The sequence below is a fragment of the Chiloscyllium punctatum genome, chromosome 6 (assembly GCF_047496795.1).
Source record: "Chiloscyllium punctatum isolate Juve2018m chromosome 6, sChiPun1.3, whole genome shotgun sequence".
In the NCBI taxonomy this organism is placed as follows: Eukaryota; Metazoa; Chordata; class Chondrichthyes; order Orectolobiformes; family Hemiscylliidae; genus Chiloscyllium; species Chiloscyllium punctatum.
In genome coordinates, this window is record NC_092744.1 from 140734374 (window position 1) to 140806462 (window position 72089).

Genomic DNA, 72089 nt, shown 5'->3' on the forward strand with positions numbered 1-72089 from the left:
GTTTAGAGGGTCGGTGTGGCCTCCATGGGCCGAATAGCCTGTTTCCTCACTGTAGTAATTCGATCATTTCTATGGAGTTCTGTCATGTCTTGTCTTGATTTGTCTTGCCAAAATGCAACACCTCCCATGAAACTAAAATATACTCTATCTGCCACTCCTGGGTTCACCTAAACAAGGTCCCATTATAGTCTGAGAGATCATTCTTCACGGTCGACGAAATTTGTTATTATCTACAAACTTACTGACCATACTTCATATACTCAAATGTAAATGATTTGTATCAGTGACAAAAGGCAGTGGACTCACTATTGATCTTTGCTGCACGCCACTGGTCACAGGTCTCCAAGTTTAATGAACAAATGTCCACTCTCACGCCCTGTCTCCAATATTCAAGAAAATTTTGGATATAAATGGCGAGTTCTCCCTGGATCCGAGGAAGTCTAACCTTGTTAAACAGTCTACTATGTAGAACATTTTGGTTTTCTGACTGAATTCCATAAAGGCAAAATCCACTGTCCTGTCATCATCAATCATCTTCATCACTTCGTCAAAAGATTACACCGAGTCAGTGAGACGTGATCTCCAATGTACAAAGCTCTCTTCAGTCCTTGTCTTTCCCAATGCATACACATCCATTCCAACAAAATCCCCGCCCCCCCCCAACAATTTAGTCACCATTGACATCAGGCTCACTGATCTATAGTTGCCTGATTTTGTTTTCCTTACTTTTTAAATAATGACACTATGTTAGCAGCCCACCAGTCTTTTGACACCTCACCTGTGGAAATCAATGATACAAATACATCATCAAAATGCTGACCAATCTCCTTCCTGGCTTCCCACAAACATTTGGGATACAACTGATCAGGTCCCAGGGATTTGTTCACCTTTATGTGTTTTAAAATGTCAAACACCTCCTTGTAATATAGACACTTTTAAATGTATCACTGTATATTTATTCATTCTCTCGCTCTTGTAACCTCCTCCTCATTAAATACTGAGGAGAAATTGTTGTTTCATATCCGTCCAATCTCGGGTGATTCTACACTTAGGTAACCTTACTGACCTTTAAGGGGCCCTGTTCTCTCCCCAGTTAATCTTTTACGATTAAAGGATTTGTAGAATTTCTTCAATGCCTCGTTAACCCTATTTTAAAGCCATCTCATGTCCACATTTTTCTGGCCCGATTTCCCCATTGACTATGCAAATACTTCCCTTATACACCTCTCGGGATTTACTTGATCTCAGCTCTGTTTACCTGACATATGCCTCCTTCCTTACCTTGACCAGAGCATCAATATATCAAGCCATCCAGCACTCCCTGCACCCACCAGCCTTGCCCCTCTCACTAATAGGAACACGTTGGCTCTGGGCTCTCTGAAACCACGGTTTGATGGCCTTGTATTTTCCAACCATCCCTTTACCTGTGAATAGGGTATTCCAATCAGCCTTTCACAGGGCTCACCTAACACTTTCAAAATTGGCCTTGTTCAAAGATAGAACTTTAATGTTTACATCAGGTCTTTCCGATTTCACAACTAATTTAAAACAAATATTTATGCGCAACAGAATGTTAAAGAAACACCTCTCCCTCTGTAACAGGCTCGAGAGGCGTAATGGGCTCCTCATGGCCCTCTGTAATAGACTGGAAAGTCTGAATGGCCTCCTCCTGTCCTTGTGTAACAGACCCGAGACATTAAATGACACAGCAACCCATGGATTACGAGCAGCCGTTAAACTGTATCTGATGGAGGTCCATCCCTTCTCAGTTACAGAAACACAACCAACACAATATACTCCAGGTGCCCTCTCAGTAACACCTCATACAGCTGCAGTGACACATCTTTTTATTTTGAATGATTCTGTTGACAAAATGTGCTGAAAAATGCGTTGCTGGAAAAGCGCAGCAGATCAGGCAGCATCCAAGGAGCAGGAGAATCGACGTTTCGTGCTTTTCCAGCAATACATTTTTCAGCTCTGATCTCCAGCATCTGCAGTCCTCACTTTCACCTTGTTGGCAAAATGCGCCAATGTTCTAGATTTCCACCTTTTCAAGTAGCAACAGGCTAATATGGGCTGAATGGCCTTCTCTTCACCCTCTGTAAGAGGTCCATAGGGACAGAATTGCTTCAGCCTGTTGCTGAGCAGCAGTCTCAATGCTCTGTCTCAAGGTTATAAAATGATTTGGTAGCAGGGCACTTAAAACCAGGAGTAGCCTCACATTGGTCAATAAGGAATCTAGAAACTTGCCCACCCGAGTTTTCTTTATGCAACCGATCTGTTATTTTATAACTGTCTCTTTCATAAATAGAGTGGAACATATATAGACCCCTGCAGTGTTCTGTTAATACTCTCATTTCCAAGTTTAAAAAAAGATTGAAAGATTATTGGTCCACCCCTCAGCAACCCTCATCCATTCCATCCAAACCCAGTAAATGTTCTCTTTTGTAGTTATATGAAAAGTGATGTGTGGAACTGGTTAATTGAGCCTGTTTGCTCAGTCATGATTTGGAGATGCCGGTGTTGGAATGGGATGTACAAAGTTCAAAAACACAACAGCAGGTTATAGTCCAAAAGGTTTAATTGGAAGCACACTAGCTTTCGGAGCAACACTTCATCAGGTGATAGTGGAGGACACACTTCTAAGCACAGAATTTATAGCAAAAATTTACAGTGTGATGTAACTGAAACAATACCTTGAAAAATAACTTGATTGTCAGTTGAGTCTTTCATCTCTTCGAATACCATGACAGTTTCACTTCTTTCATATGTAAATCACAAAACCTTTTTTAAAAAAACGTTGCATTCTCAGGTTAGCTGTAACAGCGAGTCTTAGCTAGACAATATAGTAAAGGTGTTATCCCCCTGTGTTCCCTGTGTAGATTGATTCTAATCTGAAAAGTGAGATAACAGAGTTTTACATGAATTCATGCAGTTTTTGAGCAAAATGCAATTTAACTCTGCAATTTCAAATTCATCCCACAAAATATATGTGTGCATGTGGGTCTTTGTCGGTTTGTATATGTGTGTTTTTGTCTGTCTGGGTTGGGGCGTTGTGATTGTGATAGAGAATGTATATGTGTGTATAGTGATGTAGAGTGTCTTAAGTCTGTGAGGGGGTGCATGTTTGAGTGTGGGAGTGTATGTGTGTGTCTGGGGTGGGGTGTTTGACTATCAGTGAGAGAATGTGCATATGCGTGTGCATGAAGTGTAGAGTGGTCTAAGTCTCCGAGAGAGTGCCGTGTGAGGGTGTGTGTCGGTAAGGGTGTGTGTGAGTGTCTGTGTACCTGTCTGTGTACATGTGTGTCCGTATGTGTGTGCATACGAGTGCCTGTGTGTGTTTTGTGTATATTGCAATGGTGGTCACCTGTAATGTGACATGACCCCAAGGTCCTGGTTGAGGCCCTCCCTATGTGTATTGAAATTCACTATCAGCCTCTGCTCGGCCACTTTTTGCTGCTGCCTGTCCTGAAGTCCCCTTTGGAGGATGGTCACCTGAAGGTCCGAGGTTGAAGATCCTGGGCCACTGAAGTGTTCCCCAACTGGGAGGGAACCCTCCTGTCTGTTGATTGTTGTGCGGTGCCCATTCATCTGTTGCCGTAGCCTTTGCTTGGTTACCCAGTGTTTGTACAGTGACTGTGATTAATGCCAATCTCCATGGATTCTAATTATTCCAGTGGAGCATTTCCATCTTTAAATGATAAATGGGCGCCGTTCAATGTGTTATCCCATAATTTTATGGTAGCTGTTCGTGTCTTTCGTTCCGGATGTTGAATTCAGTTGGTTTAAACAGTGTTTTGTGTATAAAGATTCGTTCAGTCACTGAGAGTTCTCTGGGTGTGGAAGAAGTGAAGTTGGGGGTTTTACAAAAGGTAATGAAGGCAAAGCTGTAGGAATTGGCAGATAAGCTGGAGTTGGGGTTGTGTTTGTCTGTGAGAAAATGAGAGATAATTACAGCTATAGCTCGGCAATTACATTTGGTGGAAACGCCATCAGAGTCTTTGGAAATGGCGAAAATTGAATTTCAAAAGAGGCACCGTGAACATGAGAAGGAATTGAAACAGTTTGAATTATGATGAAAAGTAGAAATAAAATGAAGAGGAGAGAAAAAAAGAAGACAAGGAGAGAGATTTAACTTCAAAAGTTAGTAATTAGAGAGGAACTTTGACATAGAAGGTGGTGATGAAGGTAGATGGTAGGCTGCATGAGGAGGATAGTGAGGATGAGCAACCCTATAGTAGCCAAAGGCTTGATTGGGGATCTGTTTAAATACATGCAGACATTATCTAAATTTGATGAGAATGATTGGGGACCCTTCTTAATTTCATTTGAGAAAGTGGCTAAACAAATGCAGTGCCCAGTGAACATGTGGATTTAGTTGATTCAAACAAAGCTGATAGGTATTTGCATCCCTATCAGAGGCAGTTTCTGGGGAGTAGGAGGAGGTGAAGAAAGCCATCTGAAGTGCACATGAGCTTTTGCCAGAAACTGATAGACAGAGTTTCAGGGATCTAAAATAGCGTCCGTGGTTAATCGCACATTGAGTTTGAAAGGATCAAACAAAGTGATTTTGAAAGGTGGGTAAGGGTATTAAATCAGAGCAAACCTATGGCACTCGTCGAGAGATTCTTATTTTGGAGAAGTTCAACAATTCACTTCCTGCAGTCGTGAGAACTCGTGTGGAAGAGCAAAGAGTTACAACGGCAAGATTAGAAGCTGAAATAGCTGATGATGATGATGATTGAGTTCAGAAATCAAAGCTTGGTTTCTGTGAGGGAGTGAGAAGAATGTGTGAGATTTTCTTAAAAGGTATCCCTGTGAGAGTAAGGTTTACTGACATAGGCCAGGAGTAGCAGGTAAAGAGGTTACAGCATTAAGAGGTACAGAAGTATGTAACTCTTTTATGTTGAGACATAAGGAGCTATGTCTTTCAGAAGGACTATTGGAGAGATGAGAAATGCTCCATTATGTAACGTGTGGTTGGAGTGTCCAATGGAAACATCAACAGATTTATTCCACAATGGGGAAGGAGGCCTTGAGCTTGGTGTTGGCGTTACAACATTTCAGCATTTCAATTGCGAATAACATGCATGAGACAAATCTTTATCACTGATCATGATCCCGTAAAGTTTTTGGAGAAGTTTCGGGAGAAGAATATCAGTCTGTTTCGATTGAGCTTATTACTACTGGCATTCAATTTGAAATTATACAGGTGACAGGGCGAGAAAACCTAAGGTTTTGATACGTTGTGGAGACTTGGATGAAGAAAGACAAAGGCATTCTGTCGCAGGAGCAAAATAACTGAAATCGAATCGAGTTGTGAACATTTGTACGCTCAGATTCAATGTAATATATATATGCACCTCTTCCTCCGCTACATTGATGACTGCATTGGTGCCACCTTATGCTCCCGCGAGGAGGTTGAGCAAATCATCAACTTCACCAACACATTCCACCCTGACCTTAACTTTACCCGGACCATCTCTGACGACTCCCTCCCCTTCGTGGACCTCTCCATTTCCATTAATGACGACCGACTTGACACAGACATTTTTTACAAACCTACCGACTCCAACAGCTACCTGGATTACACCTCTTCCCACCCTACCTCTTGCAAAAATGCCATCCCGTATTCCCAACTCCTCCGCCTCCGCCGTATCTGCTCCCAGGAGGACCAGTTCCACCAGAGAACACACGAGTTGGCCTCCTTCTTTAGAGACCGCAATTTTCCTTCTCACGTGATTAAAGATTCCGTTCAACATATACCATCCACATCCCGCACCTCTGCCTTAAAACCCCACCCCTCAAACCGTAACAAGGACAGAATGCCCCTGGTGCTCACCCTCCACCCTACCAACCTTCACATAAACCAAATCATCCGCCAACATTTCTGCCACCTCCCAACGGACCCCATCACCAGGGATATATTTCCCTCCCCACCCCTTTCCGTCTTCCACAAAGACCGTTCCCTCCATGACTACCTGGTGAGGTCCACGCCCCCCTACAACCCACCCTCCCATCCTGGCACCTTGCCCTGCCACCGCAGGAATTGCAAAACCTGCGCCCACACCTCCTCCCTCACGTCCATCCAAGGCCCTAAAGGAGCCTTCCACATCCATCAAAGTTTTACCTGCACATCCACCAATATCATATATTGTATCCGTTGCTCCCGATGCGATCTCCTCTACATTGCAGAGCACTTTAGGGAACAACTCCGGGACACCCGCACCAACCAACCACATTGCCCTGTGTCCTAACATTTCAACTCCCCCTCCCACTCTGCCGAGGACATGGAGGTCCTGGGCCTTCTTCACCGCCGCTCCATCACCACCGGACGCCTGGAGGAAGAACGCCTCATCTTCCGCCTACGAACACTTCAACCCCAGGGCATCAATGTGGACTTGAACAGTTTCCTCATTTCCCCTTCCCCCACCTCACTCCACTCTAAAACTCCCAGCTCAGCACTGTCCCCATGACTTGTCCCACCTACCTATCTTCTTTCCCACCTATCCAATCCAACTTCCCTCCAACCTATCACCTTCATCCCCTCCCCATTCACCTATTGTACTCTATGCTACTTTCTCCCCACCCTCACCCTCCTCTCATTTATCTTTCCACCCTTCAGGCTCTCTGCCGGAATTCCTGATGAAGGGCTTTTGGCCGAAACGTCGATTTTACTGCTCCTTGGATGCTGCCTGAACTGCTTTACTCTTCCAGCACCACTAATCCAGACTCTGGTTTCCAGCATCTGCAGTCATTGTTTTTACCTATATATGCATTTCAGTCTACTAGTAGAGGACGATTAGGAGGTCTAAAATTAATCCATCTTTGTATATTGATGGATCATTTGATTAAAGGTGGAGTTGTGAGAATACTATCACTGTAAAAAGGTTATTTTCTCTTCGGTTGTTTTTGAAGAGAGGTTCTAAAGGCAGAGGTGCAGAACTGCTGTCTGAACACAGTTTAAGTAAATAACTGACAATAAATAACAATGGAAGAGCAGTCGCCTGCCTTCACAGACCAGTTTTTCTCATTTTGTTTTTAGTTGAAGCATTCAGAAGCTGTTGGGAATCCAAGGAGGGTAAGGAGTTTCATGACATGATCCATAACTTCTTTTCTCTCTGAGATCTCTGTTGATGTTGATTTCTCCTGGATCGGAACATTGCTGTAAGAATCTGTATTTGAATATATCTTTGTGCCAAGCAGTGTACACCACGAAGGTACGGTATCTATTGTTGTGAAAGTGTTCCAACATAGAAGCTATCCCAAAATGTTCTTCTCTTTGATTGGATATTAACTAAAGCATTTGAATAAATTATATTTTGCTAAATGACGAGTGGTTTGACCAGTCACAACATATCTGGAACGCACACTTCCCATCTATGTTTAAAATAAGGAAAGGTTTGGGTTTAAACGGCCTTCTTATAACATTTTTGGGGGATCAGTAGCTGAGGGGTTTCTGACTGTCTCCTGTTACTGAAAAGTTAGTGGACGGGCTGGGGATGGTTTGCTGGAGGTTTGTGCTTTGAGCTGCCTCAGACATTCAGGGAGACCTGAGGATTTGCTGACCCAACTCTGGATGGAGCATGGGGACTGTGGTTACAACATCTGGGTCTGTAACATGAACAACAAATGGAGCAGAGGCTGCAGAGAGGGGAAGCTCTGAAACCACGGAGTGAGTGTGTGTGGGGAAAGGGATCTGCTGTGTCCACCCCGGGTTTTCCAGAAACAGCTTCCCAAGCTCCACTTAACCCAGGATCAAAGTGTGAGGGACACTGATTGAACAAAGAGCTGGTCACAGAGCGATGTCAACTCCTTCGACACGTCCTGCAGCTTCACATCAGGGGGAGGATGGTGCTGCCAGGGGCTGTGAGGGTCACTGTTTCATTCAGCTTCTATGATCCAGAACTTTCCAGGCAGAACTAGGTGACATATCCATCATCTCCCAGTGTCTCAACATCAATGTCACCATTCGGTGATGGAGGATATATATGGTGGATGAGGTAAATAGATTGTTTCTCCCTCAGCAGGGAGGTGCCGGGTGTATCCAGTATAGTGGGATTCCCGGTGGTGTACATGGCATCTGCAGAGTATCCATGTCAATGGGGAGAGGTAGAGGAAATGAACGAGCTCTCTCTCTATTAATGTTACAGTGTGCCCATCACAGTACATCATGTTGGTGAATACCCACTGTCCTGGCAGCAGTTACGGCCTCTTCATTCAGAAGCAGTAAGCCATTCCCATCGTCATGGGGTCTACAGTAGAAAGAAATTAATATATCTTGGATAAAGGCTGTCCCCTTGATGCACGTTTCAAAACATCATTCCCACCACCAATCAAACACATCAAAGTATTCCATGTGTACGGAGAGCAATGGGGTAACTTGGAGTGTCTGGGAGCTGACTATCAGGGATGGAGCAAAACCTCCCATGTCTGAACAGGTCTGAGTGAACCCCCCAGTACACAGTACCATTAAGTCCTGTAATCCCTCTCCATTTCAGGAACATATTGCTTTCCATTATACCTGTAAATGAAAATACTGGTTATATAATGTTAAATTTCACCTGCTAAACTATTATCTATTGACTTTACCTCTCTGAATCTATCTGCAGACTCTCCACCCTCTCTTGATAATTTATTCTCTTGCTTACCACAGCGACATCACCAAACTCAGCATCTGTATATCCTCCTGATCCATCCTCCTGATCATTAATATAGACTGTAAATAGTTTTAACCCATCGCTGGTCACTGTGTGACCCTACTGTTTACGTTCTGTCTAACTGATTGAGACTGATTTATCCTGAGTGCCTGCTTCCTGTATGATACCTAGTCTTCCCCCATTCCTGTGCAATACATTCGAAGAGTTGAATAAGAACAAGGAGCATCTGTGAGGAATCTAACTCCTCGATGAGGCTGATGTCAACGCGGCCTCTGTTCCACTTTCCTGCCATCTCTCCATCCTAAAACTCTACTCTCTTTTGTAGATTGCGCCACATTAAAAAAAAATGCACTCCACATCGACACTTTCATTTACTTTTAGCATTTTACAGACCTCAATGAGATCTCCTTTCATTCTTATAAACTCGAGAGTATAGGCCTAAACTGCTCAATTTCTCTTCATAAGACAAACACTTCAAATATGGAATCAATCTAATGAAGCTCTTCTGAATTGCCTCCAATGGAAATACCTCATTCTGCAGGACACCCAAACTGTACTCCAGTTGCAGCCTCACTAATGCCTTGCATAGCTACACCAACACTCCCGACCTTTCTACTCTATCCTTTTATAAATAAACACTGAAATTATGCTTGCGTTTCTCATTACTTGAAGTACCCGCAAGCAGGCTTTCTGTGATTGCAAGCAGACACCCAGATCCCTCTGCACCTAAGCACTTTGAAGTTTCTTTCCATTCAGAAAATAATTTGTCTTTCTATTATGCTGCCAACTTGAATAGCCCCATGTTTACTCATTTTAATGTTCATTGCCAAATGTTGGCCCATTCATCCAACCTATCCATATAGTTTTTTTAAATCTCTTGCATTATCATACCGACGTAATTTCCAACCAATGTTAGTGTCATCTGAAAATATGGTGTCATATTTTCTATCCAGTCAACCAAGTACAGTAATACGAATGATCGCAAATGAGAACTGAAATCAATAACACACCACAAATTGCATTTGCCAAAATAAATGACACATTTAGTCCATCTGACTACATTTTGTTTGTTAACCAATCCTCCATCCAAGCTAATAAATTACTCCTAAACCCATGTTGTCGGATCTTACCACTTACTCTGTGGAGAAGCGACATATCCGATGCCTTCAAGAAGACCAGATACATTCCATCTCCAGGAATCCTACTATCCACCTTGGTTGTCACATCTTTAAGTAACTCAAGCAAACACTTCAAACTCGATTTATACTTTATACAACCATGTTGACTCCGATGGATTGTGGTTTAACTTTACAACTATCCTCAACAATGGATTCTAATAATTGTCTTCAATTAGAATAGCTTATCATTACGTTTTAGTCCCAATTGTATACAACTATTATAATTTCTTCCCTTTCGAAAACCTTTACGTTTTCTTTGAATTCCTGTTTAATGGGCAAAAGGTTTTAAGAGGTTTACTCCAATTGCTGTTTGAGGCATGTGTGGCTGGCTGGACTCATTATCCTGCTGCTGTACAATCTCGAAGGGCTGGGCTCTTTCTGGTGTTCCCAAGGCCAGAATGACTTCTCCCGTTGATGCATTAGCGGGTTGGGGGATTATGGAATCCTCCTGTTGCTGGGTAACATTTTGAGGGGCTGATGAGTCTTTTCATACTTCCCCATAACAGGTGGAAATGCTGAACGGTCTTCACATGTATCCCGGAGATGGGACCGAGGGATTGATTGATCTTCTCTTGTTCCCGTACAACAGACATACGTCTGAAGTACCTTATCCTTTCTCATGAAAGAAGTGTCAGATAGTTTTTATCCTTATCCAACTCCCTTGAAATAGCCTCGGTTGGTCTGAATGGCCTCCTGTTATCCCAGTGTAACAATCTCCAGTCACTGTGTGGCCTCATTCAGTTGTTACAGTTGTTACAGACTTGAGGTGGCTGAATGAACTGATCCTGTTGCTGTTTACAGGATACTGGTGCAGCATGGCTTACTGTTATAGGCTCGAGTGGCTGATTGGCCTCCTTCTGTAAATGTATATCAGGCTGTAAGCGCTGAATAGCCTAATCCTGTTTTGGTGAAACAGGCTCGAACGCCTGAATATCCTTCTGTTGTTCCTGTGTAACAGGCTGGAGAACGGAATGGATTCCTCCACTATCTGTGTAATTTGCTTCACTTGTTGATTCCTTCTGTCATCTTTGTTGAAATAGGACACTCTTCAATTTATGTAAACTCCAATGGCTACTGGGTCAACCTGGCCATCCTTTCGTTATAAGATCGCACCTTCATTGCAGGAATCAGTTGAGGGAACCAACTCTGAGCTACTTCAAATATAACATCATCCTTTCTTCATTGAAGAGATTAAATCTGTACACACTACTCCAGATGTGATCTCACTAAGACCCTGTACAGCAGCAGCAACACTTTACCAGCCTGTTGTAAGGTTCCCACCCAGGTTAGAGCGGTCTCAGCTCTCTGGGGGAATACAGAGCATTGTTGGAAAATCATTGTCCTTCTCTACTACATCAGCATAACGGGAGATCTGGAGAAATTAAAGTTTGAGAAGATCATAAATGATGTGGCGAGATGATCTCTGCCATTAATCTCCCCAGAGCCCACGTCACTCAGATTCCACAGAATCTAGTAAGGTGGAGTGCAAAAACAGCAAGGAAGAGCAAACATTTATGGGCGTTATATATCAAAGAGAAAGCTGCAATACAAATGCTGGACATGTTATAAAAAGGAAATGAGATATACATATTTGTGAGTACTGCAGTAATAGTGTAATGTTTAAGTTATATCTAAACTGTGTTACCCCAATTTAATCCTAATGCTGGGGAAAATGGATTTCATGACCACGTGCGAGATGGTTTACATGAACATTATGTAGAGCACTGAGCTTGAGATCAGGTTATTTAGGAATTGGTGTTGAGTGATCAGAAGAGCTAATTGACAATTTTGTTGAAAAGGACCTTTTGGGAACAGTGACCACAATGTATTGGTTTTCTTTTATGCTGTTTGAGTACACGGTAGTTTCATTTTTATTTGAAGTAACTGCTATAAACCTGAGTCATGCAAGCCATGAAGGTGTGAGGAGATAATGGGGACGACAGATACTGGAGATCAGAGTCGAAGAGTGTGGTACTGCAAAAGCAGAGTCAGGCAGCATACTGAGACCAGATAAATCGATGTTTCGGGCATAAACCCATCATCAGGAAAGAAGCTTATGGGCCAAGGGGACTGAGACATAAATGAGAAGGGGTGCGGCAGGGGGGAGGTAGCTGGTAATGCGACAGGTAGATGAAGGTGGGGTTGAAAGTGATAGGTGACGAAGGGAGACAGAACGCCTCATCTACTGCATCCATTAAACCCAATGTGGCCTTCTCTACATTGGCGAGGCAGGAGGTCAACTTGTGGATCATTTCAGAGAATATCTCTAGGACAGCCACATTGAACAACTCTATCGCCTTGTGGCTGAGCACTTTAACTCCCCTTCCCACTCTGCCAAGGACATGTGGGTCCTGGGCCTGCTCCACCGCCAAACCCGAGCCATCAGATGCCTGGAGGAATAAAGCCTCATCTTCTGCCTTGGGAGCATCCAGCCACAGGGGATCATAGTGGATTTCCCCGTTTCCCCATTTCCCATAATCCCACCATATCCCACTCCAAAATTCCAAGTCAGCACCGCCCTTTTGAATGTTCCTATGTGTCCACCTTTCTTCCTATCAATCTGGGCCATCCTCCTCTCCGATTATCACTTTCAACCCCACCTTCTTCTACCTATTAGTTGAAAGGAGGCAGCTTAGAAAAATGCCAAATGTTGCAGTAAGCCAGTGGATTCAGAGAGACGTAGGACCCAGCAAAGGATGACCAAGAAACTGAGAAGAAAATCAAAGAGAGAAAAAGCGTGCAAACAAAAGAAAAACATGAAGACTGCTAAAAAGCATCTATCAATGTATGGAAAAAATAATAAAATCAAGGCCAAATGTGGAACAGTTGGTGTGCGTTCAGGATAATTTATTGCAGAGAAACGAGAAATCGCAGGGAAAAGAAACAGTTTATTTGTGTCTATCTTCATGGAAGAATGTCCAGAAATTCTTCAGAAATACCAAGTGACCATGGGACTTGTGTAAGTAAAGTCTAAGGTCATTCTTATCAGTGTTGGGGTTATCTTGGAAAAGAAAGCTGGATTGAGTATTTATAAATCTGACAGACTAGATGTACTTCATACAAGAATTTCAGAGGAAGCAGCAATAGACATGTTGATTGCATCGCGGATTTTCACTTTATTTTCGAACACATTCCCGAAAGTCATTTAGCCAATCTGGATAAGGAAAAGGTTATAAATATTATCCAACAGTTTAAGAAAGGATGAAGATAGAGAGTGGTGAACTACAGACCAGTAACTTGTCATCCGCGATTGGGTGTCCATTGGACTCGATTACAAAGAACATGCTACTAGTTATATAGACGGTAATAACATAACTGGGGAGTGTGGTAATATATCGATGAAAGAAAAACCAGAAGTGGAAAACATCATTTTAAAATGGTTCCAAGATTATTCTTGGAGACATACGCAATGAAGAACCAATGGATAACGTATAGTTGGATATTCATGAGCTTTTTTTAAAGAACATGGAGAAGTAGAAGTCAGCGAGATCTGGGAGAATCCCACGATATTCTATACGGACAAGTAGAACAGAATAATCAGCAAACAGCTAGTGTCCATTAGAAACCAAAGGGGCAATCTGTGTGTCAAGCTGGAGAACATTGATGGATTGTAACATGAAACCTTCACATCTATTTTACTTGGGAGAAGGAGGAGGCAGGTACAGAATTCAAGAAGATGGACTGGGAAGCTCTTGAACAGATTGATGAAAAATACGAGAAAGAATTTGAGACTTTGTTCTGTATAAATTTGGACCAATCTCCATGCCTGAATGAGTTGTATCACAGGAGGGTGTTGAGGTCAAGAGAGGAAAGAGCCTGACTGAATATTTTAATTAGAATTTGACCACAGAGGATGTGCCAGAGAACTGGAGAACTGTTAATACGATTCCACTTCACAGTAAGGGTGGGAGAGATAGAGCAGGGAACTATAGACGAGCGAGTATTAGATCACTGTTAAGGAAACTACAGGATAAAATAGGGAAGGATAAAATGAACTCCAATCAGAGTCACAAGGTTTGATCAGGGATAATTATCATGACTTTATCAGAAGGAAGTCACATCCAATGGATTTGATTGAATTAGTTTGAGGAGGTCGATTGTTTAGTTTTGTAATAAGGCCTTTGACAAATTTCCACCTGGGAAACTGAAAAATAAAGTAAAATCTCACAATATGAATGATAACTTGACAAGTTATGATGAAAATTGTCTTAGTGTCAGGAGGCAGAGGGTGGTGGGAGAAGGCTGTTTGTGCGACTGGAGACCAGTGTCCCCTGGTGTACCACAGGGATCAGTGCTGTGTCCCTTATTGTTTGTGCCATTAATAAAAGAAACTATAGATTTGAATGTGGAGGGGGTTTGGTGGAGTGTGGGGGAGATGTGATAAGTCAGTGTATGTTTGACATAAAGATCGGCTTGGTGATTAGCAGTGAGGAGGAAGGCCTTAAGTTACAGGAAGATGCAGATAGAATGGTTAGATGGGCAGATCAATGGCAGATAGAATGTAACCCTGATAAATATGAGGTGATGCACTTTGGGAGAAGGAACCAGACAGGGGAGGACTCAATGAATGGCAGCACACTGGGAACCTCAGATTGTGCTTCTCTACACATCCCTGAATGTGACTGGACAGGCTAATGGACTAGTTAAGAATTGGACCTTGGGTGTTGTGTTTCCTAATCAGGGCGTAGATTATAAGAACAATACAGGGCTTTGGTTCGGACAAAATGGAATACTGTATGTAGCTCTGGGAGCCACATTCCAGGAAGGATGTGATTGTACAGGAGAGGGTGCAGAGGTGATTCAACAGGATGTTCCCTGGGATGGAGCATATCAGCTATGGAGAGAGGCTGGATAAGCTCGGGTTGTTTACTTTGGAGCAGAGAAAGCTGAGGGGTCCGTGATTCAGAAGGATAAGATTATGAGCGATACGGGCAGGGTGGATAGAGAGCCGCTGTTCCTTTTAGTCAGAGGGTCAAGCCAGTACACTTTTAAAGTGAAGAGTTTGAGGTTCAGAGAGGATTTAAACTTTTTTTCACCGAGAGGGTATTGTGTTTTGGGATTACTTCCTGAGATGGGAATTATCACGAGTAACCTCACAATCATTAAAAAGTACTTAGACGAGCATTTGGAAGTGTAATAACATTTTAGGCTATGGGCCTGCTGTTGGGAAGTGGAACTAATATAGATCGTGCTGTACTTCTGTTGGCACAGAGTCTATGCTCCTGTGAGTGTATGGTGTGGAAGGTCAATTATTGAGTAGTTTAAGGCAGGAATTGATGCGTTTCTGAAGAGTATATTCACAAGGGTGATCAGAGTGAACGGTGACAACTTGTTAAATTATGTCAATGTGAAACATATGAGAAAACAAGTGCAGTTTCCTTACACTTTGAAACCAGAGAATGGAGAATGGGGAACAGGGAAATGGCAAAACTGTGAAGCCACTACTTCCGTTCTATCTTCACAGAACTTTCTAACAATACTAGGAAAACCAAGTCTGGGGTGGGAAAATGTTAGAGAACATGGAACATAGAAGATAGTAAGGAAATGGTTTAGGAGAAATTATTGGGACTGAAAGTAATGGTCATAGACAACACTAACATAGATTTATGAAATGGGAATCATGTTTGAGAAACAGACTGGCAGACAAATGATAGAGAACCAATGGATGTAAAACACGTGGATTTTCAGAAAAAGTTTTGTTAACCTCCAAGCCCAGTTTACAAAATCAAATCTGAGTGGATTGGGGCTAATGTATGGCCATGTTTCTAGAATGGGACAGCTGGCAGGAAACAGTGAATAGAAATAAACAGACTCGTCATCAACAGCCTGACATTGTCTGTAAGGTATGATTCTGTAAGGTATAAGTCCTTCCACATTTAGTCAAGAAACGTTGGGGACAATGAAACAATTCACTGTAGGAAGAGATTCCACAAATAACCCCTTCCACCATGATGTATAAGATAAGGCTGATGCATTCGCAACAATTTTAATCAGTCAGAAATGCTGAGTGGATGATCCATCTCAGCCTCCTCCAGTGGTCCACAACAATCCAGTTACCAGTCATCAACAAATTTGATTCAGTCCACGCGATATCCAGAAACGGTCTGAGATACAGGATACTCAAAATGGTCCATACTCTGACAACATTCTGGCAACAGTACTGAAAACTTGTGCTCCATAACTTGCCACTCCCCTAGCCAAACTGTTTCAATACAGTTACAACAATGACATTTCCCTGGTTATGTGAAAAATTACCCCAAGTATCTCCTGTATGTAAAAAGCAGACCAAATCCAATCCGGCCAATTACCACCGCATCAGTCTACTCTCGATCCTCAGTAAAGTGGTGGAAGGTATCAGTGCTTTTAAGCAGCACCTGCTCAGCAATACCCTGGTCAATGACGCTCAGTTTGGACTCCACCAGGGCCACTCAGCTCCTGACCTCATTACCGTGGTTCAAACATGGACAAAAGAGCTGAATTCCACAGGTGGGGTGAGAGCGACAGCCCTTGAAATCAAGGCTGCCTTCGACCAAGTGTGGTATCAAGGGGCCTTAGCAACACTGGAATCAATGGGTATCAGGGGCAAACTCCCCGTTGGTTAGAATCATACCTGACACGTAGGAAGGTGGTCATGGTTGATGGAGGTCAGTCAACTCAGCTCTAAGTCTGTAGGAATCCCTCGGACAGTGACCGAAAACTTCTTCAAGGCTGCTTCAATAATGATCTTCCCTCCATTTTAAGGTCAGCAGTGGGAATGTTCACCAATGGTTGTACAATGTTCTGCAACATTTGTGGCTCCTCAGATACTGAAGCAGTCTATGTCCAAATGCGATAAGATCTGGACAGTATCCAGGCTGACAAGTGGCAAGTAATATTCAGGCCACGCAAATGCCAGACCATGACCATCACCAGTAAAATTCAACGTAACCTGCCCCTTGGCATTCAATGGTGTAACTATCACTGAATCCCCCAGTATTAAAGTCCTGGTGGGTAATCATTGCTCAGAAACACACTGGTCTCACCACATGAACACAGTAACTATAACAGCAGATTAGAAGCTAAGAATACTGCGGCGAGTAACTCACATCCTGACTTCCAAACGTCTGTCCATCATCTACAATGCATAAGTCAGAAGTGTAATAGGAGACTCCCAATTTGCCTGGATGAGTGCAGCCCCAACAACACTCAAGAAATTTTATACCATCCAGGACAAAGCAGCCAGTTTGACTGTCCATTCACCCACAATGCTCCACCATCAACGCTCAGCAGCAGCAGCAGCAGTGTTTTACTATCTACATGCTGCAATGAAATGATTCACCAAAGATCCTCAGAGACTACCTTCCCAACTCACGACCACATCTATCTAGAAGGACAAGAGCTGCAGATGTATGGAAATGCTGTCATCTTCAGGTTCCCCTCCAAGCCATTCACCATCCTGACTTGGAAATATATCACTGCTCCTTCACATTCGTTGGGTCAGAAGCCTGGAATTCCCTCCCTAATGGCATTTGAGGTCAACCACAGCAGGTGGACTGCAGCGTTCAACAAGGCAGCTCACCACCACCTTCTCAATGGCAACTAGGGACAGGAAATAAATGCTGGCCCAGCCAGTGACACCGAGATTCACGAAATAAATAAATAGAAATTAACAGAGGACGGTTGCTGAGGTGTCGCAGGGATTGATGCTTGGGGCCCAGCTGTTCACAATGCCCTATAAACATTTGGTTGCTGGAATCATATACAATATATCCCAGCCTGCTGACAGCACTAACGGATGTGGGATTGTGAGTGGGTGAGGAGGATGTTAAAAAGCACCGAGAAGACTAAGACAAGTGGAGAGAATGGGTAAATACGTGACAGATGGAGAACAATGTGGATAGAGGTGACGGTCTGCCCTTTGATGGAAACGATAAATTGCCAGCTGACCATTTGAAAGGGATTGGTTGAAACATGTTGATTTACAAAGGGACATATGCTCCTGTTTGTTGTTTCCTTATGCATAAAACTCTGAGGCCCATGCAGTGCAGTAAGTTCTGCAACCAGAAGTCAATACTGGGCATGGCGATTGGCAAGCTGAGCAGTGTACATAGACCCACCAAGTGGGGAGCTGGAACACTGAAAAGGACCTGCATCTCCTTGTATACCAGACGCTGAAAGTAATATTGCAGAAACAGGAAGAAGTGAGGAAGATAAATGGTGTGTTGACCTTCATTTCAGGGGGATGTGAGTCCAGAAGTAAGGGTGTCTTACTGCAGCTGTAAAGGGCCTGGTGAGCTATCATCCCGAACATTGGGCATTATTGTGTGCAGTTTTGGTCTCCGTACCTAATAAAGGGCAAACCTGACATTGACGGAGAGCAGTGAAGGATGACCAGACTGATCTCTGGGATGACGGGCTTATTGTGGGAGCAGAGATTGGGGAGACCGGGCCAGTATTCCACGGCGTTTAGGAAAATGAGTGGAGATCTCAGTGAAATATACAAAACTCTGAAGGGTGAGTCAGATTGGAAGCAGGTCACTCTGCATTGAGATGAGAATAAATGTCTGCACTCACTGACTGGCGAACCTGGGGAATTCGCTCGCACCTGGAAACCCAGACATTTATTATAGATAAGGATTTAGAGACAGTAAAGGGATGGTGGGAGAGCAGGAGTACGGTGTTGAAATGAAGGGCCAACCATCATGACATTGAATTGGGTAGCAAACACGATGGACCAAACGTACTACTGCACCACCTATTTTGTAGCTTCCCAAGGTTACTCACATTAACGGATATGTGTATCGTGTGGGGTAAGTGCATTGAGGAGATTTTTTTTCCATGAACTAGAATGGGGGAGACTCAATGTGTTGAATGACCTACTCCTTTCCCGCTGTTTCTGTGCAGTCTGTGGGAAAGCTCTGTAAATGTTGTCACAAACTCTCAGATGTTAGGAAGGAGGTCTCTGCAGAGTCGACAGGACTGTGTTCCCATTCCCTTTTCCGACACTGATGCTGAGGCCGGGTGTTCTGTCCGGTTTCATCCTTTCAGACCTCGGAGTAGTTTGATACAAATGAGTGCCCTTGCTTGGGGTTCAGAGACCATTGAAATGTTTATCACATGTCAGGGTCTTTGGAGTCAGTTTTAGGCCAGCCCAGGAAATCATTGGAGATTCACTTCCTAAAAGTACGTTGGAGAAGGAAATTCTGTTTACAATCCATATTGGCTTCACTGATCCCAGATTTTAGATCTCGATATTTAACTTCCACCCGCTGCCAGATCATTAACCTGGTCTGGATTAGTAATCCAGTGACATTTCCACAACAGCACATTCTCCAAATGGGGACCTATTGGAAACCACACTGAGTAGGTTATTTCTGTGCTGTTTGCCAGCTCTGTCAAAAAGAACTCCAACCAATTTGACTGTCGTGATGGGACTGAGGGGGTGGTCATTGCTAAGATTGTAAATATTCCGCTCTTAGGGAGTGGGACATAGTTGAGTAATTTTTCACACTGCCAGGGAGATGTCGGAGTTGGAGCTGGAATGAAACAGCTTCCCCAGGGACACAGCTTGTTGTGCCGCACAAGTCTTCAGTCCTATTGCAGAAATGGTGTCAGGGCTCATTGCCTGTGTCATATCTACTCTGTTCAGCTGTTTCTTCATATCACGTTCAGGAATTGAAATTGGTTGAAGACTGACATCTGTGATTCTGTGGGCATCATGATGAGGGTGAGGTGTATCATCGACTCAACACTTCTGGCAGAAGATGGTGCAGATGAAACATCCTTCTCTTTTACACTGATGTGCAGGTCTGTTCCATTATTTAGGATGGGGATGTTTGTGGAACCCTCTCCTCCAGTCATTTGTTTAATCGTCCATCACCATTTATTACTGAATGTGGCAGGACTGCAGGGCTTCGTTCAGATCTGTTGGTCAAGTCTGGTAGCTTTAATGAGTTCGCATCAGGTTAAGGTTCATGTGATTCCGATATGTTCACTCACACTCGTCACTGAGCCATAGATGGTGTTGATGGTAATGACAGACTGAAGAGTTACCCTGGCAAAAAGTTACAGGTTGTGGTTGAACGCATGTCTGCTTCTCCTGCTGCTGTGGTCTACAGCACCACATGAATACGCAGTTTCGAGCTGCAATATCTGCAATGCAATTCTGCTGTCTGTTCCCCAATTCTCACTGCGACCCATTCACCCATCAGCCCTGCACTCAGTGACCTAACCTGGTTTCTGATGTGGAAATACTTCCATTTTCATACTCTCATCCTGCTGAGGGTCTCTCTCCCCGGGTCTTGCTTCCAATCTGACCCATTCCGCAAAAGCATTTAACTGATCTTAATTCAAATGTTTAGTTCACCTGAATCTTTTTCCTTGAGAAATACCATCTTCTGTGTTTAAAGTGAATGTGTTTCCTCTGTTTCTCTCCCTGACCACGATTAAGAGCTCTGTAGTGTCAGTGATGCCAGCCTTATGTAGTTTCAGAGCCAATGAATTCTCTGGATTCCCAATCATCTTCACCACATTGTATGTTTTCTCTTTTGGTTTGATGCATTATCACTCATGGTTGCCTTGTTCTCCCATGAGTATGTTTCATGTTCTTGGGGTTGCATTTCTGGTATTATCTTCCGAATTATCGCCAGAACCTCCGCCCATTGCTGCTCCATGGTCTTTCCTGCTCAGCTCCCCTTCCAATTAACTCTGGCCAGCTACGCCCGCTATTCTTTGTAGTTACATTGCTTAATTATAACCACATTACATCTTGAAGAGAGCATTAGATCTCAACTGAAAGAAGGAGTTTTGGGAGATGGGAAACGAAGAATAATTGGTGAATTTCTTAACTAAAAACAAAGGGAGAACAAGAGAGAGGATATAGATCTGGAGATGTGGAAAATGAGAAAACTACATTATCGAAAGAAGAGGAAGAAACATTCCCCAATGGTTTGGCAATGCCTGTGTGCTGTGGTCCTTGGTACAGTGCATGTACAACAGAGTAATATGTTCAAATGCTGAGTCTGATGCCAGAATATTTATCTCCGATTATATGACAGACACGAGCTTTGGAAAGAACCCAACAGGCCAATATATTGAAGGGGATTAACTGAAATAATTTGTGACACGAGAGTCAAGAATTTGGATCACACATCCTGGTAAGCATGAGAGAGTAGAGTAGGGAATTCCAGAAAAGGAGGGAACGTTGAGAGTATCAAATCATGTTGTAATGTTTATCAATTTTATACATTATATGCATCATTTTTCGTGAACTGTGTCTCTGTTGTTCATTTACAATGTGTTGTGCACATGTGAAAAATGTGACTTAACTGCACACACACATTGATTAAATAGTGTGTATAAAATCACTTTTCGACCATTGAAACTGTCCTGTTGTTGTGTTACGAGGATACATGAACACCAACTGGCCACCAAAAGACCTGACGCGCTATCACTATGTTCCTTACATACAGACAAAGAAGGGCACCACTTTGACTGAGACAAAGCACACACACACACATACTAAGACACGCAAGGACCTTCTTAGAGGAATGGTATTCTAACCAGAAGTCCATCAATAAACGGATCAATTTAGATCCTGTCTACATTTTCTTTTTAAAATAAACGGAAATGACATCACCCATCTTAAGAAACCAAGACCTATAAATAGAGAGGTGGGACATACCACCAGAGCTTCAGCGGAGACTCTCACTGATGATGTCATCTAGTCATGGTGACGAAACTTCTGAAAACAAACCTTCAAGCTCAGTGACCTAACTTGCATACAGATAAATTGTTATTTTTTGTTTATTAGTGGAATTTAGGAGTTCTCTGTCGCTCACGTTTTAACAGATTATGATGTGAGGTGAGCTTTTCTGGGTGTGTGCTTTTAATTAACAGAGGGATTCGACACTGATGTCATAACAGTTTTGGCGCCTTGCCGTGTGACACTTGGACCGACTTGAACAGAGTTGGGGGACAAAAGGTCCCAGCAAATTCCAACTCATGGCAATTAGTGACTTTGATCTTCAAATAAAACCAGTGGGAAAATTCGCTTAATTTTGTTACTTGTGGTTGATTAAATCAAAAGTGAGGGAAATGGCTTTTAACATTACTAAAGAGGTTCCCAAATTTTCCAAGGAAGTTTAGAAGGACAGATGGAGGACTTTTTTTTTAGAATTAGCAAATACGTTGGAATTGGGTTTAACCAGGGAGAAAAGGGAAGCTGAAATTGTAATGCAGTTGGTCAAGCACTTTGATGTATCAGAGAAATAGGCAACTGCAGTAGAGTTAGAAAAACGTTAAATTGCAAATGTGGCAACGGGAGATAGAAGATAAATAAAGGGAAGGAAATAGAGAGAGAAGAAAGAAAAAGAGAGGAAAAAGAAAGAGAGAGAGGATTTGAAAATTAGACAAGAAAGTTAAGTTAACAGGATAGAGATGAAGGGAGAACATAGGGATGTATACAACTATGTTAATAACTTGCCATATTTCGGTCAGAAAAATGTCAAACCCTTTTTTATTTCATTTGAAAAAATGGCTCGGCAGGTGACGTGTCCAGTGAACTTGTGGGTAATGCTAGTTCAGACTAAGCTGGTGGGCACAGCTGGTGAGGTATGTGCAGCGCTGTCAGATGAGATGAAGAGATTATCAAGATGTCAAATTGGCTATTTTGATTGGTTATGAATTGGTACTAGAAGCATATAGACAGAAGTTCAGAAAAATAGAGACGGAAACAGGTCAGTCTTATACTGAGTTTGAAAGAAGTAACCAGTCATTTTGATAGGTGGGTGCTGGCTTTAAAATGGATAAGACCTGTGAGGCTTGAAGGGAGATTAATTTGCTGGAGAAGTTAAAAGACTCACTTCCAGAGATAGTAAGAATTGATGTGAATGTACCGAAAGTTCAAGAAGTGAGAAGCACGGCAGAAAGGGCAGGTAAATATGCACTGGGGCATGAGATGATATTTAGCTTCTGGCAAGATTTTCATCCTGTGAGGGATAGAAATTGGGAGAAGGGAAGATCACACATTACAAAGCGAACAGTAGCTCACAATACTTTACCACAGGTGAAGGAAGAAGCCCAAGGGGGTTGAAAGGTGGTGAAAGGCCTCAGGTGTTCTCACTATAAGTGGAAAACATAAAATGACAGTGCCGATGATTTAAGAAGGGCACTGGGAAAAGGTGGTTTCACTGCAGTAAGCTGGGACACAACGTGCTGGGCGTTGAATGAAGGCACTTTGGGGAAAGATGTGGTAGTAGAGGCCAAGCCCAGTGGCATTAGTGAAACTGGTAAAGGAGACCCCAAGTGGAGCTGAGGAGCTGCAGGAGAGTGCACAGCCTAGGCAAGGGCTGGGTATGGAATTAGTGCCTGATCGCTGAAAGAATTCACCTCTGTAGATAAAGTTTACTCAGAGAGAACAGGGGGTGAAGAACAAGAAGTTATAATTTTGTGAGATATGGGATCTGCTCAGTCGGTAATAGTTGAGAAGTGAGGCGCCAGAAAAGCACATCAGATCAGGCAGCATCCAGACAGCAGGACAATCGAATATCAGGCAGAAACCCATCGTCAGGAACATGGTGGGAGGACAAGGGGGCTGAAAGATAAATATGAGGGTAGTAGCTGAGCTGGTGGGAGGGTCACTAGGAAGGCAATAAGAAGATATAGGTGGGAGTGACAGTGATATGTCGGAGGGGAGGGTGGAGTCAATAGGTGGGAAGGAAGATGAACAGTTAGGGCAGTTCAAGAGTGCGAGGTTGAACGGTTGGATCTGGGATAGGTTGGTGGAGGGGAGATTCGAAATTTGGTGCTATACAGTTTGAGGGTTCCAGCTGTCCTAAAACCGATAGGAGTCCTATCACCCTCCTGTCCGACCTGTCACCATCACACCCCACCTGCATCTACCTATCGCCTTCCAAGCTCCCTTCCACCCAGCTCCACCCCCACCCTCCTATTTATTTCTCAACCTCCTTCCCCTCCCTTACTCCCCACTTTCCTGATGAAGGATTTATGCCTGAAACGCTAACTCTCCTGCCCCTCGGATGCTGCCGACATGTTGTGCTTTTCCAGCCCCCCACTTTACAACTCTCATCTCCAGCATCTGCAGCCCTCAATTTCTCTCGGCCGCTAATAGTAAGAGATGAAAATATTTTCACTCTTTCTGGCATGTTAATCAAGAGTATGATAATTTGTCGAATGGGGGCAGAAATTAAGCATTCCCTTGTGTAACATCAGGATGGAATGCCAAATAAAGGTTGGGGAAGTAACAGTGACAGTGAGTAACAGAGTGTCAGTTCCAGGAATACAGTTTGTTCTTGGGATCAATTTCGCAGGAGGTGAGGTGGGATAGGCACCCCTTGTGGTGGAGAAGCCAAAGGAAGACTAGGGAATTGGGGTGTTAAAAGAAAAATACCGAGGAATCTTTCCAGAGTGTATAGTAACAAGACCCCACTGTCATAAGTTACAGCAGGAAGGAAAAACGTAAGAAAAAGACCAATAATTGATGCTCAGTGAACTGACCCCCTGTTTGATGCAATGGTGCAGGAAAAATCTGAACAGGCAGAGGGTCAGGCAGAGGTGTTTAGTCCAGAAAGGCTAATGGACTTACAACAGATATATACACACACATTCACACACACACACACACAGAAAAGGAAGCAGAATATATTGTTGAACATTATTAACTTAAAGATAGAATCCTAAAATTAAAATGGAGACCCAGATAGGTTACTGCAGAAGGGAAATGGGCTGAAGTACACCACTTTGTGTTACCTGTAGCGTACAATTTTATGGCTAACACATAAACTAATTGCAGGCGGTCACCTAGGTGGACAGCAGACTCAAGCTAAGGTACAGAAGCATTTCTAGTGGCCTGGAATGCACAAGGACATGGTTTTTTTTTGTACGTGACATACATACCAAATGGTAGGTAAGTAACAGGCAGTAATAAAACCAGCGCCTTTCTTGCCAATTAATGCATGCGAAGAACATTTCACGTGGGTTATGATTAATTGTGTAGCTCCCCTTCCTGAAATAGAAGTGGAAAACTATATTTGCTGACCATAATGAATGTGTCCACCAGATTTCCAGAGGCAATTCCATTTCGGAATGTTAAGATAAACAGGGAGGTGGAGGGGTTAGTAGCTTTCTTTACTCGCTGTGGGCTAGGCAGTAAGATTCAGTCAGACCAAGCGTCTCATTTTACCGCTCAGCTTTTTAAGGAAGTATGGATAAGTTCAGCATACAGCAGTTGAAATCAAGTGGATCGGATCCTGAATCCCAGGGAGCCTTGGAAAGTGAGCATCAGACACTGAAGACCATGTTCACAGCGTACTGTTATGATTACCCGAATGATTGCAATAAAGGTGTCCCATTATATTGCTTGCCATTAGAGATGCCCCAAATAAATCTACTCACTTTACTTCCTCTGAGTTAATATTCGTACATGAAGTGAGAGGTCCTTTGAAATTAATTAAATATAAATTGACTGGACCGAAGTCGGAAATCTCACACTTGGATTCTGTGTGTGAGGTGAAGGAGAGAGTAGATGGAGTAGGTGAGTTTGCTAAATAGTATCTGAAGAGCACAGCATAGAGTGAAGCAGGTGGCAGATAAAAACACTGAAACTTTGAGGATATCCCGTGGGGATGATGTATTAGTATTACCACCAATGGTAAGAAATCCCTTCAAAGCCAGGTTTAGTGGCCCCTTTCAAATTTAAAAAAAAATGTGGAGTCAGTTAAACTAATTAGTAAAGACACTGGAGATGACAAAAAAAAATATCGAGTATTTTATATAGATGAATAATGCTCCAGCCACATTTAAGACTCAGGAACAGGGCTGTGGCCAGATGAACAAATTGTGTATTTTATCTGTATGATGTGGGGATCTTTAGGAAGTGATTAAAAGCTCACATGTAACAGTTGGCTGAGCATGTTGAACGATTACAAGAAGCAAACTTGGTAATAAACTGAAAGATAACAGAATTCGCGAAGGCAGAAGTGACTTGTTGGACATTACATTGGGCATGGAATATTGACCCCATGGAACATACAAACGAAGGGCTTTGAGGAATTTCCACAACCATCCTCGAAGAAAGAGATGATTCGATTTTTGGAACTGAGTGGATTCTATCAGAAATTTGTCCCAAACTTCAACAACGTATTGGCACCACTGATGGATTTATTAAAGAAGAACACAGAATTGTGGTGGACAGAACAATGCCAGGAGGCAATTGAGAATTTTAAAGCAGGATTAATCACCGCACCCGTTTTAGCTACACCAAATATTTTGAAACCTTTTGAAAATTGTGTTTGATGCTCGGGATATAGGGGTCGGAGATGTATTGATACAGAAAGAGGATGATGGATTTGAATGGCTAATTGGCTACTTGTCAAAAAAAACTCAATATCCACCAGAAAAATAATACAAAATCTCCATTATTGAACAAGAATGATTATGTTCCACACTGGCCTGACAATATTTTAATGTGTATATGACAAACAAATTGTCAGAGATGGTTGTGGACAACGACAAATCTCTCGCATTTTTTGGAATAGTTAAAGACCAGAATATGAGACTATTTCATTGGAGTCTTACCTTACCGACTTTAAACTTACAACAGGTACATGCTGCGGCTCCTACAATGTGATAGAAGATGGGTTTTCGCGGATTTAAAGGAAAGCAGTGTAGATAAGATTTGACTTATTCCAGTGTTGTATTGGTGTGCAGAATTAATATGAATGATATAACTGAGATTAATACTTTGTATTTCATATAATTGGGATTAAGAATTAGAGGAGAAGAAATGTAGCCATCTTTTCATTCTGCTGGTTCATTTTATTTTCTGAAGCGGGGAGATGTTATGAAGCCAAAAACATGTAGGGCACTTTAAAACAGAACGGGTTTTTCCGAATAGAACTTAAAGCCACAGATGCCAGCAAAAGGTCAAACTGTTCCACATGTCACCATTAGCTGAGAAATGGATACCTCAGTTTTGGTTGCTGTTTTGGCAGCCATTCAAATGCAACCAAAGAGTTTAAATAACGCTCAGGAAACCAGAAGCCAATGGAATTTGAATATTATTGTTTGGACACCTGGTAAGCAACGAAATTATGAGCATTACTATATCATGGGGAGTATACATACCCAGCATTTTGAACACTGGTGGGAGAGCTACTGTCATCCAACAGCAGAGCAACTGCTGTAGAGCAGGAGGGCTAACTGGCCATCTCAAACACTCTCTGTCAAAGACACATGTTCATCTAAACCTACATGCAATAAAAAAAATACCCAGGGAGATCAGCAGCTGGAAGAGTCAACACAGCGGGGAAGATGGAGACTGTGTGCTCTTGAGATTGTAATGTTTAATATGTGCGCTGTTGGAACAGCATATTTTTACAGAGTTGGAGTCAGATAGTAAGTAGCTAAGAAAAGAGGGGCTTGTATTTGTGAATAGTTGTTGTTTAGTGTTCACTATTAAAGTTAAGAAACAAAATTGTTAATTTTTGTTTAAATAGTGGAATATAGGAGATCTGTGTCACTCATATTTTAACAGATTACGAGGTGAGGCGAGCTTTTCTGGGTGTTTGCTTTTAATTAACAGAGGGGTGCATCTTCACCTTGTAAATGTCCATCCACGTTAGGCCTATTTCCCTGCAGTTGGCCCATATCCTTCCAGTCCTTTCCTATCCACATATTTATGCAAATGTTGAAATGTTGTTAATGTACACCTCCCCCCCCCCCCCCCCCACCGCCCCACCACCAACCACATCTGCTGGCAGCTCATCCATGTCCCAGCCCTTTGTGTAAAAAAGTGGCCCCTCAGGTTCCCTTTTATTCCTTACCCTCTAACCTTAAACTGATCCCCTCTAATCCTCGATTCTGTACACCTTGGAAAAAGACTGAGAGCATTAACCCTATCCATACCCCTCGTGATTTTATACAGCTCTATAAGGACTCCCTCAGTCTAAAGAACTCTAAAGAAAAGGTCCTAGCTTGTCCAACCTCTCCCTATAACTCAGACCATTAGTTCCTGGCAACGTCTTTCTAAATTTCTTCTGCACTCTTTCTAATTTCATAACATCCTCCCTATAACAAGGTTACAAAAACTGAACACAATACTCCAAGTGCGGCCTTACGAAGTCCTGTGTAACTGCAACATAAATTCTCAACTTCTATACTCAATGTCCTGCCTGATGAAGGCCAATGTGCCAAAAGCCTTCTTCACTGCCCTGTCTAACTGTGACTCTACTCTTAGAGAACCGTGCTTGTGAAAACCAAGGTCTCTCTGCCCACTGCACCCCTGAAGACCCTCCCATTCACAGTGTAACTCCTACCATGACTTGAGTTTCCAACATGCAAGATCTCACACATCTATATTAAATTTCATTTGCCATTTCTCGGCCCACTTCCCCACCTGATTAAGTTCCTGCTGGAATTTCTGAGAAACTTTCTCACTGATCACGCTACCACTTATTTTAGTGTCATCTGCAAACTTACTAATCATGCCTTGTACATTCTCAACCAAATCATAGATAACAAACAGCAATGGACACAGCCTCCACTCTGACAAGCATCCTTCCACTAAACCCTCTGTTTCCGACCATCAACCCAACTGTGCATCCAATTGGCCAGATCTCCCAGCATTCCACGTGATGGAACCTTCCAGAGCAGCCTGCCATGTGGAACCTTTTCAAAGGCCTTACTGAAATTCATAGAGACTTTGTCTACCGCTCTGTCCTCGTAAACCTTCTTGGTCACTTCACCAAAGAACTCTAAAACATTTGGGAAGCATGATCTCCCACTCACAAGACTATGCTGACTGCTCTGAATCAAACGCTGTGTAAGCAATGGGTGCAGTCAATGGTATGCTGTCCTTCATTGTAAGATGATTCGAGTACATAAGTAAAGCCATCTTCCTGCTGTTGTAAAGACTTGCTGAGAGAGTATTTGGGACACTCTCTACAGATTTGATCTCCTTTCTAACGAATGATATTCTTCCCACAGATACAGATGGCTGTATCATGAGGGTAGAGTGAAGAACCTGAGAGTTTAATCTGCAGAGCTGGGAAATATGAAGAAATGGTGGTGCTGAAACATGAGGTGTAGCAGGTGTATTTCCAAAGGACACATTGATAGGGTGAGAAATTCCATACTTTACCCAGGATTGATTGTTTTGATTTATTGTCACGTGTACTTCAGTACAGGGAAAAACTTTATTTATGAGCAGTGGAGGCAGATCATAGTAAGCATGGCCAGACAGATCATAGGGTGGAAATAGACTTGGACAGAGTAAGGCATACAGGATACACTGCACAAGACAAGCACTCGACATGACAAGATCAACATGAGCAAGATCAGCATTATTTGAACGTAGAGAGTCGATTCATCAGTCTAACATGGCTTTCCGAATTGTTCATATGCCTAAATTAACTCTCCCCATGTTATTGTGCAGTTGGCGTGTGAACCCGTACTGAACGCCATGTTGTTCACAATCCCCAACAGCAGCCACAATACCTTCGATCTGAAACAAGTAGCTATTCCCACCAGCTTCCACCCTACATAGAGAACACCAGGCTGCCTTCTCGGAGATGGAAGGTGCCTTCTTGAGACTTCACACAAGACATATGGCTTCCCTCCTCAATACTAGAAAACCACGTTAAAGTCCCACGTATCCATCATGAGCAACGGAGCCAGGAGGAACAATGTGGAGCAGTCTGTCTGTGCAGCCTCTGCTCCACTTGTTCATCATGTTAGAGCATCAATCTGGAGATAATGAGGTCTGCCAATGCTGGAGATTGTAGTAGACAGTAGATTGCTGGAAAAGCACAGATGGTCAGGCAGCTCCAAGCAGCAGAAGAATCCACATTTTGGGCAGAAGCCATTCCAGGAATCAGCATCAATTACCTCATCTGTCCCTTTGCAAGTGCGTTGAGGGAGGAATGGCCTCGTACTGTTCCTGTGTAAATGACTCAAGGGGCTGAATGGACTCCTCCTGTTCCTGTATAACTGACTTTAGGGGCTTCATGACCTCCTTCTGTTCCTGTGTAAGAGACTGAAGGAGCTGAATAGCCTCATCGTGTTGCTGTGGAAGTGGCTTTAGGGGCCGAATGGCCTCCTCCTGTTCCCGTGTAAGAGACTCCAGGGGCTGAATGGCCTCCTCCTGTTCCTGTGTAAGAGACTCAAAGGTCTGAATGGCTTCTTCCTCTTCCAATTGGACGGGACCAAGGGCCTGATTGGGTTACCCGGTTCCTGTTTGACAGCTCGATGTACTGACAAGCGTGATGATGCTGCAGGCTTTGAGAGGTTATTTTGTCCTGGTTCCTTTTCAGAGAGAGATTGAATGATCGTTCCCAAACTGGTTAGTTAAGGACACTGAGTAAACAGCTAGGGAGGCTTTGGGTTAATTTTAATGCAGCCTAAATGGGTGTGGCCAGCTCTCACAGGTTACGATCTCTGGGTTTTGGTTTCCAAGTAGCATCAGAAAGTGTTGGGGTCTCCACAGAGTTGGAAGCTTCAGTGACTATCTCCTGTCTGCTACTCTCTGAATTTTCTTTTGGTGCTGTTTTTACTTCCTGGATTAGAGAAATGTTTGTGACAATCTGTGTCTGAATTTTCCTTTCTGCCAGGGGCTGTGTTTATGGGATTTTCATATATTGGAACAGTGCATTAGTAATAGTTCCTAGATTTGTTATTCTATTAACTTGTCTAATAGAATTATGTTATTCTAAATTCCTCTTTCTTTGCTTTCATTTTATCTTTCGTGTTTCAATAAATAGTGTTTTTCTTCACACCAAGTAGTTTGACCAGTCCATTGCATCTGGAACAGTCACTTCAAAATAAAAATAAAATTAGAGTCTAGGTTACCGCCTTCAAATATTTTCCAGGCGCTCTGGTGTGGCCCATCACACTAGACTCCTTCTCTTCCTGAGTAATAGGCTGGAGGCACTGAATGGGCTGTCCCTATTCTTCTCCAATAGTGTCAATGGGCTGAATGGCTTCCTCATATTCCTGTAAAACCAGCGTGAGGAGCTGAATGAACTCTTGTTTTACTGGGGCAATGTGCAGTGTCAGGCAGTGCTGTTACATGAATGTTACGGACCATTTAACAGTACAAGTCTCAATGGAGTCTGGGTCTTGCTGCACGTGGACACAGACTAGTTCAGGAGCTGACAGGGGTACAAAATGTTCTGAACATTGTGGAATCTTCAGTGACCATCCCCACTTCTGATCTTATGGTGGGGAGGGTGAGGGTGGGGGTAGGGGTGGGGGTGGGGGCGGGAGACATTGATGAAAGAGCTGAAGATGTTTGTCAAGAGGAAGCTACCCTGAGGATCTCACACAGAGGTGACCCAGGACTGAGATGATGACCATCTTCCTTTGTGCCATGTTTGACCCCAAACACTGGAGAGTTAACTCTGATTCCAATTAAGTCCAGTTTTGTTAAGCTCCTTGATGTCAACAGACGTCAACCACTGCCTTGATATCGGGGCCAGTCATTTTTACCTGAACCCTTGTCTCAACCTCTTTTGTTCATATCAATAAACCATGATATAGGAGCAGCAAGTGTTTTCTTCAAACAGGTGGGATTGAATGTCAGGATTTCTCTTCTCAAGAGTGGTGGGGAGCAAAATGACTGAAAGTATTTGAAGAGGAGGTAGATGGATATTGATCTGTCAGAGAGTTGAGGGCTATGTTGAATTGGGTATGAAAGAGGATTTGAGACAGTGAGCAGATCAATCATAATCTTAGTGAAGGGCAAGGTAGGTTTGGGGAGTGAATGACCCGTTCCTGTGTCTGATGTTCTCGCATTCTGTTCTTGGAAAGTTAGTGGGTGTTATTTTCATGAATGTCTGTTATGGAATGTTGCAGTCAGGGAGGCCAGAGGATTTTGTGATCCATCTCTGGGTGAGGTATGGCGGCTGTATTCACAGTTAACCCTTCAAGCCAAATGTGACTAGCTTCCTCTGTATCTCGTGTGATCGAACCTTACTCATCTGCCTACCAATCGGAATGTTGTGAACACCTTACTGAGGTCCATATAGACAATGTCTACCAAACTGCCTTCATCAATCCAGTGGTGGAAAAACACAGCAGGTCAGGCAGCATCCAAGGAGCATGAGAATCGAAGTTTCGGCATAAACATGTATGTAAATCCTATCCCTCAGAATCCCCTCCAACAACTTACCCACCACTGACATCAGGCTCACCAGTCTATAGTTCCCCGACTTTTGGGGTCACTGCTTCCTTTTCCATTCCTAATGCTCCACTGATCACAACACATGTCAAATGTAACCAGGTTGGTGATATGGCCGATGATATCGGTCTCAGACTGGGTCAATGTCAGTTTTAGCAACAAGTCAGGCTAGTTTATAAAATCTGCTCAAATAGCACCTTTATGATCCAGAGCAATGTTACTCAAACTATGATGGAAAGATGAATGGCAAACTGTTTGAATATTGCAAATAAAGAATCGATACTTTCCTTTCTAAAAACACTGACACACACACACACGCAGATAAACAAAATCTCTGCAATTTCAAGTTGAACGAGCTTTGTCCATATATTATTGTAACTCATGACAAAAGGAAAAATTGAGAGATTGTTCAAATGTTATACTGCTTCTGAAGGAATTCTAATCACACAAGCTGCTAACAATGAGACTTCATCCTGGAACAGTTGGATTTGGCTGAATTCCCTTTGCATTAGGCAGTGAAGAGATTCAATGAATTCTGGCCTGGGATCGCCCAAGGGTATCACCGTGGCTCAGTGGTTAGCACCGCTGCCTCACAACACCAGGGCCTTGCAATCAATTCCAGACTTGGGTGACTATTTGTGTCGAGGTTGCACATTCTCCCCTTCTGACGGTTTCTCCAGTTTCCTTCCACAGTCCAAAGCTGTGTGGTTAGGTGGATTGGCCATGATAATTTGTCCGAAGTGTTCAGGGGTTTCTAGGTTAGGTGCATCGTTCAGGGTAAATGTAAGGAAGCGAGCCTGGGAAGGTTGCTATGGACGTTTTGTGCTGAAGAGCCTGTTTGTACACTGTAGGGATTCGATAAAAATAAGAATGTTAACGATGACTGTAGATTTTTTGTTTTAGCTCGCACACATTGCTGTCATGAGGAACAATGAAGGAGAGAGAGTGTAATCGGCCGTTCCTTCTCAGGCAAATTACATTTTCTCTCTCGCTGAGCTGAATCACAGAGTAATGTCATCCTCTCTCAAACATGTAATGTCTCCTTGTACATTGTCCAAACTATGTCTCCATCACATTCCCTGCTCCATGTAGGTGCATCATTGCTGCTGTCATACACAGAGCCATATCCTTAGCAGAAAATGGTCTCGGTCGATTGGAAGATATGTTTATATGTTGCTGCATCATTAAAAAATAAAATGTTTAATGTATTCAAAATATTGTGGTAAAATGAATGCATTTTGCAACAAATACAGAAGTTGCTGGATAAGCTCGGCCAGGTCTGTCAGCATCCAGATGCCTTTTACATGCTGTATTTGTACCAGCCTCCACCACTTCCTCTGGCAGCTCATTCCACATGCACACCACCCTCTGCGTTAAATGGTGCTCGTGGGCTCGTCAAAGGCTTTCCCCTCTCAATTTCAACCAATGCCCTCTAGGTTTGGACGCCCAATCTGGGAAAAAATGGTTATGGATAGGGTGAGTAGTCAGGTTTTTCCCCAGGTTGGGCGTCCAAACCTAGAGGGCATTGGTTGAAATTGAGGAGATATGATGGCTGGTTTAGCTCTTTTATTTGGCAGCATAAGCAACTCTTTATCAAGCTAACCAAATTGCAACTACCCCCAGATTGTGGGGAGTAGATCGCCCAGATAAAAGCAATCAATTAAGCTCTTTTTTATCCTATGTTAGTGCCTGGGCTGCTGAGGACTCGGTGTCAATACTGTGAGATATTGAACCCTATCAGATAAAGTGAACCTTTATTAGTCTGTTTTTCTTAGCTAAATTGACAACATTTATGAAGTATTGTCATAACCCAATAATTATCAATATTGTTAAAGCATGAATGACAATGCGTCAGATCGACGGCAATACAGCCAAAACCATGTTTCTTACCCCTGTAATTGGTACACTGTATTGTCATCCGGGGATAATGGATTCCAGATTTAAACTGTGGGGAGCAAGGGGTGTACCTTGCTTGAGTGATTTAGAATTAGTAGAATCCCTACAGTGTGGATTCAAGCCCTTGGGCCCAGCAAGTCCACTTCGACCTTCTGAAGACTAACCCACCCAGACCCAATCCCCTACCGTCCTATATTTACCCTGACTAATGCCCAAACCTACACATCCCTGAACACTATGGGTGATTTATCAATGACCAATTCATCTAACATGCACTTTGTACTGTGGGAGGAAACCCACACAGACACGGCGAGAATGTTAACTCCGCACAGCCAGTCACCCAAGGCCGGAACCAAAGCCGAGACCCTGGTGCTGTGAGGCAGCAATGCTCACCACTGAGCCACCACGTGTTACTTGATGGAGAAACAATGATGTCATTTGATCAAATAACTCGTACGTATGGACTACCGAGTAGAGACCTCTTCTGTATTTTTTTCCCAATCAGAGATTTGATTTTAAAAAAAACACACTTTTACCACACTCTTCCAGATCTGATAAAGGGAAGAGGATGCTTATTGCTTAGAATACACTCTCTGTCAGTACCCTTTATCATTAGTTGGAGAGTGTCCCGTCAGACGAGACTGTGCAGCTTTGTGATGTCTGCGAGAGAGAATTGGGGTTCAGAACACTTCGGAGAAATGGGAGGATATTTGTGAAAATGCTCAAAGGATTTTGATCTGTAATAGGACCCATTCCATGCAGTTGAAAATTCTTCGTAGGTTCTATCTGACCCTAAATTGTCCCTCAAAATTCAAAGTGGGATTATCTTCAGCATGTCCTAAATGCAGAATGACTACAGGCACTCTTACTCATTGTTCGTGGTTCTGCTGCAGACTTCATCTATATTGGAGCACTGTGTCAGATGTGATAGAGTGGGTCCAGGGGACTGAATTGGAGATGGACTTGGTTTCTGTTTTCCTGGGCCTGCCCAAGTTACTTTCCACAGATGAATATGGGAAAAAAATATATATCCTTACAATCTGTACTTTCTGTGCTATGAAAAATATTCTGTTGTGTTGGATGTCTGAACTCCCCCACCCCCAGAGAGGAAGAGCTATGAACATAAAAATGTGTATCAGTTAATGCTCTTGATGAACGAGAGCAGTCGTATTGTTATGCTGAGCTGTATTATTTATTCATTATTTATTGTTTAGTTTTGCTTTTTCTTCTGTCTGTGTAGCGTTTTAACTTGTTTTGTATGTACCTGCAATTGGATGCATTTTTTTTCAGATATTTGAGTTGTGTTGTTATTGGTTTATTATAATATTAAAAATCTCTTTTTAAATATTTTTAAAAATTAAAATGCTAACATTGATAGAATACAGTCCCAAAAAACTCTCATTAGAGAGCCCACTCATGGTGGTTTATCCTGAGGATCACCACATCTCGGGTTATGGGGTGAGGCTGAGAGAGTGTCCCCTTCATGGTAATCTCTGTCAGTGTGAGGAACTGAACCTGTGCTGTTGGCCTCCCTCGACATCACAAACCAGCCGTCCAGCCAACTGAGTGAGAGACTGTGTAAGTGTTACAGACAGAAACAGTCACAGACAAAGGGTAAGAGAAACATTTATAATAAGGAAAGTGGTACAGTTCAGATAACGGTCAAGATAACGCCTGAGGGTAAAAATGTTCTCTGCTCGAAATTGTATTTATAACAAGACGTGTTTAGAAGTTGTTTTTGGTTTAATATCATTAACGTGAGTCAAGTGAACTCTTATGTGTTACGCACTGGGACACTACCATTTTCATGAAACTGGGAAATATTTGGAACATTATCTGGAACATTCTATAATCGGCATTCACCAGAATATTCTATGACTGTGTGGGAGGTATTGCAAAGGAGAGAGAGAGAGAGAGAGAAGGTGTTGCATGCAGTAGTGAGAGTGGGGGACCATGATCCTTGTTCGGGAGCAGTTGCAATCACAGATATACAGTGATTGTGAGGGAGCAGAAAGAATATGGTGACCTTTATCCTGACAGAGCGGGGAAGATGCTTGTCCTGTGTTGCTGGACATTTCTTCAAACCTCAAATACTGCACTGAACTCGGTAGTGAGCCCAGACCATGCTCGGTGGGTCTGGTGGTGTGGCACCCTCTGGGATGGGAATGTTCCCTCTTGTACTCACCCATCCAATACGTCCACCGTGCTCCGTCAACAAGCCATGGTGTAATTTCCCCTTATCTCCCAATCTGCCATTTCCCTGCCTTTGCTCTGTATCCATCTAATCTTTTCCTATCTGTATTTGTCCAATTGCCTTTTCAATATTGTTAGTGTGCCCACTTCAACCACTTCCAATGGCAGCTCAGTCTAATTTGTCAGTTCACCTTGGATTCCATGCGATCTAACCTTCTAGAGCGGCCTACTATGTGGAACCCTATCAAAGGCCTTACTGAAATCCATATAGAATATGTCTACAACCCTGATCTCATCAACCTTCCTGGTCACTTTCTCAAAAATCTCTAACAAAATTTGTAAGGCATGATCCGCCACGCACAAAGCCACGCTAACTGCTCCAGGTCAAACACTGTCTTTCCAAATGCATGCACATCTGATCTCTCAGAGCCTTCTCAAGTGGTTTACCGAAAACAGGTGTGAAGCTTACTGGTCTATATTTCCCAGGCTTCTCTTTGCAGCCCTTCTTGAATAAGGGCACAACATTTGCTACCGCCCAGTCTTCCGGGATCTTGGTCCCTAAGCTTTTTCTCTCGCCTCTTACAGTACTCTCAGATATATCTGGTCAGGACCAAGAGATTTGTCTGACTTTGTGCGTTCTAATATGTCCAACAGCAACTCTACAGTGATATGGACAGTCCCAAGATATGACAACTAACCTACTAAAGGTCACAGATCTTCATGTCTTTCTTCATGATAAACACAGAGGGGAAATTGAGGACTTCACCCATCTCTTGAGGTTTTATGCATGCATGCCGGTTTTGGACTTTAAAGCATCTTATTCTCTCTCTAGTTGCTCTTTATCTTTACTTTACTGAATTTGGATTCACTCTAATCTTCTCAGCCAAGACTACCTCATACCCCCTTATGGCCTTGCTGATTTCCTTCTTCAGTAAACTCCTCTATCCCCTGTATACCTCCAGGGATTCCCTTGGTATGAGCTGCCTGAACATGAGCCACGCCTCTTTTTTTCTGGTCAAAGCCTCAATATCTCTTGACATCCAGAGTTCTCTCTTCCAGTCTCACATAACCTTCACCCTCACAGGAAAATGGAAACCTTGAACTCGAGCTATCTCACTTTTAAAGCCCTCCCACTTGCCCGGGATCCTTTTACCTGGAACCTAACAACTCCAATCATCCCCTGCAATCCCCTGTCTAACTCCAACAACATACGCCTTGCCCCAATTTAGAACTTGAAACTGTGGATCAATGTTGTCCCTCCCATAACTTTTTAAAATTAATACAACTCTAAACACTTTTCCCAAAATTCTCCCCCACTTTAACTCCTTCACCTATCCTGCCCTATTTCCCAACAGTAGGTCCAGTTTGTCCCTTCCCGAGTACGATACTCTATATGTTGATTGTGGAAACTTCGCTGAACACACTTACCAAATTACGTTCCATCGAAGTTCTTAACCATCTGGAAGTCCCAGTGTATGTTAGGAAAGTTGAAATCACCTATTATAACAACCCTACTGTTCCTGCAAGTCTCCTCAGTCCCCCTGCATATTTGTTCCTCTAATTCACATTGTTGATTATAGTGCAACCACTGTAACATTACCATCCCCCTCTAACTACTTTGCACCATTCACGAAACACTCATTGGATATTATCTCAGGTGTTTCAACTTTAAATACTGGTGTGATACTCGCCTTAATCAGAACTATTGGTATTTAAACTGTTTCCATTTACATCTCTACATCGCAGTGATTTTCACATCCATGGCACGCCTTGTCAAGGTACAGTGGAGATATGGAGCTGTAATTGAATGGGAGCTGCATATCCTGTCACTTCCAACATTGGCTGCAAGTTTCCCCACACTGGGCAGTGATCTAACACAGTGTTACCAAACAATGCAACAATCTGTGTTTATGTAAGAATGAATCAGTGTGGTCTGCACAGCTCCCCACGCTGGAAATTTCGCCCAGGATTATAGATCCAACATTGGTGTGGGCTGCACAGAGTTCCATTCTGGACATTGCTGGGTTGTATTCTGCAGTACGCTAACCATATCTACACAGTGCTCCATCCTTAAAGTATCATGTACGGGCTGGTTATGTGAGTTGGATTGCGAATGTGAGAGAACTAAACATTTGGCTATACCTTTATTTTATGCTGTCATCCTTGTGATTGGACCCTTCAAATCCAGACTCATCCGATTAGACCCGAACCTCTGGATGAGTCATGGTGACTGTTGTTGCAGCATCTGAGTCTGCAACATGACCAACAAATGGAGCAGAGGCTGCAGAGAGGGGAATCTCTGTAAAATGGAATGAGGGAATCACAATCAGATCAGCCGTGGTCTTAGTGAATGTTGGGGCAGGATTGTGTGGACCACGAATGCAACTTATTCATATATTTGTTTTTGTTCCAAGCAAACTCCCCTTCTCTCCCAGTGTCCCATACTGGTGGGGACTGAGTCCCCTCCTCCTGTTCCTGTGTAACAGGATCTTCGGCCTCACTAGCCTCTAGATTTCCCTGTGTCCCAGTTTGGAGCAGTGGAATGACCGCCTCCTGTTCCTCTGTCCCAGTCTCGAGCAGTTGAATGACTCCCTCCTGTTCCTGTGTCCCAGTCTTCAGCAGCTGAGTAACTCTCTCCTGTTCCTGTGTCCCAGTCACGAGCTGTTGAGTGACTGTCTCCTGTTCCTGTGTCCCAGTCTTCAGCAGCTGAGTGACGCCCTCCTGTTCCTGTGTCCCAGTCTTCAGCAGCTGAGTGACGCCCTCCTGTTCCTGTGTCCCAATCTTCAGCAGCTGAGTGACTGTCTCTTGTTCCTGTGTCCCAGTCTTCAGCAGCTGAGTGACTCCCTCCTGTTCCTGTGTCCCAGTCACGAGCAGTTGAGTGACTGCCGCCTAATCGAAGTTTTGTGAAAATAGGTGTCCTCCTCCTGCTACAGAATAACAGGCTCCAATAGCTCTGTGTTCACCTGCTGCTCCTGTGGAATGGAGGTGAGGGACTGAATGGTCTCTTCACATTCTTTACAGCTTTTCTTGACTAAAAGCCTTTCTCCTGTTTCTGTAAAACACCATCAAAATCTGAATGATATATTTTTGTATTTGACTCTCAGTAATTGAGCAAACCAGCTGACTGACAGAATTCAGAAGCTGAATCGTCTCCTCCTGTTCCCGTGTTAAACACTCAAGAGTCAATAGACTCTCAGAGATGTATAGCAAGGAAAAGGATCCTTCGGTCTGGTCATCTATACCAACCAAATATCCTAAATTAATCTCGTCTCCCTTGCCAGCACTTGCCCCATCTCTCTCTAAACACTTCCCATGCATGTATCCATCCAAATGCCTTTTAAATGGTGTAACTGTACCTGCCTCCACCACCTCTTTTGGCTGTTCAATCCATACACACAGCAGACTCTGTGTGAAAATGTTTTCCCTCACGTCCGTTTTTAAATCTTCCTCCTCTCACCTTAAGCCTTTATATTCTATATTTGGAATTGTCTATCCTGGGAACGTACATTGACTGTTTACTCTTTCTATGCCCACCCTGATTTTATAAACTTCTTTAAGGTCCACCCTCAGCCTCAACACTTGAAAATATTCCCAGCCTATTCAAACTCTCCCTGTAACGCCAACCCTCCAACAACTGCAACATTCTTTTAAATCTCTTCTGCACCCTTTCACGTTTGACAACATATTTCCGACAGCAGGTTGACCAGAATTAAAGGCAATATTACAAAGGTGGCCAAACCAATGTCCTGTACAGATGCAACATGTCATGCAAACGCATAGACTCAAAGCACGGACCAATAAAGGGAATGTCACCAAGTGCCTTCTTCATTGCGCTGTCTACCTGTGACGGCACTTTCAAGGAACGGAGAACCTGCACCACAAGGTGCCTCACAGGGCAGCGATCGGGGTTTAATTCCATCCTTGAATGACTCGCTGTGTGGAGTTTGTACATTCTCCCCGTGTCTGTGTGAGTTTCCTCCGGATGCTATGTTTCCCTCTGACAGTATAACGATATAAAGATCAGGGTAGGTTGGCCATCCTAAATTGTGCATCGTACCCTTGGCTGTGAGGGCGAGGTGCATGAGTCATGGGAAATGCAGGCTGAGAGTGATAGGGTAGGGGTTTGTCCAGTGGGATACTGATTAGAGGGTCGGTGTGCCCTTGATGGGCCGACAATCCTGTTTCCTAACTGTAGGGATTCTATAATTTCTAGGGAGTTCTCCTTGATTGGCAACTTTCGACAGGATCCTACCTGTATGCCAACTGTCACACCCTGTTTCCGATATTCAAGAAAAGTTTGGACCTAAATGTGAAGTTCTCCCTGGATCCCAGGCAGCCTAACCTTGCTAACCAGTCTACCATGTCGAACATTTTGGTTTTCTTACTGAATTCCACGAAGACAGCATCCACTGTCCTGCCTTCTCAAACACCATCTTCACTTCCTCAAAACATTCCACCGAGTCAGTGTGATGTGATCTCCAATGTACAAAGCCCTCTTCTGTCCTTGTCTTTCCAAATGCATACACATCGTTTCCCTCAAAATCCCCTCCAACAATTTAGTCACCATTGATGTCAGGCTCACCAATCTATAGTTATCTGGGTTTTCTTTAGTTTCTGAAATAATGACACTCTGTTAGCAACCCTCCAGTCTTTTGCCACCTCACCTGTGGAAATCAATGTTACAGATATATCCGCAAAAGGCTGAGCAATTTCTTTCCTAGCTTCCCATAATATTTTGGGATACAACTGATCAGGTCCCAGGGATTTGTTTACCTTTATGTGTTTTAAAATGTCAAACATCTCCTTGTAATATAGATACTTTTCAAAATATCACAATGTATTTCTTCATTCTCCCGCTCTTGTAACCTCTTCTACATTAAATACTAGGAAAAATACTTGTTTAGTATCCCTTCCACCTCCTATGGTTCCACACATATGTAGCCTTACTGATCTTTAAGGTGCCCTATTCTCTCCCTAGTTAATATTTTGCAATTAAAGGATGTGTAGAGGTGCTTCAATGCCTCGGTAACGCTATTTCAAAAGCCATCTCATGTCCACATTTTTCTGGCCTGAGTTCCCCATTGACTATACACTTACTGCCCTTATACTCCTCTCGGGATTCACTTAATCTCATCTCTGTCTACCTGACATTTGCCTCCTTCCTTACCTTGACCATAACATCAATATATCTAGCCATCCAGCACTCCCTGCACCCACCAGCCTTACCCCTCTCACTAATAGGAACACGTTGGCTCTGGACTCTCTGAAACCAAGTTTTGACGGCCTTGCATTTTCCAACCATCCCTTACCTGTGAATAGGGTATTCCAATCAGCCTTTCACAGGGCTCGCCGAACACTTCCAAAATTGGCCTTGTTCAAAGTTAGAACTTTAATGTTGACATCAGGTCTTTCCTATTCCACAACTAATTTAAAACTAGTATTTATGTGTTACAGACTTGAATGTTAAATAAACACTTCCTGCCCCTCTATAACAGGCTCGAGAGGCTGAATAGGCTCCTCCTGTCCAACTGTAATAGACTGGAGAGGCTGAATGACCTCCTCCTCTCCCTCTGAAATAGACTCAAGATGCTTCATGACCTCCTCCTGTACCTGTGTAACAAATCTGAGTCATTAAATGAGACAAGAACCCGTGGATTATGAGCAGCCGGTAAACTGGATCTGATGGAGGTCTATTCCTTCTCAGTTACAGAAACACCAACAACATTATTTACTCCAGGTATCCTCTCAGTAACACTTCATACAGCTGCAGCGATGCATCTCTTCGTTTTGAATTATTCTTTCGGCAAAATGTGCCAATATTCCAGCTTTCCACCTTTTCAAGTAGCAACAGGCTAATATGGGCTGAATGGCCTTCTCGTATCCCTCCATAAGAGGCCCATAGGGACAGAATTGCTTCGGCCTGTTCCTGAGCAGCAGTCTCAATGCTCTGTCTCAAGGTTATGAATGGATTTGATAACAGGGCATTAAAACCAGGAGTGGCCGCACACTGGTCAATAAGTACCGTACTTTGTGTTCAGGTATCGAGAAACTTGCCCACCCGATTTTCGTTTATGCAGCCGAACTGTTATTTTATAACTACCTCCTTTCATAAACAGAGTGGAACATATATAGACTCCTGCAGTGTCCTGTTAATACTCTATATACAAGTTAATAAAAAGATTTAAAGATTTATGATCCATCCCTCAGCAACCCTCATCCATCCCATCCAAAACCAGTAAATGAAAAGTGATGTGTTGAACAGGTTAACTGAGCCTATTTGTTCAGTAAGTGCGATTAATGCCAATCTCCATGGATTCTAATTATCCCAGTGGAGAGTTTCCATCTTTTAATGATAAATGGGCGTCTTTCAATGTGTAATTCCATAACATGAGCGGGAGCATTACCGACAGCACTGACAGGGAACAGCAGATCCAGAGAGAGGGGGAGGAGAGATCAGAATCTGAGAACATTAGACTGGAATGTTCCAACAATGGATCAGAATCTGGGAACATTAGACTGGAATATACCAACAATGGATCAGAATTTGAGAACATTAGACTGAAATATTCAAACAATGGATCAGAATGTGAGAACATTAGACAGGAATATTCCAACAATATACAGGAGCTTATCCGATTATGTTTGGTATCTTTCTGCATTTTATTGGTTGTCATTATCATCGCAGATCTATTACGCTCTTCTCATTATTCAATATTTTTATTATTCCTTCCTGGCTATCGTTGGTGTTCCTGGTGAGTGTCACTGTCCAGATGTTGTTTTCTATAAATCAGTTATGACTGTATTATTGTTATTTCATATAGTCTACACATCTTGCCACTATTATTGTTCCTGTTGAATCTCTCAATCCAGACATTCACTCTACAGACCACTACTAACTACATTAATGAAGGTGTTCAATTACTGTCTCGCTCTCTGCTCTGGCAGTGTTACTCACGGGTATCTATGTTGAACTATTCAGTTTCAGGGGAGAATCATAATGCACCGTATCATTGCCTTTGCAGTTAAGAGCATGGAAGTCACCGTCTACTGTTCTGGTTACAAACTCCACTTCCTTCCACTGTTTCCATCCCATCCCTGGCCAATATCTGCAGCTGAAGCAGACAAGTCACACCTGTGGGATATCTCTTTGACAATGAGCTGATTCTTGACACCATACCTTGAACATTTCGAACTTGAAATATTCACTACTCCAGAATGTATCTCACTGGTTTATTCCTTCTGCTGTTTGAACCTTGAGCTATGAAGTTCAGGCTTAATGAAGCCAATAATCTGCTGCTGATGGTCCCGGCTTCAGACCTACCGAAACAAATCTGATTCGACCTCACACCAAACTCCCATCCATCTGTCATTCATGTGCACGCCGATGTATATTGCTGTTGTGTTTGGCAATGACTTTATTTTAACATTCTCAAACACTTTATATCATCTATACATGAAACTTCCCTCATTCTGTCTGTTGATTAACAAACAGCCTGCCAGTTGTTCGTATTTAAAATAGTTTCCTCCATGTGCGTTCCTTCTCAAACAATGAGTTTCGCATTCAACCACACACACACACACACACACACACACACACACACACACGCACGCACGCACGCACGCACACACACACACACACACACACACACACACACACACACACATACACACACAGCAAACCTTCCCATTGTCGGCAATAATCTGTGCGAGGATAGTTAGCATATGATAGTAAAGTTTGAAATACTCTCTATTCTGGGCAGATAGTGCAGTTTACTGAGCAACACACTAGCATGGTCTGCACAGCTCTCCATGCTGGGCTGTCATCTTGTCCCAGTTTATGTTGTTTGTGGTGTTCTGTGAAGCAGATTCAGAATTTGATGTTACAAACCATTCCAGCTGATCTGACAATGCCTTTATTCAATGTTCTCATTCTTGTCATTTTACTCACGAAGATCTCACTTCTCCAGTTAGTCCCACTGCCCTGTCTTTTTCCACATATTTCCACAACATCTTTTCAGTTAATTAACTGACTGTTTCTGTCTTTAAAGTGAATCTCTCTGTCCCTTTGTATCTTTCCCTGGCCTTGGGTTTTGGCTCCCTAGTGTATCGAGTGCTGGCATTGTGTAGCTCAGAAATACTGAAATGGTGTGTATCAAGCTGTTGTTCACTTCCTGGTATGTCCCATGTGATGGTCCATGGACAGGGGTGTTTCAGAAGTTATGAGATACATCCTTGTAACTTGGTCTGTATCTGTGGCTGTCCCTCTCAGGTGACCTTGCGATAAGTAACACGAGGAAGCCCAATGATTGAAGGGCCAGGCATCTGAATTGCCTGACAATGCTGTCACTTTTTTAAATAAAATGTTAGTTTCTCATTTTTTTTAGTAAGAGGTCTTAAAGGCCAAACTGCCGACTGAAAACAGCTGAAGTAAATAACTTACGGGGCGTTTTGGGTTTTTAATAAATAGTAGTAACAATGGCCAGCTCGCACAGACCAGGCTTTCTAGTTTGTTTTTTCTTGTAGCTGTAACAATCACCGGGTGCTTGGGGTTCCAGAGGGGTTGGAAGTTTTAGTAAATTATCCCTAGATGCTACTCTCTCCAAAGCCTCACTTGATGTGTTTCCTCCTGGAGTGGAGAACTGTATGCAAAAATGCATGTCTGAATGTTCCTTTTTACCAAGGGGTGTGTTTTGGTGATGTTAATAGATTGAACAGTTCATTTGTAGAACGTACTGTATCCATTATTCGGTTAAGGTTTCCAATAGTTACGTTATTCTAAATTCCTCTTCATTTTGTACGGATTTTCATTAGAGGATAGTGAGGTTGAGCAACCCTATGGTAACCAAAGGCATGATCAGGATCTGTTTAAATACATCCAAGCATTATCTACATTTGATGACAATGATGGGGGAGCCTTTTTAATTTCATTTCAGAAAGTGGCTAAAAAAGTGCAGTGGCCATAGAACATGTGGATTTAATTTATCCAAACAAAGCTGATAGGTATTTGCATCCCTATCGGAGGAGGTGAAGAAAGCCATCTGAAGTGCATATTGTCTTGTGCCAAAAACCGACAGAAAGTGTTTCAGGAATCTAAAATAGCATCCTTGGTAAAACGCACGTTGTGTTTGAAAGAATCAAACAAAGTAATTTTGAAAGGTAGGGAAGGGTATTAAAAACAGAGCAAACCTATGACACTCTGAGAGAGACTCTAATTTTGGAGAAGTTCAACAATTCACTTCCTGCAGTCGGGAGAACTCGTGTGGAAGGGCAGAGAGTAACAATGGCAAGATTAGAAGCTGAAATGGCTGATGACGATTGAGTTCGGAAATCAAAGTTTGGTTTCTGTGAGGGATTGAGAAGAAATGTGTGAGATCTTCTTCAAATATATCCCTGTGAGAGTAAGGTTTACTGGCATAGGCCAGGAGTAGCAGGCGAAGCGGTTACAGCATTAAGAGGTACAGAAGGATGTAACTCTTTTATGCTGAGACATGAGGAGCTATGCCATTCAGAGGGACTATTGGAGAGATGAGAAGTGCTCCATTATGTAACGTGTGGTTGGAGTGTCCAGTAGAAACATCAACAGATTTATTCCACAATGAGGAAGGAGGCCTTGAGCTTGGTGTTAGCGTTACAACATTTCAGCATTTAAATTGCGAATAACATACATGAGACAAATCTTTATCACCGATCGTGACCCCTTAAAGTTTGTGGAGAAGATTAGGGAGAAAAATTTATTGAGTTTATTATTGCTGCCATTCAATTTGAAATTATTAAGTTGACAGGGCGAGAAAAAGTAAGTTTTGACATATTGTGGGGACTTGGACGAAGAAAGATAAAAGGCATTCTGTGGCAGGAGTAAAATGACTGAAATCGAATCGAGTTGTGAACTTTTGTATGCTCAGAGTTAATGCAATATATATGCATTGCAGTCTACTAATAGAGGAAGATTAGGACGTCTAAAATGAATCCACCTTTGTATATTGATGGATTATTTTATTAAAGATGGAATTGTGAGGATACTATCACTGTAAAAAGGTTACTTTCTCTTGGGTTTTTTTGACGAGAGGTTTTAAAGGCAGAGGTGAGGAACTGCTGTCTGAAAACAGTTTAAGTAAATAACTGAGAAAGCCTTTAGGTTTTATTCAAACGGTGGTAACAATAGAAGGGCAGTGGCCAGCTCTCCCAGACCAGGTTTCCTCGTTTTGTTTTTAGCTGCAGCATTCAGAAGCTGTTCGGGTCCCAGAAGGGTTGGAAGTGTCAATACATGATCCCTCTCTGCCTTTCTCTCTGAGATCTCTGTTGATGTTGATTTCTCCTGGATCAGAAAACTTCTGTAAGGATCTGTATTTGAATATATCTTTGTGTCAAGCGGTGTAAACCAAGAAGGTACAGTATCTATTGTTTGTGTAAGTGTTCCAACATATAAGCTATCTCAAAACGTTCTTTTCTTTGATTGTATTTTAATTAAAGCATTTTAACAGATTATATTTTGCTTAATGTCGAGTGGTTTGACCATTCACAACATATCTGCAAAGCACACTTCACATCAATATTCAAAATAACGGAAGGTTTGGGTCTAAGTGGCCTTCTTAAAATATTTTGCGGGAATCTGGTCTGGTCCACAACACTTCTAGACGAGGCGTTTCTAACTGACTCCTGTTATTAAAAAGTTAGTGCAGCAGCTGGGGATGGTTTGCTGGAGGTTGTGCTGTGAGCTGCCTCAGACATTCAGGGAGACCTTAGGATTTGGTGACCCAACTTTGGATGAAGCCTGGGGACTGTAGTTACAACATCTGGGTCTGCAACATGAACAACAAATGGAGCAGAGGCTGCAGAGAGGGGAAGCTTTGAAACAACGCAGTGAGTGTGTGTGGGAAAAGGGATCTGCTGTGTCCACCCCGGGTTTTCCAGGAACAGCTTCCCAAGCTCCACTTAACCCAGGAGCAGAGTGTGAGGGGACACTGATTGAACAAGGAGCTGGTCACAGAGCAGTGTCACCTCCTTTAACACGTCCTGCAGCTTCACCCCAGAGGGAGGATGGTGCTGCCAGGGGCTGTTTGGGTCAAGTTTCATTCAGCTTCTATGTTCTGGAACTTTTCAAACAGGACTGGGTGACATATCCATCATCTCCCAGTATGTTGCCATCAATGTAACCATTCAGTGATGGAGGATATATATGGTGGATGAGGTAAATACATTGTTTCTCCCTCAGCAGGGAGCTGCCGGGTGTATCCAGTATAGTGGGATTCCCGATGGTGTACATGGCATCTGCGGAGTAGCCGTGTCAATGGGTAGAGGTAGAGGAATTGAAGGAGCACTCTCTGTATTAATCTTGCAGCGTGCCCATCACAGTACAGCATGTTGGTGAATACCCCTGTCCTCACTGCAGCCACAGCCTCTTCATTCACAAGCAGGCAGCCATTCCCATCGTCTTCAGATCTCCATGTAGAAAGGAATGAATGTATCTGGGATAAAGACAATCCCCTTGATACACGTTTGATAACAGCACCACCCATCACCAACCAAACACTTCAAAACATTCCATGTGTATGGAGAGCAATAGGGTCAGTTGGAGTGTCTGGGAGCTGACGATCAGGGATGGAACAAAACCTCCCATGTCTGAATGGGTATGTACCCCCCAGTACACAGCATCATTAATCCATTTCAGTAACATACTGCCTTCCATTATTCCTGTAAATGAAATGACAGATTATATCATGTTATATTGCAGTTGCCAAATTATTATCCATTGCCTTTACCTCTCTCTATCAATCTGTAGACCCTCTACCATCTCTTGATAATTTAATCTCTTGCTTATCACAGCAACATGACCAAACTCAGTATCTCTATATCTGTTCCATCCTACTGATCATTGATATAGATTGTAAATAGTGGAGGACCCAGCATTGGTCACTGTGTGGCTCCACTGGTGATGTTCTGTCAAATGATTTAGACTGATTTATCCAGAGTGCCTGCTTCCTGTTTGATACTGAATCCTCCCCCATTACTGTGTAACACAGTCGTAAAGCTGAATATGAACAAGGAGAATCAGTCAGGAATCCAACCCCTCGAACCTGCTCCGCCATGGAATACAATCATGGCTGATGTCATCGCGGCCTCTGTTCCACATCCCTGCAATCTCTCAATCCTCAAACTGTAGTCTCTTATTGTAGATTGCGCCACATGAAAAAATATCCACTCCACAGCTACACTTTCAATTACCTTTAGCATTTTACAGACCTCAATGACCTCTCCTTTCATTCTTATAAACTCGACAGTACAGGCCTAAACGGCTCAATTTCTCTTCATAAGACAAACACTTCAAATATGGAATCAATCTGATGAAGCTCTTCTGAATTGCCTCCAATGGAAATACCTCATTCTGCAGGACACCCAAACTGTACTCCAGTTACAGCCTCACTAATGCCTTGCATAGTTACAGCAACCTTGCTACTCCATCCTTTTACAAATAAACGCTGAAGTTATACTTGTATTCCTCATTACTTCAATTACCCGCAAGCAGGTTTTCTGTGATATGCAAGCAGGCACCCAGATCCCTCTGCACTTAAGAACTTTGAAGTTTCTCTCCATTTAGATAATAATTTGCCGTTTTATTAGACTGGCCAACTTGAATAACCCCATATTTATCCACTTTAATTTTCATTGCCAAATGTTGGCCCATTCACCCAACCTGTTCATATAGTTTTTAAATCTCTTGCATAATCATTCCGAGGTAATTTCCCACCAATGTTCGTGTCATCTGAAAATGTGGCTATAGTATTTCCTAGAGCTGACAATGTGTTGCTGGAAATGCGCAGCACGTCAGGCAGTATCCGAGGAACAGGAGAATCGACGTTTCGGGCATCAGCCCTCCTGTTCTTTGGATGCTGTCTGACCTGCTGCGCTTTTCCAGCAACACATTTTCAGCTCTGATCTGCAGCATCTGCAGTCCTCACTTTCTCCTCCCTATAGTATTTTCTATCCCGTCAACCGAGTAATAATGTCGATCACAAATGGTTGAAGCATGAGAACTGAAATCTATGGCATCCAACAAATTGCATTTTCCAATAGAAAATGACACAGTTTATTCATCTGACTGCATTTTGTTGGTTAACCAATCCTCCATCCAAGCCAATAAATTACTCCTTAACTGATGCTGTCTGATCTTACCACTTACTCTTTGGAGAAGGGACGTATCTGAATCCTTCACGAAGACCAGATATATTCCATCTCCAGGATTCCTACTATCCACCTTGTTTTTCACATCTTTAAATAACTCAAGAAAACACTTCAATCATGATTTATCTTTTGGAAAACCATATTGATTCTGATGAATTGTGGTTTATGTTTGCAAATGTCCACAACAATGGATTCTAATAACTTGCCTTAAATTACAATACTTTATTGTTACATTTTACTCCCTAATGTATTCAGTTATTATAAGTTCTTCCCTTTCTAAAACCTTTACGTTTTCTTTGAATTCCTGTTTAATGGGCAAAAGGGTTTTAAGAGATGTGCTCCAATTGCTGTATAAGCGGTATGTGTGGCTGACTGGATTCATCATCCTGCTGGGGTACAAAATCGATGGGATGAAGTCTTTCTGGTGTTCCCATGTTGTCATCTCAAAGGCCAGAATGACCACCTCCTGTTGATGCGTTAGAGGGGGGGAATTATGGAATCTTCCCGTTGCTGTGTAACATTTTGAGGGGCTGATGGGTCTTCTCATATGTCTCCATAATCGGTGGAGATGCTGAACGGTCTCCTCATGTATCCCAGAGATGGGACGAAGGGAGCGATTGGTCTTCTCTTGTTCCCACACAACAGACACGTGTCTGAATTACCTCCTCCTTTCTCATGAAATAAGTCTCAGATTTTTTTTATCCTTATCCAATTCTCTTGCAACAGACTCAGTGGGTCTGAATGGCCTCCTGTTATCCCAGTGTAACAAATCTCCAGTCACTGTGTGACCGTTTTCAGTTCCTATGTTACGGACTTGAGATGGCTGAATGGACTGATCCTGTTGCTGTGTAATAGGATACAGGTGCTCTGGGGCCAGTGTTATAGATTCAATGGGCTGATTGGCCTCCTCCTGTCCTCCTGGAAATATACATTCGGCTTCAGGGGCTGAGCAGCCTCGTCCTATTCTGGTGTAACAGTGTCAAAGGCCTGAATATCCTTCTGTTGTTCGTGTGCAACAGGCTGGAGAATGGAATGGATTCCAGCATTATCTGTGTAATTCCCTTCAGTTGTTGACTCTTTCCTGTCATCTATGTTGAAATAAGATCTTCTTTCATTTTTGTAAACTCCAATGGCTATTGGATCAACCTGATCATCCTTTCGATATTAGCTAGCACCTTCATTGCAGGAATCAGGTGAGGGGACCATCTCTGAGCTTCTTCCAATGTAACAACATCCTTTCTTCATTGAAGAGACCAAATCTGTACACACTACTCCAGATGTGAACTCACTAAGATCCTGTACAGCAGCAGCAATGCTTTACCAGCCTGTTGTAAGGTTCCCACCCAGGTTAGAGGGCAGTCTCAGCTCTCTGGGGGAAATATAGAGCATTGTTGAATGGTCATTGTCCTTCTCTACTCCACTAGGATAACGGGAAATCTAGAGAAAATGTCACAATGATGCTTAAGAAGATCATAAATGATGTGGCAAGATGATCTCTACGACTAATCTCCCCAAAGTCCACGTCACTCAGATTTTACAGAATCTTGTAAGGTGGAGCATAAAAACAGCAAGCAGAAGGAAACATTGATGGGAGTTAGATATCAAAGTGAAAGTTGCAAAACACTTGCTGGACATGTTATAAAACAGGAAAATAAGATATACACATTTGTGGCTACTGCAGTAATAATGTCCTGTTTACATTATATCTAAACTGTGTTAACCCAACTGAATGCTAATGTTGGGAAAAATGGATTTCATGAGCATGTGTTAGATATCTGGCATTAACTTTTTGTCGAGCACTGAGCTAGAGATCAGGTTATTTAGAAATTGGTGTTGGATGATCAGAAAAGATAATTGAAAACTTTGCTGTAAAGGACCTTTTGGGAACAGTGAACACAACGCATTGTTTTTCTTTTCTGCTGTTTGAGTAAACGGTAGTTTTTGTTTTATTTGAAGTAACTGTTATAAATCTGAATCATGCAAGCACTGAAGATGTGAGGACAAAGTGGGCACTGCAGCTGCTGGAGATCAGTGGCGCTGGAAAAGCACAGTCAGGCAGCATACTAGGAGCAGGAGCATTGTCATTTCGGGTACAACCCTTTATCAGGAATGAGGCTTCTGGGTCAAGGCAGCTGAGAGATAAATGAGAAGGGGGTGTGGCAGGAGGCAGGTAGCTAGGAATGCGATAGGGAGATGAAGGTGGTGTGAAAGTGATAGGTGATGAAGGGAGACAGAACGCCTCATCTACTGCATCCTTTAAACTCAGTGTGGTCTTCTCTACATTGGCGAGACATACGTGGATCATTTCAGAGAACATCGCTGGAACAGCCACATTGACCATCTCCACCACCTTGTCGCTAAACACTTTAACTCTCCTTTCCACTCTGCCAAGGACATGAGAGTCCTGGGCCTCCTCCATCACCAAACCCTAACCACCCGAAGCATGGATGAAGAAAGGTTCCTTTTCTACCTTGGGGCCCTCCAACCACAGGGGATTAATGTAGATTTCACCAGTTTCCCCATTTCCCCTAACTCCACCTTATCCCAGTCCAATATTCCAACTCAGCACACTCCCCCTTTTGAACGTTCCTATGTGTTCATCTTCCTTCCCATCAATCTGGTCCACCCTCCTCTCCGACCTAACCCTTTCAGTCTCACCTTTAACTACCTATTCGGTCAAAGGAGGCAGCTTAGAAAAATGCCAAGTGTTGTTGTAAGCCAGTGGATTCAGAGAAATGTAGGACCCAGTAAAGGATGACCAAGAAAATGAGAAGGAAATCAAAAAGCGAAACAGCATGCAAACAAAAGAAAAACATAAAGACTGCTAAAAAAACATAAAGACTGCTTTAAAAAAACGTACATCAGTGTATGAAACAAAACTAAAAACAAGGTCAAATGTGGAACAGTAGGTGTGCGGACAGGGTAATTTATTGTAGAGAACAGATAAATCACAGGGGAAAGAAACAATTTCTTTGGGTCTATCTTCAAGGCAGAATATCCAGAAATTCTCCCAGAAATACCAAGTGGCCATGGGACTTGTGTAAGTAAAGTTTAAGACCATTCTTATCAGTGTTGAGGTCATCTTTGAAAAGAAAGCTGGATTGAGTATCTATAAATCTGACAGATCAGATGTACTTCATACAAGAATTTCGGAGGAAGCAGCAAACGGCATATTGATTGCATCGCAGATTTTCACGTTATTTTCCAATACATTCCGGAAAGATGTTTAGCCAATCTGGACATGGCAAAAGTTATAAGTATTATCCAACAGTTTAAGAAAGGATGAAGATGGAGTGTGGTGAACTACCGATCAGTTAACTCCGCGGTCGGGTGTCTCTTGGGCTGAATTACAAAGAACGTGTTACTGGATATATAGAAGGTAATTGGAAAACTGGGGAGGATGATAATGCATCGATGAAATGAAAACCATACGTGGCAAACATTTTTTGGAATGGTTTGAAGATGATTCTTGTGGACGTAGGCAACAAGGAGCTAATGGATAACGGATCGTTAGATATTCAGGAGGATCTTTCTTTAAGAACTCTCCCACTGACATCATAAGGAAAGTTAAAGTGAAAGGAATTGGGAAGAACGCATGCAAATAGGAAACTAAAAATTAGATTTACATTCATGTGAATGTAATTGGAATATAGAAGATGTCGTGCACCAGCTGCATACAGTGTTGCTGAGACTAAACTTAGAGTATTGCGTACCGTTTGGAGACCCAATCTAAGATAGAATATACTGACTACAGAGGAACTGCGAAAGGTATTCTCCAGATTAATCCATAAAATGGCAAGATTGTCTGATGGGGAAACTCAGCCTGTGATCTCGAATTTCAAAAGATGAGAGGTGATTGTAGTGAAACTTAGAAACTTAGGAACATAGAGGGGACTGAATAACAGAGGGACATGAAGAAGTGCAAGCAGGCGAGATTAGGGAGAATCTCACGGTATTCTACACGGGCAAGTAGAACAGAATAATCAGCAAATAGTTAGTATCCGTTAGAAACCAAAGGGGGGCAATCAGTGTGTCAACCCGGAGAACATTGATAGATTGTTACATGTAAACATCACAGCTGTTTTACTTGGGAGAAGGAGGATGCAGGTACAGAATTCGAGAAGATGGACTGGAAAGCTCTTGAACAGATTGATGTAAAATACGAGCGGGGGTTTGAGGCTGTGTCTGGTATAAAATTGGACCGATCCATAGGTCTGGATAATGTTGGAGTCAAGGGAGGAAACATAATTGGAATCTGAACACAGGGGAGGTGCCAGAGGGACTTGAGAACAGCTAATACGATTCCACTTCACAGTAAGGGTGGTAGAGATTTGCCAAGGTAACAATGGATGAGCGAGTATTAGATCACTGTTCAGGAAACTACTGGAGAAAATAGAGAAGGAGAAAATCGAACTCCAATCAGAGTCACAAGGTTTGATCAGGGATAATCATCATGACTTTATCAGAGTGAAGTCACATCAAATGAATTTGATTGAATTAGTTTGAGGAGGTCGCTTATTTAGTTTTGATGCAATGCCTTTGACAAAGTTCCAAATGGGAAACTGAAAAACATAAAGTAAAATCTCAGAGTATCAAGGATAACTTGAAAAGTTACAACGAAATTTGTCTTAGTGTCAGGAGACAGAGGGTGGTGGGAGAAGGCTGTTTGTGTGACTGGAGACCAGTGTTCCCTGGTGCACCACAGGAATCAGTGCTGTGTCCCTTATTGTTTGTAGCATTCATAAATGGTATAGATGTGAATCTGGAGGGGGAGTGGGTGGAGGGGTGGGAATTGTGATAAGTAAGTTTGTGTTTGACACAAAGATTGGCCGAATGGTTGGCAGTGAGGAGGAAGTTCTGATTTTACAGGAAAATACAAGTGGAATGATCAGATCGGCAGATCAATGGCAGATGGAATGTGATCCTGATAAATATGAGGTGATGTACTTTGGAAGGAGGAACCAGACATGGGGTGTACACAACGATTGGCAGCACACTGGGAAGCTCAGAGGGTATTTCTCCACACATCCCTGAATGTGACTGAACAGGGTAATGGACTAGTTGAGAATTGAACCTTGGGTGTAGCGTTTATTAAGCAGGGAGTAGATTATAAGTGCTATACAGGGCTTGGTTTAGTCCATGATGGAGTACTGTATGTCATTCTGGGAGCCTCATTACAGGAAGGATGTGATTGTTCTGGAGGGGTTTGCAGAGGAGATTCACCAGGATGTTCCCTGGGATGGAGCATATCAGCTATGGAGAGAGGCTAGATAAGCTCGGATTGTTTACTTTGGACGGAGAGGCTGAGGGGGTTGTGATTCAGAAGGATAAGTTAACAAGGGGCATGGACAGGGTGGACAGACAACAACTGTTCCTTTTAGACAGAGGGTCAAGAACAAGGGGCATCACTTTTAAAGTGAAGGGTTTGAGTTTCAGAGAGGATTTAAAGATTACTTTTTTCACCCAGAGGGTGTTGAGGTCTGGAATGTACTTCCTGAGTGGGGAATTATCACGGCTAACCTCTCAACTGTTAAAAGTACTTGGACGAGCATTTGGAACTTTCATAACATTCCAGGCTATGTGCCTGGTGTTGGAAAGTGGGACTAATATAGATCGTGCTGTATTTCTGTTGGTACAGAGACGATGCTCCTGTGCGTGTCTGATGTGGAGCTGAGCAGCTTAAGATAGGAATTGATGGGTTTCTGAAGATAATGTTCACAAGGTTATAAGAGTGAACTGTTATAGCTTGTCAAATTATGTCAATGTGAGAAGTATGAAAAAACAGTGCAGTTTCCTTCCAGTTTGAAACCAGAGAATGGAGAATGGGAAACAGGGAAATGGCAAAACTATGAATCCACAACTTCAGTTCTGTCTTTACAGAACTTTCTGACAATACCAGGAAAACCAAGTCTGGTCTGGAAAACGAAATAGTACATGGAACACAGAACATAGTAAATAAATGGTTTGGGAGACATCATTGGGACTGAAAGGAATGGTCATAGTCAACACTAACATAGATTTATGAAATGGGAATTATGTTTGAGAAACAGACTCGGAGACAAATGAAAGAGAAACAATGGATGTAAAACAAGTGGATTTTCAGAAAAATGTTGATAAAGCTCCCAGCCTAATTTGCAAATTCAAATCTTAGTGGACTGGGGCAAATATATGGTCATGTTTCCAGAATGGGACAACTGGCAGGAAACAGTGAATAGAAATAAACAGACACGTGAAGCAACAGCCTTACATTGTATTTAAGGTAAGATTCTGTGAGTATGACTATATCCCTGACACCCCATCACCTTCCCGGATATCTCCTGTCTCACCAGCAGGTCAGACAAAGCAGAAGTGGTGGCACAGTGGGATACAGTTGGAAGGGAATTGCTCTTGGAGTCCTCAACAGTGACTCTGTATTCCATGAACTCTCATGGCGTTAGTTTACACATGGGAAAGGCAACCTCCTGCTGATTACCATGTACCAGCCTCTCCCAACTGATGAGTCAGTACTCCTCCATGCTGACCAACACTTGGAGGAAGCACTGAGGGTGGCAAAGGCACAAAATGTACTCTGGGTTAGGGATGTCAATGTCCACAAAAAGAGTGGTTCAGCAGCAGCATTACTGATTGAGCTGGCCGTGTTCTAAAGGATATAACTGATAGACTGGGTCTACGGCAGGTGGTGAAGGAACCCACAAGATGGAAAAGCCATATTTGACCACAGCCTTACTAATCTGCCAGCTGCAGAAGTATCTGTCCATGACAGTGTCGGTAAGAATGACCACCGCATAGTTAATTTGGAGATAAAGTCACACCTGCACATTGAGAATAACCTCCACCATTTTGGGTGGCACTATCACCGTGCTAACTGGGACAGACTTCGAACAGATCTATCTGGATTTCCATAACGTGTTGCGGGTCATCAATAGCAGCATAATTGTACTCCAGCACAACCTCATGGCTTGGCATATCCTCCTCACAACAATTACCATCAAACCAGAGGATCAACATTGGTTCTATGGAGTGTGCAGGATGGCAGGAGCAGCACCGGGCATACCTGACAATGAGGTGTCTGCCTGATGAAGTCACCAAACAGGACTACTTGTGCGCCAGACAGCATAAGCAGTAAGTGACAGACAGGCTAAGTTATTCCACAAGCAATGGATCAGATCTCAGCTGTGCAGTCCTTCCACTTCTAGTTGAGAATAGTTATGGACAATTAAACAAGTCATCGGAGTAGGAGATTCCACAAGTATCCCCATCCTTAATGATGGAAAAGCCCAGCACTTCAGTGCAAAAGATAACATTCACTCATTCGCAACAATCTTCAGTCAGAAGTGCTGAGTGGATGATCCATCTTGGCCTCCTCCAGTGGTCCTCACCAATTCAGTTACCAGCCATCAGCCAATTTGATTCACTCCATGCGATATCTATATTCAGTTGGAGATACTGGATACCCTAGAGGGTACATACTCTGACAACATTCTGTCAATAGTATTGAAACGTTGTTCTCCAGACCTTGTCACTGCCCTCACCAAGCTGTTCCAATACCGTTACAACAATTACATTTCCCCGATTATGTGGAAAATTACCCCAAGTATCTCCTGTATATAAAAAGCAGAACAAATCCAATCCAGCCAATTACCAACCCATCAGTCTACTCTCGATCATCAGTAAAGTGGTGGAAGGTCTCAGTGCTTTTAAGCAGTACCTGCTCAGGAATAACCTGGTCAATGACGCTCAGTTTGGGCTCCACCAGGGCCACTCAGCTCCTGACCTCATTACCGTGGTTCAAACATGGACAAAAGAGCTGAATTCCAGAGGTGGGGTGAGAGTGATAGCCCTTTAAATCAAGGCTGCCTTCGACCAAGTGTGGTATCAAGGGGCCTTAGCAAAACTGGAATCAATGGGTATCAGAGGGAAACTCCCTGCTGGTTGGAATCATACCTAACATGTAGGAAGGTGGTCATGGTTGATAAAGGTCAGTCAACTCAGCTCCAGGACAAGTCTGTAGGAGTTCCTCGGGCAGTGGCCAAGGCCCATACATCTTCAGGGCTGCTTGAGCAATGACCTTACCTCTATTCTAAGGTCAGAAGTGGGGATGTTCGCCAATGATTGCACAATATTCAGCAACATTTGTGGCTCCTCAGAGACTGAAGCAGTCTATGTCCAAATGCAACAAGATCTGGACAGTATCCAGGCTGACAAGTGGCAAGTAATATTCACATCACACAATTGCCAGACCGTGACCATCACCACTAAAATGCAATCTAAACACTGCCCTTGGCATTCGATGGTGTTACCATCACTGAATCCATAGTGGCCTGCAGCGGTTCAACAAGGCAGCTCACCACCACCTTCTCAAGGGGCAACTAGGGACAGGAAATAAATGCTGGCCCAGCCAGTCACACCCAGATTCACAAAATAAATTAATTGAAAAACCAGATTTTTTGAACAGAGGAAGGTTGCTGAGGGATCACAGGTATCGGTGCTCGTGTCCCATCTGTTCACAATACCCATTAAACATTTGGTTGCGGGAATCAAATACAATATATCCCAACCTGCTGATAGAACTAAAGGATGTTGGATTGCGAGTGGGTGAGGAGGTTGTAAAAAAGCTTCAAGATGACGAAGACAAGTGGAGTGAATGGATAAATACGTGGCAGATTGAGAGCAAGGTGGGTAGAGGTGACAGTGTGCCCTTTGGTGGGAACAAGAGATTGGCAGCTTTTCATTTGAAAAGGGATCGTTTGAAACATGTTGATCTGAAAAGCGACGTATGGGCCTTTTTGTGTTTCCTTCTGCGCAGCCCTCCGAGGTCCCTGCAGCACAGTGAGGTCTGAACCCCCAAGGCAATACTGGGAATGGCATTCACACGCTGCCCAGTGTATATAGACCTACCAACTGGGGAGCTACAACATTGCAAAGGATCTGGATCTCCCTGTAAACCAGTCACTGAAAGCAATATTGTAGGAGCAAGAACCATATAGGAAGATCAATGATGTGCTGACCTTCATTTCAGGGGGATTTGAGTCCAGGAGTAAGCGTGTCTTACTGCAGCTGCAGATGGCTTTGGTGTGACCCTATCTCAAACACTGTGCAGTATTCTGTGCAGATTTGGTCTCGGTACATAATAAAGGACAAACCTGACATTGAGGGAGAGCAGTGAAGGATGACCAGACCGATCTCTAGGATGACAGGCTTGTTGTGGGAGCAGAGTTTGGGGCGACTGGGCCTGCATTCCATGGGGTTTAGGAAAATGGGTGGAGATATCAATGAGATATATAAAGATCTGACAGGGTGAGATGGATTGGAAGCAGGGATAATAATTCCCCTGGCTGTGGTGTCTAAAACAAGGGTCCACAGTATTAAGTACAGACAAACCATTCTGCAATGAGATGACAATAAATGTCTGCACTCAGCGACTGGTGAACCTGGGGAATGCACTCGAACCTGAAAGCCAAGACACTGAATATAAATAAGGATTTAGAGACAGTAAAGGAATGGTGGGAGAGAAGGAGAACGATATGGAAATAAAGGGCCACGTATCATTATATTGAATTGGGTAGCAAACGCGACAGACCAAAGGGACTAGTGCACTTCCAACTTTATAGCTTCCCACAGTTAATCACATTAAGGGATGTGTACAGTGTGTGGTAAAAGTGCATTGTGTACATATTTGAACATGAACTGAAATGGGGAAGGCTCAATGTGTTGTATGACCTACTCCATTCCCGATGTTTCTATGTAGTCTGTAAATGTTGTCACAAGCTCTCAGATGTTAGGAAGGAGGTCTCTGCAGGGTCAACAGGACTGTGTTTCTCATTCCCTTTTTCCGATACTGAGGCTGTGGCCGGGTGTTCTATCCGGTTTTATCATTTAGACCTCGGAACAGTTTCATACAATAGAATGTCTTGTTTGGCGGATTCAGAGACCATTGAAGAGCTTATCACATTCTGTGTGCCTGCAGTCACGTTTAGGCCAGACCAGGAAAGCACGGGAGATTCACTTTCTGAAAGTACATTTGTGAAGCAAATTGGTGTGAACAATCGACATTGGCTTGAAGGTCACTATTTACGGACACCAGATTTTGCATCCTAATATTTTGTCAATTGTGTTTAACTTCCACCAGCTGCCAGTGCGTTAGCCTGGTCTGGATTAGTAATCCAGTGACCTTTCCACAGCAGCACCATCTCTACATGGGGACCTATCTGAAATCATACTGAGCAGGTTATTTCTGTGCTGTTTGATAACTCTGTCAAAAAGAACTCCCACCAATTTGACTGTCGAGGTGGGTCTGAGGGGGAGGTAACTGGTCAGATTGTAATTATAATCCTCTTAGGAACTGGACATAGTTGAGTAATTTTCCACATTACCAGGGAGATGTCAGAGTTGGAGCTGGAATGAAACAGTTTCCCCAGGGACACGGCTTGTTGTGCAGCACAAGTCTTCAGTCCTATTACAGGAATGGGGTCAGGGACCATTGCCTTTTTCGTACGTACTGTGTTCAGCTGTTTTTTCATGTCACGAACATCAAATTCAATTGGTTGAAGACGGGCATCTGTGATTCTGTGACGATCATGGCGAGGGTGAGGTGGATCATCAACTCCACACTTCTGGCTGAGGGTGGTGCAGCTACCACATCCTGGTCTTTTACACTGATGTGCAGAGCTGTTCGATTACTGAGGATGGGGATATTTGTGGAGCCCTTTGCTCCAGTCATTTGTTTAATCATCCATCACCATTTATGTCAGAGTGTGACAGGATTGCGGAGCTTCGATCAGATCTGTTGGTCAAATGTGGTAGCTTTAATGGGTTAGCATCAGGTTTAGGTTCACGTGGTTCTGACCCAGTCATGTTCACTCACAGTCATTACTGAAACATAGATCGTATTGATGGCAATGGCAGACTGAGGAAATTATTCGAGGCTAAAAGTTACAGGTTGTGGTTGAATGCTGTTCTGCTTCTCCTGCTGCTGTAGTCTACAGCACTACATAAAAACGCAGTTTTGAGCTGCAATATCTGCAATGAAATTCTGCTGTCTGTCCCTTAGTTCACATCGAGACCCATTCACCCATCAGTCATGTACTCAGTGACCTACTCTGGTTTCTGATGTGGTAACACTTCCATTTTCATACTCTCATTTTTCTGAGGGCCTCTTCCCGGGTCATGCTTTCAATGTGACACATTCTGCAAAACCAATTAACTGATTTTAATTCAATTGTTTAATTCATCTGAATCTTTTTCCTTGAGTAATACCATCTTGTGTGTTTAAAGTGAATGTGTTTCCTCTGTTTCTCTCCCTGACCATGATTAAGAGCTCTGTAGTGTCAGTGATGCCAGCCTTATGTAGTTTCAGAGCCAATGAATTCTCTGGATTCCCAATCATCTTCACCACATTGTATGTTTCTTTTTTTGGTTTGATGCCTTATTACTCATGGTTGCCTTGTCCTGCCATGAGTATGTTTTATCTCCTTTGGGATGAATTTCTGATATCCTCCAAAATATCCCCAGAAATTCCTGCTTTTGCTGTTCAATGGTCTGCCCTGCTCGGCTCCCCTTCCAATTAACTCTGGCCAGATCCTCCCGCATGCCTTTGAAGTTACATTGCACATTTATAATCACATTACATCAAGAAGAGAGCAATAGATATAAACCGAAAGAAGGAGCTTTGAGAGAAGAGACGCAAAGAATAATTGATAAATTTCTTAACTAGATACAAAGAGAGAAAGAGCGAGACAACATAGATGAGGAAATGTGAAAAATGAGAAAACTAGATCATCGAAAGAAGTAGATGCACATCCCTCAATGTTTTGGCAATTCCTGTGTGCTGTGGTCCTTTGTACAGTGCATGGACAACAGAGCAATGTGTTCAAATGCTGGCTCTGATGCCAGAATTTTTATTTCCAATAAGATGACAGACACTAGCTTTGGAAAATATCCAACAGGCCAATATATTGAATTCTGGTAGAAAGGGGATTAACTGAAATAATTTGGGACACCAGAAGCAAGAGTTTATAATACACATCCTGATAAGAAGGAGAGATTGGAGTGGAGAATTCCAGAAAAGGAGGGATCGTTGAGAGAAGGGGAACATATCATTTTAGATGAGAATCAAATGATGTTTTAATGTTTTATAAATTCTTTACATCATATGCATCACTTTTTGTTAACTGTGTCTCCGTTGTTCATTTAGAATGTGTTGTGCACATATGAAAAATGTAACTTATCTGCACACACATATTGATAAAACAGTGTATATAAAATCATTGTTCCACCATTGAAACTGTCCTGTTGTTGTGTTACGCGGATACATGACCACCAACTAGCCACCAAAAGACATGACGCACTATCACTATGTTCCATACATACAGACAAAGAAGGGCACCACTTTGACTGAGACAAAGTACACATATACTAAGACACGCAAGGACATTCTGAGAGGAATGGCATTCTGACCAGAAGTCCATCAATAAACGCATCAATTTAGATCCTATCTACCTTCTCTTGTAAAACAAAAGAACTGGAAATAACATCACCCATCTTAAGAACCCAACACCTAAAAATAGAGAGGCGCAACATACCACCAGCACTTCAGCAGAGACTCTCACTGATGATATTACCTAGTCATAGTATCGAATCATCAGAAAACAAACCTTCAAGCACAGCGAGCTAACTTGCATACGTACAAACTGTTATTTTTCTTTTATTAGTGGAATTTGGGAGTTCTTTGTCACTCATGTATTAACAGATTACGAGGTGAGGTGAGCTTTTTTGGGTTTGTGGTTTTAATTAACAGAAGTCCTCGACATAGATGTCTCCACAGTTTGGGGCCATGCCGTAATGGACTGGGACAGATTTGAACAGATTTCAGGTACAAAATGTCCCAGCAAATTCCAACACGTTGCAATTAGTGACCTAGATCTTCAAATAAAACCGGTCTGAAAATCTGTTTAAATTTGTTTACTGGTGGTTGTTTAAATTAAAAGTGAGGGAAAAGGCTTTTAAAATTACTAAAGAGGTTCCCAAATTTGCCAAGAAAGTTTAGAAGACAGAAGCAGGATATTTTTTAGAATTAGCAAATAGGTTGGAATTGGGTTTAACCAGGGACAAAAGGAAAGCTGAAATTGTAATGGAGTTGGTCAAGCACTTTGATGTATCAAAGAATCAGACAAGTGCAGGCGAGTTAGAAAAAACTTAAATTGCAAATATGGCAACTGAAGTTAGAAGATAAAGAAAGAGACGGAAACAGAGAGAGAAAAAAGAGAAGGAGAGGAAAAAGAAAGAGAGAGAGAATTTGAGATTCAGAAGTTGGGAATTAGACAAGAAAGTTAAATTAACAGGATGGAGATGAAGGGAGAACGTCGGGAAGTATACAACTATATTAGTACCTTGCCATATTTCGGTGAGAAAAATGTCAAAACATTTTTTTTCATTTGAAAAAAATGACTCGGCAGATGACATGTCCAGTGAACTTGTGGGTAATGCTCGTTCAGACTAAGCTGGTGGGCACAGCTGGTGAGGTATGTACAGCGATGTCAGATGAGGGATCAAGAGATTATGCAGATGTCAAATTGGCTATTTTGATTGGCTATGAATTGGTACCAGAAGCATGTAGACAGAGGTTCATAAAAATAGAGACGGAACCAGGTCAGACTTATGTTAAGTCTGAAGGAATTAACTGCAGTCATTTTGATAGTTGTGTGCTGGACTTAAAAACAGATAAGACCTGTGAGGCTCGAAGGGAGATTATTATGCTGGAGATGTTTAAAGACTCACTTCCAGAGATGGTAAGAATTCATGTGCACGAACAGAAAGTTCAAGAAGCGAGAAGCGCGGCAGAAATGGCAGGTAAATATGCATTGGTGCATGAGATGAAATTTAGCTTCCGGGAGAATTTACATGCTATGAGGGATAGAAATTGGGAGAAGGGAAGTTCACACATTACAAAGCAAACAGTAGCGCACAATAGTTTACCACAGGTGAAAAAAGAAGCCCAAAGGGGTTGAAAGGAGGTGAAAGGCCTCAGGTGTTCTCAGTATAAAGGAGTGGAACACAGAAAATGACAGTGCTGATGGTTTAAGGAGGGCACTGGGAAAAGGTGTTTTCATTGAAGTAAGCTGGGACACACTGTGATGGTCGTTGAAGGAAGGCACTTTGGGGAACGATGTGGTAGTAGAGGCTAAGCCCAGTGGAATTAGTGAAACTGGTAAAGGAGACCCCAAGTAGAGCGGAGGAGCCGCAGGAGAGTGCAGAGCCGAGGCAGGGTCTGGGTATGGAGTCGGTACGTGATCTCTGAAAGAATTCACCTCTGTAGATAAAGTTTACTCAGAAAGATCGGGGGAGAAGGACAAGAAGTTATAATTTTGTGAGATATGGGATCTGCTCAGTCTCTAATAGTTGAGAAGAGAGACGCTGGAAAAGCACAAAAGATCAGGCAGCATCCAGACAGCAGGACAATTGAATATCAGGCAGAAACCCATCGTCAGGAATTTGGGGGGGGGAGACAAGGGGGCTGAAAGATAAATACGAGGGTAGTAGCTGGGCTGGTGGGAGGGTCACCGGGAAGGCGATAAGAAGATGTAGGTTGGAGTAAAAGTGATATGTCGGTTGGGAGGATGGAGTCGGTAGGTGGGAAGGAAGATGGCCAGTTAGGACAGTTCAAGAGGGCAGTGCTAGGTTGAACGGTTGGATATGGGAGAGGTTGGTGGAAGGGAGATTTGGAATTTGGTGAAGTCAACGTTGATGATGGTTCTAGTTTGAGGGTTCTAGTTGTCCTACCACCTATCCACAACACCCTCCTCTCCGAGCTATCACCATCACACCCCACCTGCATCTACCTATCGCCTTCCAAGCTATCGTACACCCAGCTCAACTCCCACTCTCCTATTTATTTCTCGGCCCCCTTCCCCCTCCCTTACCCCACCTCCCACTTTCCTGATGAAGAATTTATGCCTGAAATGTCAACTCTTCTGCCCCTCAGATGCTGTCTGGTTGGCTATGCTTTTCCAGCCCCACACATTTCAACTCTCACCTCCAGCATCTGCAGCCCTCACTTTCTCTCGGCCTCTAATAGTGAGAGATGAAAGTATTTTCACTCTTTCTGTCATATTAATCAAGATCGTGACAATTTGTGGAATGGGGTTAGAAATTAAGTATTCCCTTGTGTAACATCAGGATGGAATGCCAATTCAAGGTTGGGGAAGTAACAGTGACAGTGAGTAACAGAGTGTCAGTTCCAGGAATACAGTTTATTCTTGTGAAAGATCTAACAGGATCCAAGGTGGGAGTGGCACCCCATGTGTTGGAGAAGGCAAAAGGAAAACTAGGGAATTGGGGAGTTAAAAGAAAAATACCCAGGATTTTTTTTCCAGACTGTGTAGTAACAAGATTCCACTGTCATAAGTTAGAGCAGGAAGGAAAACCGAAATAAAAAAGCCAAAGGAGTTGATGTGCAGTGAACTGACCCCCTGTTTGCAGGAAAAACCTGAATAGGCAGAGGGTCAGGCAGAGGGGTTTAGTCCTGAAAGGCTAATGGACTTACAACAGATATATACACACACATTCACACACACATTCACACGCACAAACACAGAAAAGGAATCAGAATATATTGTCGAACATTATTAACTTAAAGATAGAATCATAAAATTAAAATGGAGACCCCGATAGGTTACTACAGAAGGGAAATGGGCTGAAGTGCACGATATTGTGTTAGCAGTAACGTACAGTGTTACGGGTAGCACATAAACTAACTGCAGGGGGTCACCGAGGTGGACAGAAGAATCAGGTTAAGGTACAGAGGCATTTCTAGTGGACTGGAATGCACAAGGACGTGGTTATTTTTTTGTTGCACATGTCAAACATTCTAAATGATAGGTAAGTCACAGGCAGTAATAAAACCAGCACCTTTGTTACCAATTCCTGCATTCGAAGAACATTTCACGTAGGTTATGATTAGTTGTGTCGCTCCCCTATCTAAAATAAAAGTGGAAACCGTTATTTGCTAGCCATAATGGATGTGTCTACCAGATTTCCAGAGGCAATTCTATTATGGAGTGTGAAGGTAAAAAGGGAGTTGGAGGAGTTGGTAGCTTTCTTTACTCACTGTGGGCTCCGCAGAGAGATTCAGTCAGACCAAGGTCTCATTTTACCGCTCAGCTGTTTAAGGAAGTCATGGATAGCTTAGGCATACAGCACTTTAAATCAAGGGCGTCCCATCCTGAATCCCAGGGAGCCTTGGAAAGTTATCATCAGACGCTGAATACCATATTAACAGCGTACTGTCAGGATTACCGGAATGATTGGAATGAAGGTGTCTCATTGAATTGTTTGCCATTGGACAAAAATTATTTGCCCCAAATAAATCTACTCAGTTTACTTCCTTTGAGTTAACACTTGTACATGAAGTGAGAGGTCCTTTGAAATTAATTGAATATAAATTGACAGGACCGAAGTCAGAGATCTCACACTCGGATTATGTATGTGAGGTGAGGGAGAGATTAGATGGAGTATGTGAGTTCGCTAAACAGCACCTGAAGGGCACAGCATAGAATGAAGCAAGTGGCAGATAAAAACTCTGAAATTTTGACGATTTCCTGTGGGGATGACGTATTAGTATTGTCACCAGTGATAGGAATTCCCTTCACAGCCAGGTTTAGTGACTCAGGAACAGAGTTACAGTCAGATGAACAAATTGTGCAGTTTATCTGTATGATGTAGTGACCTTTAGCAAGTGATTGAAAGCTCACACGTTACAGTTGGCAGAGCATGTTGAACGATTACAAGAAGCAAACTTGGTAATAACCTTAAAGAAAACAGAATTCACGAAGGCAGAGGTGACGTTCTTGGGACATTACATTAGACATGGAAGATTGACCCCATGGAACACAAAGACGAAGAGCTTTGAGGAATTTCCACAACCATCCTCGAAGAAAGACGTGCTTCGATTTTTGGAACTGAGTGGATTCTATCGGAAGTTTGTTCCAAACTTCAGCAGCGTATTGGCACCACTGATGGACTTAATAAAGAAGAACACAGAATTGTGGTGGACAGTAAAATGCCAGGAGGCATTTGAGAATTTTAAAGCAGGATTAATCACCGCTCCAGTTTTAGCTGCACCAAATATTTTGAAACCCTCGGGATTTAGGGGTCGGAGATGTATTGATTCAGAAAGATGATGATGGGATTGAATGGCCAATTGGCTACTTGTCAAAAAAACTCAATATCCACCAGAAAAAAAAACAACATCTCTATTACTGAAAAAGAATGACTAAGTTTCGCACTGGCCTGACAATATTTTAATGTTTATGTGACAAATAAATTGTCGGAGATGGTTGTGGACAACGACAAACCTCTCGCGTTTTTTGGAATATTTAAAGACCAGAATATGAGAATATTTCATTGGAGTCTTATCACGCTGACTTTAAACTTACACAATGTACATGCTGTGGGTCCTAAAATGTGATAACAGATGTGTTATCGCGGATTTAAAGAAACAGGTGTTGATAAGATTTGACTTATCCCAGTGTTTTATATGTGTGCAAAATTAATATGAATGATATAACTGCGATTAATACTTTTGTATTTCATAATAATGGGATTAAGAATTCGAGGAAAAGAAACGAAGCCATCTTTTCATTCTGATGGTTCTTTTTTTTTCTGAAGGTGGGTGGTGTTATGAAGCCGAAAGCATGTCAGGTCACTTTAAGACAGAACGGGTTTTGTTGAATAGAAAGTACAGCACAGATGCCAGCTAAATGTCAGATTGTTCCATATGTCACAATTAGCTGGGAAATGATACCTGGGTTTTGGTTGCTGTTTTGACAACAATTCAAACACAACCAGAGAGTTTAAATAACGTTCAGGATACCAGAAGGCAACGGAATTTGAATATTATTGTTTGGGTACCTGGAAAGCAATCAAATGTGAGAATTATTGTATCATTGGAAGTATATAAACTCAGCATTTGAACACTAGAGGTAGAGCCACTGCCATTCAACAGCAGAGTAACTGCTGTAGAGCAGGAGTGCTAACTGACCATCCCAAACACTCTCTATCAAAGATACATGTTCATGTAATAAAAACATGACCCAGGGAGATCAGCAGCTGGAAGAGTGAACACAGCAGGGAAGATAGAGACTGTGTGGTCTTGAGATTGTAATGTTTCATATGTGGGTTGTTGGAACAGCAGATTTTGACAGAGTCAGAGTCAGATAGTAAGTAGCTAAGAAAAGAGGGGCTTGTATTTGTGAAGACCCTCTAGTGTTCACTATTAAAGTTAAGAAACTAACTTGTTAATTTTTGTTTAAATTGTGGAATGTAGGAGATCTGTGTCGCTCATATTTTAACAGATTACGAGTTGAGGCGATCCTTTCTGGGTGTTTTGTTTTAATTAACAGAGGGGTTCGAGTCCACCTTGTAAATGTCCATCCACGCTAACCCCAATTCCCTGCAGTTGGCCAATATCATCCTAGACCTTTCCTATCCACATATTTATCCAAATGCTTTTGAAATGTTGTTAATGTCACCCCCTCAACCATATCTGCCGGCAGCTCATCCACGTTCCAGCCATCTGTGTAAAGAAGTGGCCCCTCAGGTTCCCTTTTATTCCTTCCCCTTTAACCTTAAACTGATCCCCTCTAATCCTCGATTCTCTACACCTTGGAAAAAGACTGAGAGCATTAACCCTACCATCGTGATCTTATTCAGCTCTATAAGGACTCCCTCAGTCTCCTTCACGCTAAAGAAAAGGTCCTAGCTTGCCCAAACTCTCCCTGTAACTCAGACCAATGGGTCCTGGCAACGTCCTTGAAAATTTCTTCTGCACTCTTTCTAATTTAATAGCATCCTCCCTATAACAATGTGACAAAACTGAACACAATACTCTAAGTGCAGCCTGACCAAAGTCCAGTATAACTGCAACATAACTTCCCAGCTTCTCTATACTCAATGTCCTCCCTGATGAAGGCCACTGTGCAAAAAGCCTTCTTCACTGCCCTGTCTACCTGTGACTCCACTCTTAGAGAACCATGCACCTGAACACTAAGGTCTCTCTGCCCACTACACTCTTGAAGATCTTTCCATGCAACATGAAACTCCTACCTTGATTTGAGTTCCCAAAATGTAAGACATCACCCATCTATATTAAATTCCATTTGCCATTTCTCGGCCCACTTCCCCACTTGATTAAGGTCCTGCTGCAATTTCTGATAAACTTCCTCACTGATCACGCTACCACTTATTTTAGTGTCATCTGCAAACTTACTAACCATACCTTGTACATTCTCAACCAAATCATAGATAACAAACATCAATGGACCCAGCCTCCGGTCTGACAAACAACCTTCCACTCAACCCTCTGCTTCCGACCATCAACCCAACTGTGTATCCAATTGGCCAGTTCCCCCACCATTCCACGTGATGGAACCATCCAGAGCAGACTGCCATGTGGAACCTTATCAAATGCCTTACTGAAATCCATAGAGACTACGTCGACTGCTCTGTCCTCATCAACCTTCCTGGTCACTTCATCAAAGAACTCTAACAAATTTGGGAAGCATGATCTCCCACTCACAAGTCGATGCTGACTGCTCTGAATCAAACCCTGTGTAAGTAATGGGTGCAGTCAATGGTATGCTGTCCTTCATTGTAAGATGATTTGAGTACATAAGTAAAGCCATCTTCCTGCTGTTGTAGAGCCTTGCTGAGAGAGCATTTGGGGCACTCTGTACAGATTTGATCTCCTTTGTAAAGGATGATCTCCTTACCACAGACACGGGTGATGGTAACATGAGGATAGAGTGAATAAGCTGAGTGTTTAATCTGTAGAGCTGTGAGAGACGAAGAAATGGTGATGCTGAAACACGAGGAGTGGCAGCGATCACTTATTTCCAAAAGAGACATTGATAGGGAGAGAAATTCCATACTTTACCCAGGATTGATTGGTTTGATTTATTGTCACGTGCACCTCAGTACAGGGAAACACGTTGTTTATGAGCAGTGGGGGAAGATCATATTAAGCAAGGCCAGACAGATCATAGGGTGGAAATAGACTTGGACAGAGTAAGGCACAGAGGTTACACTGAGCAGGACGTGCACTAGACAAGGTCAACATGAACAAGATCAGCATTATTTGAACTTCGAGAGTCCATTCATCAGTCTATCGTGACTTTCCTAATAGTTTATTTGCCTAAATTAACTTTCCCCACGTTATTGTGCAGTCGGCGTGTGAACCCTGTACTGAACATCAGTTTATTCACAATCCCCAACAGCAGCCACATTACCTTCCATCGGAAACAGGTAGCCATTCCCACCAGCTTCCACCCTACATAGAGAATACCAGGCTGCCTTCTCGGAGATGGAACATGCCTTCTTGAGATTTCACACAACACATATGATTTCCCTGCTCACCGCGAGTAACCCACGTTAAAGTCCCACATGTGTATCATGAGCGTTGGCGCCACGAGGTGCAACGTGGAGCAGTCTGTTTGTGCAGCCTCTGCTCCAATTGTTCATCACGTTAGAGCATCTATTAGGAGACAGTGAGGACTGCCCATGCTGGAGATCACAGTAGACAGTGGTTTGCTGGAAAAGCACAGCAGGAGAGTCGACATTTTGGGCATAAGACATTCATCAGGATCAGCATCAATTACCCTATTCTGCCCCCGTGTAAGTGCATTGAGGTGGAAATGGCCTCCTACTGTTCCTGTATAAGTGGCTCAACTGGCTGAATGGCCTACTCTTGTTCATGTGTAAGTAATTCAAGGGGCTGAATGGCCTCGTTCTGTTTCTGTGTAATTGACTCAGGGGACTGAATGACTTCTTCCTTGTCCAATTGGACAGGGCCAAGGGCCTGACCTTTTACCCCTGGTTCCTGTTTGAAAGCTCGATGTACTGACAAGTGTGATGATGCTGCAGCTTTAAGAGGTTATTTTGTCCTGGTTTCTTTTAAGAGAGAGATTGAATGATCGTTACCAAGCTGGTTAGTTAAGACCACTTGAGTAAACAGCGAGGGAGGCCTTGGGTCTATTTTAATGCAGCCTGAATGGGTGTGACCAGCTCTCACAGATTAGGATCTTTGAGTTTGTGGCAATCTGTGACTGAATATTCAGTTTTGCCAAAGGCTGTCTTTATGGGATTTTCGTATATCGGAACAGTTCATTAGTAATAGCTCCACGATATATTATTCTGTTAACTTGTCCAATAGAATTAAGTTATTCTAATTTCCTTTTTCTTTGGTTTCATTTTATCTTTCGTGTTTAAATAGTGTTTAGCTTCACACCGAGTAGTTTGACCAGTCACATTGCATCTGGAACAGACAATTTACATTCCCATTAAAATAAGAAAATATTAGAGTCTAGGAGACTGCCTTCCAATATTTTCGAGGGGCTCTGGTGTGGCCCATCACACTAGACTCCTTCTCGTCCTGAGTAATAGGCTGGAGGCACTGAATGGGCTGTCCCTGTTCTTCTCCAATAGTGTCAATGGGCTGAATGGCTTCCTCATATTCCTGTGAAACCAGCGTGAGGTGCTGAATGAATTCTATTTTTACTGGGGCAATGTGCAGTGTCAGGCAGTGCTGTTACATGAATGTTACTGATACTTTAACAGCACAAGTCTCAATGGAGTATGGGTCTTGTTGCACATGGACACAGACCAGTTCAGGAGCTGAGAGGGGAACAACATGTTCTGAACATAGTGGAATCTTCAGTGACCATCCCCACTTCTGATATTATGGTGGGGAGGGTGGGGGCGGGAGACATTGATGAAGCAGCAGAAGCTGTTTGTGAAGGGAAAGCTACCCTGAGGATCTCGCACAGAGATGACCCAGGACTGAGATGGTGAACAACTTCCTTTGTGCCATGTTTGACCCCAAACACTGGAGAGTTTACTCTGATTCCCATTAAGTCCAGTTTTTTTAAGCTCCTTTATGTCAACAGAAGTCAATTACTGCCTTGATATCGGGGCCAGTCATTTTTACCTGATCCCTTGTCTCAACCTCTTTTGTTCACATCAATAAACCATGATATAGGAGCAGCAAGTGTTTTCTTCAAACAGGTAGTATTGAATGTCAGGATTTCTCTTCTCAAGAGTGTTCGGTTAGCTAGATGTCTGAAAGTATTTGAAGAGGAGGGAGATGGATATTGATCTATCAGAGAGGTGAGGGCTATGAAGAGTTGGGTATGAAAGAGGATTTGAGACCAAGAGCTGATCAGTCACGATCTTAGTGAAGGGCAAGGCAGGTTTGGGGAGTGAATGACCTGCCCCTGTTTCTGATGTTCTTACATTCTGTTATTGGAGTGTTAGTGGGTGTTATTTTCATGAATGCGCAATTACTAAATATTGCAGTTAGGGAGACCAGATGATTTTGTGAGCCAACTCTGGTTGAGGTATGGGGGCAGTATTCACAGTGAATCTGGGTCTAACCATGACCAACAAATGAAGCACAAGTTGCAGAGAGGGGAAGCTCTGTAAATAGAGATGAGGGGCCTCTTTCATACCCGTGCCTGGGCTTTCCAATTACATTTCCCAAATCACCTCAAAGCATGTGTAACAGTCTTGAGAGGCTGAGTGGTCTCCCCTGTTTCTGTGCAACAGGTTATAGGAGTAAATGGCCTCCAACTGCTCCTGTCTAGCAGGTTTGAGGGGCTGAATGGAACACAGAAACATGGGAGTGAGGAGCAGGAGTGGGTCATCAGATACTTCGAGCCTTCTCCACCAGGCACTAAGATTGTGGCTGATCAGGTTGGGGTCTCAGCCCCACTTTCCTGTCTGTGTCCCATTATCTGTGACTCACTTCTCTGTCAAATA